Raw genomic sequence first — 71,333 nt, 5'->3', positions numbered from 1 at the left:
ATGGGGAAAAGGAAAACGTTTTATGTTTATAGAATTATTCTTTATTTATAATAGATAAATAAATGAATAATATAAAATGGAATTTCCTACATCCTCAAAGGTACATGAAATATTTTGATAAAGGAAGAACGATTGTATATGAGTTAGATATAGTCGTTTAAGGAAATATGGGTAGTTAGAAAAATGAGTGAATAGTGATTCACTGCATTTGTTGTTATCTTTTCTATTATTCACTCGAACACATGTTTTCGTGTTATCAAAGGTTCAAATAAACAAAAGCGTCTGAGTAACCTATCGCGCTAAGGAAAGAGAATCATTGTCTTAAGTAGCAATACACTGCAATCAGGTGGGCATTACTTTTACTATACGTATATAGAGATCCCCTGCGTGTCGTAGGCCTCTTATACGAATGAATGCATGAGATGATCTAACTGTTAATTTCAGTTTCATATATATATCAAATGAGTTTAAATGTTACGTTCAAGCAAGTTATTTCATGACAAAATCTTTGAGTTAAAGTTATTTCAAGTATTGTCTTGCCATAAAATGTTTAAATTTTAGTATGATATCTATCTGCTTTGGCTTTGCCAATGATGCAATCGAATTCGGGTCCTGAGCAGTTGATAGCTATCCTGCCAGGACTAGTGTACACCAGTGACCGTGAGTCATCTAGCGGGTTGGCCGGTCAAGTGACCGTGAGAGGTGGCCACCTCTCCGGCACACAGTTCCAGATATGATAGATTACAAGAGAACTTAGTCTGCAGACGAACTTTAAGAATCACAAATGAACTTAGTAAGCTTGGGCCTTTTTAGCGAAAAAACTCCCTTGCTGTACTGTTTATGATGGCATGACAATTTATAGTTTTGAAGCATGTATTTTTATACCTAGGCATACGTGCCCACTGAGTGCTTTTGTACTCAGCCCTGCATATGTTTTCTAAATGTGCAGGTTGAGCTGATGTGATGATGGTGCTGCAATGAGCGGAGTCTCCAGGGTTGTTAATAAATAGTTAACCTGTCTAGAATATGTCTTCATACATATGTCTAGCTACTTTCCGCTGCAAGATGTTGTTGATGTTATAGTATGTTATGTCATACTTTGAGTCTTAAGAGAATGGTTTCATATGATGTATAACTTGATTAATGATATTAATTAAGTTTTATGCTGTCTTTCATAGACTATTTTCAATTGAATATTCATGAATAAAAATGACGAGTTTTATTAAGATGAGTAAGTGTTACGGCTATAAATGACGCCCCTTTTCTTCCCCTTCTTCTTTAACCCCATCCCTAGTCGTAGATTACTCGGCTTAACTATCCTTAGTTAGGGCGGGCTGTGACATATATATATATATATATATATATATATATATATAATAGCAAAATAAATCATATCCTACGTGGCGCCGTATAATCACTCTATTTTAATTTTCTTCAATTTTCATTCATTCTTATTTTTTTCTTCTAAATTTTTAATCAATTTCCATATCTAAAAAAGATTTATATTTGTATTTTATTTTATTATATAATATTAGTTTAAGTTTATCACATCATACTCACAAATTAATATGTATATATATATATAATACATTTATATATAGATGTATTTACTTAAATAATTAACTATATATATATATATACTATGTTGCATATGTACGGAGGTGCAGATGCGGGGGTGATACAATACGAGTACGAGGATACGGGTTTTTAAAAATTATAGGGTGCGAATCGGCAAGGATACATCTAATTATTAAAATTTTATGATATATAATGCTTATAAAATATATACAATTTAAATTTTCTTAAATTAATTATATGTAATTTACATTTTATTTTACTCAAAAGTTAAACATTTTCAATTATATAAGTTAATTGAGCAACAATATAACGATTCAAATATTATTAGTCAAATATATAAGTCATAAATGAAAATAAAATTATCAAAATAACCTTATGTAGGCCTTTCGTATACGAGATACGTGAATTTCGCCTATGAAATTTGCGAATCTGGTTTATTTTTATAAATTGTTTTAAAAGATACGCCACGTGGCGAATCGAGTGCGAATCCGACGAGAATCCGAAAGAATCGCATCCCTAAAATAATCCGATTCGTCGTACATGCTAATTTTTTTAAGAATCTGTGCATCATAGTATATATATGACTGAATATGATTTCAAATTTGACGATGTTGTTTAAAGTTTGAGACGAGATTATTCTCATAACCTAATTATAGTTTCACAAATTCTAGACAAAATGATACTTACAAGTAAGTTATAATTTTCAAGCCCCATACAAGATGATGCTCAAAATTCAGATGTGGTATTTCAAACTCCAAAGAATATGATTTTCAAAATTTTGACGTTCAAATGTCGTATGTGGTCTTTAGAGCTTCATATGATTATCTGGTCATATTAGCTCCATATGAGATCATACTCAGATGACATATGTTTAATTAAATTATTTCTTATCCGTCAAATTTAAAGAATTTGAACAAACTTAATACTCCCTCCGTTCCCCAAACATCTTTCTAAGAGAGGATGACACGAGTTTTAATAAAAGTTAGTTATGCATTTGATAAGTGAAGAATGGGTCCCACAAAAAAGTTAAATTGTAAGAGTGATGATAGTTAGTGAAAGTGGAGAACGAATCCCACAAAAAGTGAAATTGTAAGAATAATAATTAGTGAAATTGCATGTTTTCAAAAATAGGTTAGGAAGATGTTTTGGGGGCGAACCACAATAGTAAAAAAAGGAAAATGTTTGAGGGACGGAGAGAGTAAATATTATCGATATATGATTAACAGTAAATGCGACACATCAATCGTACATCATATCATACTTAAAATTTACATATTTTTTTCTTCTAAAATATTCAATTGAATATTTATATAAAAATGAATATTTTTATAAACTTCATCAAATAAATATTTATATAAAAATGTATTTCTATTATCACAACCTATATTTAATTGGTGAAAGTGATTAAGATTAATATTTTTTCAAATATTGTATTACTAATTTAATTTGATCATATCAAATTAATTAAAGAAATAATTTATATATAAACTATTTCATATGCTATAGTAATAAAAATAATTATAAATGGTGACATAAAATAATTTTCGTCGAATTTCGACGGGTTAGACGCTAGTATACTCTCAAAACAAAACAAACTATAAGCTCCGCTCCTTCAAAATGTTTGGCAAAATAAGCTCCTAAACAACTTATAAGCTGCAAAAATAAGCTGCAAGAGCTTATAAGCTCCCAAAAAAATAAGTTCATCTACCCCAACCTATTTTTCTATAATCTCATATGCGCAATTTTTTTATAGATATTTTTCAATTATAATTTATTATTTTCATCATATATCATTCAAGTTCATTTTTCTTTGATTTTCTCTCTCTAGCTTATAAGCTCAATTATCCAAACAATTTGACAACTTATAAGCTCTTAAAAATTACTCCCTCCGTCCCAGCTTTTAGTATCAAACTTTCATTTTTTGGCTGTCCCACATTTTGGTATCCATTTCTATTTTTAGTAAAAGTAGGTGGGGCCCTTACTCCGCTTTAATTATTTTAACTCTCACATAAAATGTGGGACCCTTAATTATTCCACTCACAACACATCAATCACTTTATTAAAACCCGTGCCGTTGTCACACCCCAATTCTTGAAACAATAACTATAATTGGGGTACAACTAATCATCTAAATGAACAAGGGAAAATCCTTGTGAAAATCCGAATAAAAGGGATAACGAACGGGCTTAGCCCATTTGGATGAAGAAAGACAGGTATTCAAGTGATACAAATCAATCAACAAATATAACAACTTCAGGATCACAAGTTTAGTGACATGCTTCAGATAACCAACAATCACTGATCAAAATATTTGAGAGTTAATAGTCTAGGTTCAACAAAAGATATTGTTTTTAGAATCACAACATAATAGGTCTTAAGTTAAGGAACAAAAGACAGATACTGGCTAGTTCTGCAGCGGAAATTAAAATAAGGAGTTGAACTCTAGCCTCAGCTCTGCCCCGTCATCACCAGCCATTAACCTGAAAACATTTGAAAATAATTTTGGGCTAAGTACTAATGTACTTAGTGGGCTGCAACTTTTAAAGCATTTCATAATCTGAAGAACAGTTTATCCAATCTTACTGACATGACATAGAAGGTTTTAAAGAGAAATAACTTCTATGCATGTTAAAACATTTTCATATATATATACTTAATTATTTTGCGCGCGTTTGCACACTCCATTCTGTTACTCGCTGTGATCCCGGACCTCTAGCCACCGACGGATCTCTGTCTCCCGCTGACTTGAACTGAGGGCGTAACCCAGTCAAGTATAATAAACCTCGGAAATTAATCCAGACAGGCCTATCATTTCTATGCTCCGGAACACATCCCGTCGAGCACCCTTATAACGCCTCTGGTTAGTGCCCGATGGAGATCAACCCACCGAGTCAGCTAACAAGTGTACACAATTCTCAAACAACGTGTTAGGTCATAAGAGAACCTCAATTGATTAACTGTACGAGCCTTAAACATGGTAGAGTGCACAAAAATATTTTATTGGATAAACAGTTTATATTACACGAATATTTAAGCTCAATAGCTAAATCATACATTTGAAAAATAAGCCCACCTGTCTAGGCAAAGCCTGTCGTTTAACGTTATCTCTGAATCGGAATAGCAGTGCTAATCCTCCTGATGCTCAAAGCCTACAAGAAATCTATTCTCAATAGGTCTCCTTGAATTCTAATCTTAAGTCATGGTGAAGTGCTTAATATTCTATGATTCACTTAGCCGGGTTTTCAAAATTTAATGAATAAATAATTGAAAACATTTCTCTTGAGTTAAGAACACCAACAATATTCTTACTCATCTTTCTTTAATAATTGGAATTATAATAAAACCAATTAAATCATAAATATTCTTATTGCAAAATATAATGCAAATTATGTCATGCTTAGCATATAATAAGTAATTACTTGAAATATGCACATAATAATAATATAATATTATTATGAAAATTATCCTTTAAATAAATTAATCAAACTAATAATAGTTCAATTAATTAAAAATAAGAAAGCCCAATTTAATTAATTGAAGGCAGTCCAAAGTCCTTAAATAAAATAAGGCCCAACAAATTTATTAATTAAAAGCCCAACTGAAACAAAAATAAATAAAATCTCGGCCCAAATACTCATAAAAATCGGCCCATGACTCGAGCCCACTACTAATTAAAATCGGCCCAAGCAAAATAAAAAAAATCGCAGCCCAAAACTAATTAATACCCGGCCCAACACTCAAGCCCACTCCCCAACTTCAAACCCAACCCCAAAGCCCAACACTCTAACTAAGCCCTAGCCCAACTCAAACCCATATCTCCTTCCCCCCTTCTCATATCAGACGCACACCTCACAAACACAAACGCACACACACGCATACAGCAACACCCTCTTCTTTTCCGGCAGAGGTAGCAGCGCCGCCTCCGCCGCCCGACCGCCGTCCCCTGACTCCCTTCTCCCCCATCTCTCGTCTCTCACACACAGACGCACGCACCCAACGTCGCCAACAGCCCCGCTCAGCCCTCTCTCCCTCGGTTCCGCCAGAAACTCCGCCGCCTCGGAAGCTCGCCGGAGCAACGGCGAATACTCTCGGCTCTCCCTTCTCTCATCTCCCTCACGCAGCAGGCGCAACCGCCGCGGAGCTCCGCCGCCTCCGGCGTCCTCGCAGCAGATCCGCCGTCGCCTCCTTCTGAAAATCCAGCGGACGACGGCAGCGGCTTCACGCCACCACCACCAGCGTCCTAACCCCCAACTCTCTCTTTCCACCTTGGCGACGACGAGCGCCGCCGCCTCCCTCGGTCTCTCTCTCGGCGACAGCAGCAGCAACAGCTCGTCACTGCGCCGTCGACGCACAGCCAACCTCTTCCCACCCCTGACTCGACTCATACAAGCAGCAACAACAACCAACCGATTCGACGCCTCAAACTCGAAAGCAAGCTAAATCAAGATCAAGACTCCTCTTTTCTTTCTTTCGTTTATTAACAGACTTGAAAAACTATTTAGTACTTGCTTATGCACATACATGAATGTATATATATATAAATATATGCATATATCTGTGAGATGATGAATATGGATTTGTTTCTCTGCTTTAGGCTCAATTAGCACAGGAAGTAAACTAATTGAGTTAGAATTATAACCTTTTGATGAGGTTTCGGCTGGTGTTTGTTGTTGTATTTGTTGTTGTTTACTAAGCTTCTGTGAATGGAGTTCTGTGAATGGAGTTGTACAAGAATTTCAGATGTTGCTTTATTCAAAATTTGCAAGAGAGACAAGGAAAAAATGAAAGAATTTCAAAGTTCCAAACTTACATGGGCAGTGGCGTTTTTTTTTTAGAGAGAGAGAGCTTGGGAGTTGCTGAAGGTTGTAAGAATTAAATTATGAAATTATGATTGCAGTTCTTACCTCTGCACTTGTTCCTTGGTATGTAGGAGAAATGGTGAGTGGAAGGAAATGGGGGGCAAGGTATCGTGTGTAGTGTGGGTGGAAAGTGTGAGTGGGTAGTGATGTTAACGTAGGTGGTGGAAGTAGTGAATTGGTGAGTAGTGTGGCACCATTGATGAGTAGTGGATTGAGGATAAGATATGGGAGGATTTTATTAGTCTGCATAAATACATGTATGCTAAAAATAATCATGATATAGGGTGGCTATTAGGAACATAAATAATATATCGGGACTGTAATAAATACTTCAGGGTTTGCTAAATAAATATTTCGTGAAGAATACTTGAATGCTAAATTAAATAAATATGCAATGCATATAAATTCAATAACTAAATTTACAAATATTTTTGTAAATCATTTTTGTTGGAATTAAAAATAAATTAATTTTCTTTTATCCGGCGTGAATCAACTTAATATCTAAGTTCAAAAATTATTCTAAACTTAGCAAAAAGGAACGGGTATTACAGCCGTTCTCAACTGGATACCAAAAGGTGGGACGGAGGGAGTACATCTTATAAGCTCTTGAAACATTTTATAAGCTCCAAAAAACTTATAAGCTCTTTAAAATAAGCTTAGCCAAACACCCTCTTGGTCTTCGGTTAGACCAATCCGACCATCAGACCGGGTCGGGTCGGGGCTGGGGCCTAGGGTGCGGGTTGGGCACGGGCTGGGCAAGCAGGCTGGGTGGGTTGGGCGTGGATTTAAAAATAATTATTGTTATGATGAAAATTAATAATAAATCTGAACAAATATAATGTTTTAAAATATTACATTTATTCATATGAATAATTACTTTTTATTAAGACAATAATTACTTTTTTTCTATTTTTTCCATTTATTTTCTGTATTTTTTTTAATATTATCTTTATTCATATAAATGGTTATTTTTTCTTACGACTATAATTACATTTTCTTATAATAATAATTATTTGATCAAATAATGAAAAGTACAAATTCTATTGAATAAAAGTAACAATTATTGTGAACATATGTAATAATTTAGAAATATTACATTCTTAATAATTACTACTTTTTATTATAACAATAATTACTATTTAGGGTTTAGGTTGGGAGGAAGGTGCAGGTCAGAGCTTCCGGGTTCGGGCACGGGTCGAACGGCGAGTCTGAAAGGATACAACCTCAAGGTTGACCCGCCTTGAGCCAAAATAACCCCATCAAAACGTAAGTTGCATGGAACACCTTATGGCTGGACGAATTTTTTTTAAAAATATTACAATAAGGTGGTCCATGCAACTTACGTTTTGTTGGGGTTGTTTTTGCTCAAGGCGAGTCAACCTTAAGGTTGTATTTGGTATTTAACCCTAAATAAAATCTAGATAAATAATATTCACTAAGTAAAATTATTACTCCCTCCGTCCCATTGGGCTTGTCCCATTTTTTTGGCACGGTTATTAAGGAGAGTTAAATTAGTGTAGTAAGTGTGTAAAGGTGTGAGGCCATATTAGTTTGTAGTGTAAAATTATTACCCCAAATAGTAACTGGACAAATCAATGGGACAACCAAAAAAAAAAACAGGGCAAGATCAATGGGACGGAGTGAGTATTATTTATAAATATTTGGTAGATAAGATTTAATATTGTTTGATAGAAAAATACAATTATACATCAAATAAACAAATTATGATTTTAATCTTATATATTTAAATAAATTAACGAAAATTAGAAAAATAGAAAGAAAAAAATATATACTATAATTTTTCTTTTAATGTGAGATCTTTTTTCTTCACTATCAATACTCTTAATGGGGACCCATTTTCCATTATCAATATATATACACAATAATTTTTTTAATATTTTTTTTATTAAATTTGTGTCGAAAAATATCAGTCATAAATTTGGGAGACGGAAAGAGTAATAACTTAGCGGAATCGAGAATCGGCACAAGGATACCAGCATAAACTGCTATATCCAACAATTGGTTCAACCAACGGTTGGTATCCTCTAAAATTAATTGCACTACAAAAAAACGCGTGAATAGCGACGGCAAATAGCGACGGCGGCGGCAAAAACGGCGATCCGTCTTTTGCCTATTACCTGCGCATTACCGACGGTAAAACAGCCGCCGCTAGTTAGCAGCGGTTGCGTCGTCGCTAATTTAAATATATATTATTTTATATTTATTATCAATTAATTTAATAATATTTATTTATTATTGTCGCTATTTACCGGCGGCATGTGGCCGTCACTAATCACCGTCGCCGGTGACATCCGGCGATAGCACCACCGCCGTCCGGCCAAAATTACCGACGGCGGTGCCGCCGCTTCTAATTACCGACGGCAAATGCTAATTACCGACAGCATTTGCCGTCGGTAATTTATTTATTTTTCAATCTTTTTTTTGTTCATTTATCATCTAATAAGTTGGTCAAAGATAATAATACAAAAATATTAAAATTAAATATATATTGAAATACAATTGAATTAAACATTGATTATTCACCTCAAAAGTTTCATTTACTTCAATCAAATTCTCCAAATTCATGTTTCATAAATGTCAGATAATGACCTCTTTTAGCAATATGTGTGTTGGGAACCTTGTGGAATATCCTAACCCTTGTTTTGATGATACCAAAATTCATAGGACTTAAATGTAATAGAATAGAATCGTTTTGAACTCAAGTGTTAGAGTTCGTTTCTAGTTTAGTTGCGGTGTCGAAGACTGAAGACTGAAGACTGAAGAATGAAGACTGAAGACTGAAGACTGGAGTTACCAACTAAAGTGTCAGTTGAAGAATCAGTTGAAGACTGATTATTTAATGCGCGCCATAGACTGATACTAAAGTCAAGTATCAGTTGAACATTCCTCCTAGGACTGATCTTCCAACGTTCAGAGGAAGCCACGTACGCTCAAGTACAGCCGCATTAAATGCAGAGATATCTCAATATCTTATCTCTGCAGAGGTCATTCCTATCTGGTGGCTACTTTTCAGAGATGTCACATCTCCTGTCCTTCAAAGAGAGCCGTTTCCACACAGACAAGGAACCTCGAAGATTGAAGCCTCATCCCAAATTCGAATTGCTCTCCAACGGAAGAAATCTTGAGGACGATTTACGCCAACGGATCTATTCAAGAGTTCTCCTACAAATAGCGCTCGAGGATCACTTCAATCTTCACCGATTCAACAACATAAGCTGAAGCTCTGCCGAAATAGCTACTCAGCCTAAAGCTTAACCGCTCAAAGCTTGAATCGAAGAAGAGAATTCCAAAGCCAAAATCAGTCACTGCTGATTACATACATTCTCTTAGACCCTATGCATATATTCTGTGTACCCAGAAGCCAAAGGTCAAACTTGCTTCAAAGAACTTGTTCTTTGTAAGTATAGTTGGCACTCGTTTAAACCTCTCCCCCATAAGAGTGTTTGAGTGACTCGGAGTTCAGGAAGGTACTCTGAACTCTGAAAGGGAAGTCTGAGCACGAGGTGTGCTTAGCAGGGAAACCCTACGCGAATTGTGTAGGTGCTGAAATCCTACGCGAGGTGTGTAGGTGGGGAAACCCTACGCGAGGTGTGTAGGTGCTTAAGAGAGTTTATCTTCAGTTTACGGTTTGCAGTGCAGGTTGTTCGCAAGAACTATCTGTCTCTGACTAGTTCCTACTTGAACTAGATCATTTCTTAAAGGTCTCGAAGAAGTTTTACTCTTTCTTATTTTTGTGCTTGCTATTTGCTCTATCTGCTGTTATCTGTTCTCTGTTTTTTGATGGAGACTAACCACAGCAGATTATCTTCTCTACCTATGTTTAGTATTGAAAAATACGACATATGGAAGTTTCGGCTTGAAAGCTTCCTCACCGCCCAACATTGCAGAATGTGGGAAGTCATCACCAGCGGTCCGATCATCATCACCGAAACAGTAAAAAGGGTTCCTAATGACATCCGTCAGGAACCTTACGATGAGGACCAGCCCAAGTCAAAGGCAGACTTCACCAGAGAAGAAAGGAAGCAAGATGAGTTAGACAACCTCGCCAAAAGCATCATCTCCGGCACCGTTCCCGACAAGCATGTCATGAAGATCATCAAGTGTAGAACAGCAAAGGAGATGTGGGACATTCTGGAAAGAATGTGCGTAGGTTCTGAGGAAATCAAGGAGAATAAGCTATCCATAGCTTGCCAGAAATTCGACTCCTTCCACATTCTCAAGAATGAATCTATCGAGGAAATGGAACAAAGATTCAATCTTATATTGAATGAAGTTCAATCCATTTCCAAAGACAAATACACTCAACGAGAAATCAACCTGAAGATTCTTCGAGCACTGCCACGTGGAGAATGGCAGATCTACTCAGTCGCTCATCAGCATAAGCCAGGATTCAGTCAGCTCCCGACAAACAAGCTTTTCTCCGATCTCATGGCAAATGAGTTCGACCTTATGAGAAATCTTGGTAACAAGAAGGCTGGAGGATCAGACAAAGATGGTCCATCAACCTCAAGAGGAGTTGCACTGAAGGCCTCGACCAGAGAAGGCAAGAAGCAGATCAAGGAGCCAACGGAACTCAACCCTGAGGACTTCTTCAGTCAATATGCCTTGTTGACTGACAGATTCAACAAGATGGAGTCCAAGTTTCGGAAGTACAAAAGGTTCCACAAGCAGCACTACAAGGGAAAAGAAAGAGAAGGGGACTCCAGACATTCCACAGATCGAAGCGGAGAAAGGAAGTCAGCCGCTTACGACATCAAAGAATTGGAATGTTTTGGATGTAGAAAGAAAGGGCACTTTCGACATGAATGCCCTGATTTGACTCCAGCTGAGCGCAGGGAACTGAAAGCGAAGAAAGATCGCAGATCTTCGAAGAAGAAAGCGATGGTTGCTGATGATGCTGATTCTTCACATCAGAATCATCCGACTTCGACAGTTCCAGCTCAGATGATGAGAGCCGAGCCCTGATGGCCAACGAATCAGAAAGTGTAGCTGACAACAGCTACGACAATGGAATGAATGGCCCAGAGGTAAAATCTCTCACAAAAACTCCATATACTGATAACTTCCTGATGCTTTCAGGAGACCACTCAGAATCTGGAGATAGCTCATCCGTTGAAACTGACGAGTTTGATCAGCTCCTGACTGATCACTGTCAGCTGAGGAAAATGTTCGAAGATCTCCTCACGCAGAATCAGAAAATGGACAAGGAGATCAATGATGAACGAGCTAAACATCAGACAATCATCTACTTTCCGGATGAAACTTGTCTTGATCAGCTAATCATGGAGAACAGCCGACTGGAAGAAGAGCTCAGAGTCTCCAACTCAGAATGTGAAAGAGCATCTCATGAAATCAAGAGGCTCAATCACAAGCTGGAAGAAACAGTCAAGAACTGCATGATGCAATCTCCCATGATGAGCAACTTTCCATCGAAAGGACTGGTCAACAGCATCGGAGGAAAGGTTGCAGCTGCCAAAGGAAAGGATATCATGATCATCTCTAAGAATGATCCTCCTGAAATCACAACCTCAGAAGAATCAAGAGATCATGATATGGATGAAGTTCACAAGCGCAGACTGATGGCCAGATCAAATGTTCCACCTCCAAGAAGCTACAGACGAGCTAAGGAGGCTCCCAACCAGATCATCTTATTGAAAAGGCTGGAAAGCAGATTTCAGTCAAAGATCCGGGAAGGAACATCAGGAGCCAAGAAGAATCTTCCTCATCAATCCAGGGGGAAGAAAGGCCACATCAGTCAGAAACTGACATCCTCAGTTCAGTTTCAGAAGGAACAACATCCATGGAGATCAAGCAATGCTGAGTCCAGTCGAGCCATGCCACTTCCTCGACGACAAGCCACTGGACGTCAGACAAATCTCCATAAGTCTGCAAAGACTAAAGTATCTCAAGGAAGATACTTCGCCGAGCAAAGAAGACCTCAACCACTCATCAACCAGAACTGCATCAACGAAGATAAGAATTTCAGCTGTTTCCTATCAACTACAGAGCCCAAGGATATTGAAGAAGCTCTGAAGTCCACTGAATGGGTCATCGCAATGCTAGAGGAACTCAATGAATTCAACCGTAATTCAGTTTGGGAGCTTGTGGATCGACCAGACGATGCAAAGGTGATTTCAAGAACAAGGAAGACGAAGAAGGAAACGTTGTGAGAAACAAAGCAAGGCTTGTGGCTAAAGGATACAGTCAAGAAGAAGGAATCGACTACGACGAGACATTCGCCCCAGTTGCCAGATTGGAAGCAGTCAGACTCTTCTTAGCCTTCGCAGCTCACAAAGGTTTCAAGGTACACCAAATGGATGTCAAGTGTGCATTTCTTAATGGAGTGCTCACAGATGAAGTCTATGTAGAACAACCTCCTGGATTTGAGGTTGCTGGACCAGAAAAGGTGTACAAGCTGAAGAAAACGCTCTATGGGTTGAAGCAAGCACCAAGAGCGTGGTATGATACTCTCTCGGAGTATCTGGTTGAACAAGGCTTCAAAAAGGGATCTGTGGACAGAACTTTGTTCACTCTCAAAGAAGGAGAAGATCTCTTGCTTGTTCAAATTTATGTCGATGACATAATCTTCGGATCCAAATCCGAACGCATGTGCAATAAGTTTGCTGACATCATGACGAACAAATTCCAAATGTCCATGATGGGAGAAATAAATTTCTTTCTCGGATTGCAAGTCAAGCAGACCAAAGAAGGAATACTGATCAGCCAGTCCAAGTATGCCAAGGAGCTGATAGCTAAGTTCGGTATTCAGCACATGAAATCAATCAAGATCCCAATGAACACAAACTGGAAAGTTGATCCAGGTTCAGAAGGAAGCTCTGTCTCTTCGAAGAAGTACAGAGAAATCACTGGATCTTTGCTGTATTTGACTGCGAGCAGACCAGATATCGCATTTACAGTCGGGGTTTGTGCAAGATATCAATCAGATCCTAAGGAAGCTCATTTGGATGCAGCTAAGCGGATTCTGAGATATCTCAAGGGCACACCCAATTTAGGATTGTGGTACCCAGCAGACGACGACATCAAGCTCACCGGATTTTCAGACTCCGACTTCGGTGGATGCAAGCTTGATCGCAAGTCAACCTCCGGAACATGTCAATTCCTAGGCAACAAGCTCATCTCTTGGTTTTCAAAGAAGCAGACTTCAGTCGCCACCTCTACAACTGAAGCTGAATATGTTGCTGCCGGAAGCTGCTGCTCACAAATCCTGTGGTTAGTCCATCAACTAAAGGACTATGGGATCGAGGAAAAGGAAGTTCCTATCTATTGCGACAGCTCCAGTGCTATTGCAATCTCCCAGAATCCAGTTCATCACACCAGAGTCAAACATATTGAGATTCGACATCACTTCATTCGTGATCATGTCGAAAAGAAGAATATCTCTGTGGAATGGATTCCCACTGCTATTCAGAGAGCGGACCTGCTGACCAAGGCTCTTCCAGAAGAGAGGTTCAATTATCTATGTGCAAAGATCGGCCTCATCAACCCTGAAGAGTAATGCTGTGTTTGAAGATTTTCTCAAACAGTCATGCTGACTGGTGGTCAACCAACTGCTGCTTCTACGATCGCCAACATGGAAAGCAATGAAGTCCGAATGCTCATCTGAAGAAGAAGTCATCCTGATGATTCAACCAGGATCACGTGGTATCAACTGACTACTATGTTCAGTTGATCAGTAAGTATTTTAAATGTTTACCTTTTCAAAAATCAGTTATTTCAGTTTAGAGCTTTAAGTGTTTAGTTCAAAACCTTTTCTCTAACTGATCAGTTTCTTTCAAAAACTTTAACTGATTGTTGGAATTGTTGGAAAATGGAATATCCGAAAAGGACAAGATTTTTTTTAAGGTGAAAATCTGTTTTGATTGAACTTGTCCTGATCTTTTTGCCAAAAATCCTTCCAACCTTTTTGCCTCTGCAATAAAATTTCTTGAAACGCTCATTGACATGACATATGTAATGATGCCTTTCAAAGTCCCTCGCAGTGACGGCGGACGCGAAATTTTTCTTCAATTGCATTTTAGGCACAGTTTTCGAAAAACCTTTTCATCTTCTACATGGTTCACATCTTGTCTATTTATACACCATGCTGTCTTCACGATTCTTCTGCATCAACTAACAACTCTCTACAGCCTTCACTGTGAGAAAAAGTTTCAATTATTTTCAAAGTTGCAAAGAAAAATTGTTCGGACTAAAGGAGAAATCTATGACTGCAAAGTCATGGAGTGGAAGAATGACACTCATAGTCTTGGTCTTCACCGGACCCTTCCACTGGATCTCAACGTCTCTCCGGCGTCAAAGTTTGCTCTACCCTCACTTGTATCCAGTGAAGCGAGTGTCTTCCATTCTCATGCCTGGCGCCAAGAAGCTTCACTGCTTCTGGAGGAGATATACCGTATCGCATATCTCGTGCTCCTCCCTGGCTTGCAACAAACAACGAGATCACTCTTGTTGTTGGCCGGCATCTTCAGCCGCACCGGGTCTATTCTTCACAGACCCTGGGTCGGCGAGTCGACGGTGTTAGTCTTCTCAGCTGCCACCGCTTCGATTCTTCCTTCTCACGCCCATCCCTCTTCTCTCTTTCTTTCCAATTCACGAACCTGATCTCTCTCCTCTTAAGGCAGCCCTCTCCTTCTTCCAAGACAGCCTTCTTCTATCTTCCGCCTTCTACGTTTTCTTGTCCTCCTTCACTTCTCCGTTTCTCCCCTCTCCTCACCCCACCACTGGCGTCCTCCTCTTCTGCATCTCTGTACTCACCCTGTTCTCAAATCTTCTTACGAGGATCTGAGAGCAGGAGCTGGGTACTATCTGATTCAAAGCCTCCATCGTCAGCTCTCTTTTTGATGTTGCCAAAAAGGGGGAAAGACGGAAGCCAGAGAAAAACCTTCTCTAAGAGAGGTAGCTCCTGGCCTCTATCTTGACTGATGATGGAACAGCAAAGGATCATCAGAAGCTAAGGATGACGTTTCAGAAGAAACCTCAATTCAACGGAAAACAAGTGAGAGTGGAACAAGCTTAGGAACATTGAAGACACGAAGACAGAAGATGAAGATCAAGAAGTTCAAGGCGCAGCCAAACAGACTGCTGGAGTCCATGGTTTATCCATGATGTTTTTTTTTTGTTGTTTTTCTTGTTACTCCAATGTAAGTCTTGCTCTGTACCTCGACTGATGGCTTATCAGTCCTTTTAATGAAATGAACTTCTTATTGATCTCACCCTGAAGACAATGACTCTTTGTCCAGGCTCTGATTTATGGTTTTTCTGTCTTCTTTATGTTCTGTGTTTAGAACTGTTTTCGTTCTTGCTCTAAGTACAAGTTGTTTAGGTTCTATTGTTAAGGGGGAACTGTTTTCTCTCCTTGTCTAGAACTTGTACTGAGAGCTCAGTCTTTTTATTGTCTAGAACTGCTGTGTGGTTTTGGCATCATCAAAAAGGGGGAAATTGTTGGGAACCTTTTGGAATATCCTAACCCTTGTTTTGATGATATCAAAATTCATAGGACTTAAATGTAATAGACTAGAATCGTTTTGAACTCAAGTGTTAGAGTTCGTTTCTAGTTTAGTTGCGGTGTCGAAGACTGAAGACTGAAGACTGAAGAATGAAGACTGAAGACTGGAGTTACCAACTGAAGTGTCAGTTGAAGAATCAGTTGAAGACTGATTATTTAATGCGCGCCATAGACTGATACTAAAGTCAAGTATCAGTTGAACATTCCTCCTAGGACTGATCTTCCAACGTTCAGAGGAAGCCACGTACGCTCAAGTACAGCCGCATTAAATGCAGAGATATCTCAATATCTTATCTCTGCAGAGGTCATTCCTATCTGGTGGCTACTTTTCAGAGATGTCACATCTCCTGTCCTTCAAAGAGAGCCGTTTCCACACAGACAAGGAACCTCGAAGATTGAAGCCTCAGCCCAAATTCGAATTGCTCTCCAACGGAAGAAATCTTGAGGACGATTTACGCCAACGGATCTATTCAAGAGTTCTCCTACAAATAGCGCTCGAGGATCACTTCAATCTTCACCGATTCAACAACATAAGCTGAAGCTCTGCCGAAATAGCTACTCAGCCTAAAGCTTAACCGCTCAAAGCTTGAATCGAAGAAGAGAATTCCAAAGCCAAAATCAGTCACTGCTGATTACATACATTCTCTTAGACCCTAGGCATATATTCTGTGTACCCAGAAGCCAAAGGTCAAACTTGCTTCAAAGAACTTGTTCTTTGTAAGTATAGTTGGCACTCGTTTAAACCTCTCGCCCATAAGAGTGTTTGAGTGACTCGGAGTTCAGGAAGGTACTCTGAACTCTGAAAGGGAAGTCTGAGCACGAGGTGTGCTTAGCAGGGAAACCCTACGCGAGTTGTGTAGGTGCTGAAATCCTACGCGAGGTGTGTAGGTGGGGAAACCCTACGCGAGGTGTGTAGGTGCTGAAGAGAGTTTATCTTCAGTTTACGGTTTGCAGTGCACCAGGCAAGCACTTGCGGAGTGGATTGTTGGTCTGATCAACCAGCCGTGGATGTAGGAAAGAGTTTTTCTGAACCACGTAAAAGTCTCTGTGTTATTTACAGCTTTCAGTTTTACTTTCATAACTGTGTTATTTCAATTGATAAAACTGAACACTGACTAACAGCAAGAGAAACTCTAATCCAACTATCTGCTCCACTGAGGCTATTTGAAACTAAGTTTAATTTCCGCTGCGTATGATATCAATCTGACTCACTATCCTCTGATAGTAAGGAAGAGAGATATCATCTTCATTTTTGCAAACACGACTGAAGCCCTTACGTGGATCAGTTAAGTTCTAGTGACTTAACTGATAACTCTTTACTGAAGAGCTTTCAGTATCAGTCGTCAACCCTGTTGGTCAAAACTAATTTCGGTTAAACAGGTGTCTGGTTTGCATGTAAAGTTTCTTTTCTATCTCTGACTGAGATCCCTCTGATTGAGGTTGGTAGATAGTCAAAAATAGCCTATAGGTGTATTCTCCCCCCCCCCATACACCTATTCGAGACCCCCCGGACCTAACAATGTGTCACAAATGTAAGATATTACTTAAGAATTCAAGATTCTTAGTAATAATCTTATAATTATAACTTAAAACATGTTAATTTGATTAGTGATTCTGTCACAGCCCGTAATCCCTAAGGATGGCTTAACCGGGGTTATGACTCGGGAAGGGGATTAAGAAGCGGGGAAAGAAAGGGGCATTTACTTAACAATCATACATTTTACGAAAAGAGACATTTATTTATATAACACTAGGATCATAACTGATCACTTGGGCAAATACAAGACATTCGTTCGGGAAGACCCGTCGAATTGGATTACCCAACAAAATAGTATCATACTTGAAATAAAACATTAGCATAATCAGAGTATCTTGCAGCGGAAATACGTGTGAATTATACATATGAAGATGTATACTCAAGGTTACATTACTGTTCTATGTCAAAAGGTACACCCGCTCAACTCCACTCCATTCCATCACCCGCTCAACCTGCACATTAGGGAAAACAACATGCAGGGCTGAGTAAAAATACTCAGTGAACATATGCCGGAAACATAACATTTTATCATAACATTTTATCATTTATTGTACTGCCAACAGTAACACACAGGGTTTTACTTGAAGGACCCGTGCTTACTAAACATTTTCTTTCGTTTCATAAAGTTGGATGCGCATCCCATTTTCAGTCTATATGATCCATATCTGTTCCTTTTACGCGCCGGGAATGAGGCCTCCTTCCACGGATGCCAAGACCGGTCGCAAGCGACACACAGTCTCCATGAGTGTACACGTTAACCCTTACTAGCAAACCTTCGTCTAGCGTAGGGTCCGAATTCGATTTCCTTTATAGTTGGCGAACCAACACAGATAGGATACATACATAAAACATAAACATTTTTGGCAGACAATCATTTCATAAACATTTCCTTTCCTTTCATAAGAACCATTCATCATTTAATCATTTCCATAAATATTTCATTAAATAAGAACCATTTACCATTTAAAATATCACAGTTATATCATGTCATTCATTTCATTTCGTATAAGAGGCCTGTATGCAGGGGATCTCTATATACGTGTTTTAAGAAAGCCCATCTCATTCCGTTCCCACTAGGGGCGTAGAGTTACCTCCTTCTTTGGCTTTCACTTCCCGTCTGGACCTTTATTGATGAAGAGTCGATAAGTTCGAGAAGAAAGTCGTGTAAGAAAGGAAGATAGGTCTCTAAACTAAACTATCTCCTTTAATGATTTTAGGGTTCTAGCATCCATATTAATCTTATCTCGTCAAAACTTTAAGCTCAAAACAATTATCACATAACTAACATTTAGGTTCGAAACTATTTATTCGAACATCAACATGCGCATCAATCATAATTCATTCTACTCATGCCATCAAGTCAAATATTCCGTCATTTAACAACAAATCAAATAATATCACATAGACAAATTAAATCATCATAGATCCTGCTTTCTCATACTTAAAACAATTTAATCATTTTCAAATAAATCATGTTAATAAGCCATTTGAAAAGAATTCATTAAATAAGAGTTTAACTCGAAATATTTTATTTTAAAGTCCATTTATAAATACATGAAATAAAAGGACATCATTTAAATAATTAATTTAAAGGTTCATATGTAATTAAATTAATCAAGCTCAATTTAAATGAAATAAATAAGAACTCAAATAATTTAAATAAATACAAGCCCAAACTAATTAAATAAATTAGATCCAATTTTATTAATCAAGAAGCCCAAACATTTAAATTAAAAACAGGCCCAAGTTCTTTAAATAAAAGGTCATCAGATTTTGGTAAAAGGGCCGAGCCCAAATTCTTTAATAAGAGAGCCCATCAGATTAAAAAAAAACAGCAAGGGCCCAAAGCCCATCATTCCACAAACCCTAAATAAACACACACAATACACATTTTCACACACACAGAACCTGCGCCTCACACCCCCTCTCTCTCTCTCTATCGGCGCTCTGCCGCCGCCGCCCCGACGGCGGTGCCCGCCGGACGGAGGCCGGCGTCGGCTCCTCTCATCTCTCCCTGAACTCTCCCCCTCTCTTCTCCTCTATCCCTATCGCTCACTCGGCTGCTGGACCCAGGCGCAGCAGACACCACCACCGCGGTGCGCCGCCATCGCCGGGCCGCCGCCTGCTCCCTCATTCTCTCGGTAGATCCACCGCGGCCTGAAGACCACGGCGCCGTCGCTCATCTCGCCATCTCCCTTTCTCCCTCGTTCTCACCTTCTCTCTAACTCTCTCCCTCTCCCGTCTCAATTCTTTCCCTGAAAACAGACGCACGGACACAGCCCCCGCTGTGCCGCCGCCTCCTCTCCTTCGCCGGTGGGCTCACGGCCAGGAGCCATTGACCGCCGACAGCCAGGTAAACCCTATCTCCCTATTCTCCTTTTCTTTTTCTTTTCCTCATCTTTTTCTCTTTTCTAGATTAAAAATCTGAAATCCCTCTCTCTCTTCTTTTTCCCTTTGGCAGAACGGAACCACGGCTCCGCCGCCTTCCGTCGACCATCGGCAGCCACCGCGGCTGCCGTCTCTCTCGGATCTCACACAATACAGGGGCTCACCCCAGATTTCATTCAAACACTTAGCATAGGGTTTTTGTGCAAAAACATATACTGCAAAGTCATACACTGTAAATATGAAATTATAAATATCATGTACTGTAATGCTTATAAAATCTGAAATTTTTTTCTTGCAATAAAACACTCAGTGTAGAAATTTCAGTTCATATGTACATATGTAAACTTGTTTTGAAACATCAAACAGGCGTGTATGAATTGGTGATTCCCTGTAAAAGTGAAATAGGGAAAACCTTGGATTGGTGGTGAATGTTGCTTGTCTCTGCAGATTTGGTATATAACATAAGTTAGAATTGTTGTGAAGAAGAATTGAATGAGATAATTATCTTGCTCTATTACCTTGTAATTTGTTGGGGTGAAACTTGCTGCAGAGGTGGGAATGGGTGAGGTGAGGTAGCAGGGAAGGTTTTAAAGAAAGAAATGGATTGTATCCCTAAGCTCAATTAAGCAAAATATCTAAAGATCAAATAAAATATCTAGTGATTAACACCTTAATCACAAATAGTATTGTAAATATATCTTAATCACAAAGGCTCACTTTAACAATCAATTAAAAGATCAATATTTAACACTTCAATGTTAAATTTTCGATAATAAATTAATGGACTCAAAATATATTTTGAGTGTATCATTCACTGAAAACAAAAATAAATAAATAAATAATTCATATAAGTCCGTATTTTATTAATGGATGTCGAACCCTAATTGTCATAATAAATCCTTCACTCATCGCTCATCACTAATCTAAGATTATTACTAAGAATTCAAGATCACTAATCTAATTATAACTTAAGAACTAAGAATTCAAGATCACTAATCTAATTATAACTTAAGAATGTTAATTTGATTAGTGATTCACTCATTGCTCATCACTAATCTAAGATTATTACTAAGAATTCAAGATTCTTAGTAAGAATCTTATAATTATAACTTAAGAATGTTAATTTGATTAGTGATTCACTCATCACTAATCTAATATTATTACTAAGAATTCAAGATTCTTAGTAAGAAACTTATAATTATAACTTAAGAATGTTAATTTGATTAGTGATTCACTCATCACTAATCTAAGATAATATTCCTAGTAAGAATTCAAGATTCTTACTAGATTGATAAAATACTTATGGTGTATAAACTAGATTGATTAAAAAAAAGTTATTAATAATAAATTAATAAATAAATATTTTTTCGACATAAAAATAAGGACGGAAACGAGCTCAATCCGTAATTAACAATATGTTTTGAATATCATCTCGACATATTCTAAGGTTTTGAATATATATGATATTGTATATTGAAGTAGACTTTAAATGAATTAATATGTACTAGATATATTAATAATACGAGTGTTTTGTACTGGTGACCACTTGAAAAGAACTTCAAAGTTAAACGTGCTTGACTTAGAGCACAACTAAGATGGGTATGAAAAGTTCGTCTAACTTATGCAACACTGTATAAATACGGACATAAATTGTGGATATACAATAAAATAAATAAATTAAAAAATATTACAGACATTTTTCCGTCGGTAATATAGCGCCGCTGATTAGCTATGGCATTTACCATCGGTAATTTTCCGGCAACTCTCCGCCGTTCAACGGTGAAAATATCGACGGTGGTCGATCGCCGTCGGTAATGGCGTTACCGACGAGGAAATCACCGACGGCAATTTACCGCTGGTAACGCCACCGGCAACTACTTTACCAGCCGTCGTGCCGTCAATACCGACGGCGATTCGGTAATCTCCGTTTTTTTTGTAGTGTCGGGAGCTAAAGACTCTACTGCTGAATAAATGAAGATCCTTCAACTATCATCACAAGAAGTCGTTTCAATGCTAGGGGGAACATCATTCGTGTTAGAAACTGCTCAAGAATTCATTAAAGTTGATGAAGCAGCAAACTTAACCAACTCCTACAATCAGTTCAACTATCAATCAAGTTGAATCCAATATCAGTACATAATACTTATCCATCGAAGCTGATCAATCTAAAACCAACTCAACCATAGATACTGACAACCAGATCCAAAGTTGTTGATCAACCTAATCTTCAACGACCTATCAAATGGATCAAGGATTGCAGCATTCTCCCATCAGCAGTAAAAATGACCAATTTGATAATCTTCATCTAATGACTAGCTGACTCAGCAAGGGGCCGGGGAACATTGACTGATCCAGTCTTTCTTACTGTATGTATGAACAGTATGATAAGTTCAACGATTATCGATCAAAATGGTATTTGTTGATTATTACATTAGCATACTAGTAAGCAACATTAAATTCAGATTGCTATCAAGAAGATTTATCACTTAAATATCCCTAAATGAATGAGATTGGTCATATTGTTAACAAAAAAGCAAGAAAGAAATCCAATTCGAACCTTTTTTTTTGTAATAGAGGTATACTTCAATGTATCTAATTATTTAATTAACTTCTAATTATAATTAATAACTGTTAATAAAAAAATTAATAAATCTAATTACTTAAAATTTGATAAATCTTAATTAAAATGGATAAATGATAGAAACAATGGTGTCAAATGGCCACATTGAAGATGCAAACATAATATTTGGTCACTAATTAAAAAAACACAAATTATGACCATTAATTAGGCAATATGCCTAATATACCCCTAAGTAAAAAAAAATTATTTTTTATTTTTTTAATTATTTGCGCCCTATCTACCCCTTGACCCCCACCCACCCCCCTCCCCCTACCACCACCCACCCCCAAGCCAATTTTTTATTTTACTCCCCTGCCCCTGCCCCCGACCCCACCCCCCCACCAGCCCAAATTTTTTTTTTTTTTACTTCCCCTTCCTTGTCTAGCCCCCCAGACCCCCGACCCCACCCCCCCCCCACCACCCACCCCAAGCCAATTTTTTTTTACTTCCCCTGCCTTGTCTACCCCCAGACCCCCGACCCCACCCAACCACCCCCCCAAGCCAATTTTTTTTTTTTACTCCCACTGCTTTGCCTACCCCCCAGACCCCCGACCCTACCCACCCCACCTACCCCCAAGCCAAAAAAAAAATAAAATTACCCCCCTAGATAAAAATAAATCAAATTTTACTTTTGTTATTTTATTTTATGGCACTATTAGTGCCATAAGTGCCAAAGGACCTTTTTAAACACTTTTCCTAGGGTTTAGATATTTCATTTAGGGTTTAAATTATTCATTTAGGGTTTAAATGTTCCATTTAGGGTTTAGATTATCTATTTAGGGTTTAAATGTTCCATTTAGGGTTTAGATGATGTTGTTGTTTCTATATTTGTTCTGCATGTTTGGCACTTATGGCACTAATAGTGCCATAAGTGTTAAAAAGACCATTTTACTTTATTTTATTTTGAATTTTCGTTGGCACTTATGGCACTATTAGTGCCATAAAATAAAATAACAAAAGTAAAATTTGATTTATTTTTATCTAGGGGGAATAAAAAAAAAATTGGCTTGGAGGTGGGTGGGGGGGGGGGTCGGGGGTCTGGGGGGTAGACAGGGCAGGGGGAGTAATTTTTTTTTTTGACTTGGGGGTGGGTGGGTGGGGGAAGGGGGGGTGGGGTCGGGGGTCTGGGGGGTAGACAGGGCAGGGGGAGTAAAAAAAATTCGTTAGCACTTATGGCACTATAAGTGCCTAACCCGACCCGCGTGCCTGATCCTACCCGGCATGCGACCCGCGTTCCTGACCCTACCCAGTCCGCCCAATTAAGGACAAAAACGTCCCAAAACTATAAAAATGGACAAAATTTATATTTTTTGAATGAGTGACCATAATTTGTGTTTTATGATTCATTTTGGCTATTTCAAAATTTTACTCTAAATGATATGCGAGTTTTTGCCATATGAATTTAGTTCGTTTTGATTTAGTGCAAAGTGCAGCATCAAAGTTGAGCATGCCGATATATTTTTAAGCGAATTTGTTATGTAATTTAGATTAAAAAATAAAAGAAAATACAACTTTTATGTCTATAAGTATTAACTCTTTATCTATTATAAGAAAACTAATAAGATATTATGAAGAAATTAAAATATTTAATTAGTATTTCTTTTAATTAAAACAATAGTTAATATATATTCAAGCATAAATCTAAATATAAAAGGCTCGTTTTGGCTCAATAAGTAGCAAATAAATAAAGCTCGATATTTGACTCGATAATAAAAGAATCAAGTTTGAGCACAACACAAATCGCATAGACCGGTACATTACACCTTTAGCTAATACTATGCATATATGCAATCTATGGAGGAATTTTCATACTTGAATAGCTTATTAATATTAACTTGAGTTTGGATTTGATGATATTTACTCACAAGCATAAATTTATATTTGATATATGTTGTAAGTGTGACTTCATAACTCACTCATGCACCAAGGAGTAAAGTGCAAATACATGAGAACTGGAGGAGTTAGTTGCAATAGGCTGAATAAGTTAGAAAATCTGTTACAACAGATTTCCTGATTAAGCAGCCAACTTGCACATTCCAGTAGTTAGTTTTACATGTGCTTTTGTATATATACTCTTTGTACATCAGAGAATATAGATTGATGAAAAATCAGCTGAAAAGAAAGAGAAAAACGAGAGTAACAGTAGCTAGAAGATAGCTTGTGAGCTGTGAGGTTTTTCTGCTTTCGTTGCTGTTTGTAATCTGTAATCTTCCTTGATTCTTAGTGAAAAAACTTCTGTAGTTGTGCTACCGTGGACGTAAAAAGTCTTCGTGTCTTTGATTCTTGTTTTCTGTTTTAGAGCATTCGAATTCTTCTCTTTCAATTCTTGTTTTGCAAGCCTTGTGAGTTTGCAAAGTTAGAGAGTTGTGATCTGATTTTGGAGTGAATTGTGAGTTCTTGTTTGAGCTTAAATTCGCAACAATATATGAAGAGCGATATGTCGTCGCTCACTATTTAATTGTTAGCACCTTCTGAAAGCACGATGGACATTAGTTCACACCAATATTTTATTCTTTGGGAGAAATATATATGTAACCAAAGACAATAACTACTTTTAAATGAAAAGACAAAACTACCCTTAATCGGTCCCACAATTCAAATATAAAGTTATTTAATCTATTATAAAATTAAAAAAATAGGTTAAATATCAGTTTTTAGCCCATCGTTTCAACGTTTTTTCAAAAATATCTCACTCTAAAGGTAAATACAAAATAATACATATTGTTCCATTTTTTTCTTGTTTGTGGCCGCTCATAAAAATAATCCGACAATTGGTAATTAACGTGTTCCGATCAATTGCCATGTTGGCAGAACACAGAGAATAATAATAATAATAATAATAAAAGTAAATCCACTTAATGAAAGCACATATGAACATATTATGTTTTCTTCCTTGAACCCTATTCCCTATCCTCATTCAGACGTCCTGCCAAACCCTACCATACCATCTCTTCCAAGTTATCATAATCAACAACGCCTTTCAGTCGAGTGAAAGCCTTTTCAAGCCCCTGCACAGTTGCCTTTCCATTCTTCAAGTGTGTGTGCAAATTTTCTGCCACAAAAGAATAGCTTCTATATATTGATTCTTTTACGTTTCAGAAACACTGAAACTTACCTCTGATTTTGTTGATCCCTTCCAACAGATGCTCCCTCTTCTTCTCTTTCAAAACGACTTTGTAATTTCCAAGAACCAGTAATGCTACAATCTCAGACCTCATCAATCCACCACCGATAACAACAACCTTGTCTATATTCCTTGGCAGCAAATTCATTTCAGATATCCTAAACCAGTAAGCATTAAGTAAGCACAACAACACAGAGACGACCATTGAATTTCTATGTTATATCTTATGATGCGTATTTATAGCATTTAATTCTTGCTGCAAAGAATTCATATCTAAACACTGACAAAAGAAACATAACCAAAATCTAAAGTATATAAGTCCCAACCATTTCTTATTCCGGCAGAGGATCAAAATGACAGACTTCTACCTTGAGCGAAATATATTTCTTCTTCCGCACCTACCCTTCAACTATGAGCTACGGCTATACTTGATAAAGATAAATACGAGATATTAATAGAGAGCAAAATGTTGTCCAAAACCACGAGATATTGACAGAAGCAAAGTTAATCGGTCCAATGCCTCATCTTCTTCAGCGGCTGGATGTCGATTGACGGCATCTTTTGAGCACCTTCTCGGACAGACGAATCTTCAACATTTTGTGGACTGGGGTTCATTGTTTAGACAAAACATTAGTTAGCCAAGTTACAAATTAAAACTATGAGCAACCTGCAAGAAACTTTACATAAATTAAAATACCATGTACACCTATTAGTGCAAAAAGCATAAGAGAATGAACTTAGACAAGAAAAATAAATTACATGAATCGTACCGATTCATTGGCTTTGTATCTGGTAGCAGAATTTTGTCCTCAACATAAGAAAGAACCTTCATCCTTTGTTTTTTCGTGATCCAATTATATACTAGCAAAACTCTATCCTGAACATAAGAAAGAACCTTCACATCTTGTGCACAAGCATAGATATCAGGTTCCTTCCACTCTTTTGAAATACAATCATAAACTACTAATGGACGACTGAGATCATCACCACTTTTTCTTTTTCTACTTTTTCTTTTTCTTTTCTTTTCAAGTAATAAAAAACGACCATCTTTCAATCCCAACGGTTTTTCAATACCACGAAGAGCAACACCAAATGATTTGACCCACGAACTTTCTTTCCATACCCAAAGTTGAAAAGACTTAACTCCACGCTTGGACTTTCGCTCAAAGACAATAGCACCCAAAAAACCATCACACTCAACAACAACATACATAAATTTCTTCATAGTAACAGGTGGTGAAGGAATGCAAGAGAAACTTTCCTCACTAAAGTTGAATGATAAAATAGAAAAAGTTGAGCCATCATGTGATACTACTGTCCAATAACAATTCCCCATAATAGACACACCACATTCAGGGAAAATATGAGAATTAGGATTCGGAATCTCCTTCCAAGAATCGCTTTGAAGCGAATACAACTCAGTTTTTGTATGGCGACCACCACGACACCCTTCTCTATCATTTTCATCGTCTGGATCGCAATTGCATCGAGTATAGCTTCGAATGACCTTGTAGTCGCCAGATTCAGAATCATATCCGAGACCACTCCCATTGAAATTGTCCCAACATGGAGAGGCTTTCTTGGGCGGACAAAGAAATTTGAACTCTTTAGTTGTTAAGTTGCACACAACACTTTTGCCATTAAAATCATCCAAATACAACAGCCCACCACAAATATTACCGGAAACATTTTCTTTATTTTTATCATAAAAATAAAGATGGATATTTTCAAAGCCTTCCTTGGGAGGTATGTCTTGGGGAGAAATAATAGATAAATAATGCTCATTATCGCCACCGCCGTTAAAAGATTTCAGAACAAGCTCATCCATTCTAAAAAAAAGAAAAAGAAAACACAAATATTCATCATCGACAGACACGACAAGCTCAACAATTTCTGAAATATTGCATTCAAGTCACAAATGCTTGTGTATTAGAAAAATAGAAGAGGGCAGAGAGAAATACAGTAATGAAGAAGCAGCTTAGACGAGAAATTTCTCGTGAAGAAGATAAAGTGTTGAATAAAAGCTTAGAATCGAACCTTAGTAACGCTTCAAGCCAACCAAATTCGGCGAATCCCTTTATCCTAGAATCTTCTCCCTTTTCTTTTGTTATGGAAAATGGGCGAATCCCTATAGCCCTAATATATTTACCTTTCAAAAGTTTTTTTTTTTTTTTTTTTTAAAAGCCGTCGGTTTGGTTTATAAATTTACATTCGGATAATAAATAAAATTTAGCTAAATAACATTCATCAAGTAAAATTATTATTATTTATAGATATTTGGTAGTTTAAGATTTAATATTAAGATAATTATTTTTTTGTTTGACAGAAAAAGTACAACTATACATCAAATAAACAAATTATGATTTTAATCTTATATCTTTAAATAAATTAATTAAAAATAGAGAAATAGAAAGAAAGAAAAAAATATATAATCCTAACTCCAACACCACCACCATACGCCCCATCTTCTTCCTGAAAAAAAATATATACTCCATCCGTCCTGTAAGAGTGTATCACATTTTCTATTTTTATCTGTCCCATAAGAGTGTATTACTTCTATTTTAGGACATGACCCTACTTTCTTCTTTTAATCACAACCACTCATTTCTACATAACCCAACAACCAATTCAACCACAACCACACATTTTCACTTAACATTTTATCTACCAACTTTTTTCTTAAAATCCGCACCATCCCTTATGTGATACACTCTTACGGGACGAAGGGAGTATAATTTTTCTCTTAATGTGAGATCTTTTCTCCACTATCAATACTCTTAATGTGGGACCCATTCTCCATTATCAATATATACACTCAATAACTTTCTCAATATTTTTTATTAAAATTTGTATCGAAAAATATCAAACATAAATTTGAGGGACGAAATGAGTAATAACTTAGAGAAATCGAGAGTCGACACAAGGATACCAGCATAAACTGCTATATCCAACAATTGGTTCAACCAATGGTTGGTATCCTCAAAAATGAATCAGGAACTAAAGGCACTACGATTGAATAAATGAAGATTCTTCAATCATCATCAGAAGAAGTCGTCTCAAAGCAAGGGTGAACATCATTCGTGTTAGAAACAGCTCAAGAACTTATTAAAGTTGATGAAGCAGCACACTGAACTAATTCCAACAATGATCAGTTCTACTATTAATAAAGTTGAATCCAATATCAGTACAGAATACATGTTCATCAAAGTTGATCAATCTAAAACCAGCTCAACCTCAGATACTGACTAACAAATCCAAAGTTGCTCATCAACCCAATCTTCAACGACCTATCAAATGGATCAAGGATTGCAGCATTCTTCCATCAGCAGTGTGTTGTCCAAGCGGTAAGGGATTAATGCCTAAGGCCAAAGGTCTTGAGTTCGAGTCCCCTGTGGTGCAGCTTAAATTTCTTTATTGGATTAAGTACCAAATTTCCCTTTCGATGGCATTCCTATCGCGTACAGGACCGGTTTACTACCTCAACGTGGCAAAATCGCACCAAATTCCCCCCGCCACTTAACGAAGCTTAACACCGTTAGAAAAGATTTTTTTTTTAATTAATATGTGTCCCACTCCAAGTTTTCCTTCCTTCTGAAATTGAATCTGCCGTCGTCTTCCTTCTAAATTCGGCGACGCCGGCGTAGAGCCTGAGCCTGGCGCCTTCCTCCATATCTTCTTAATTACTTTGCTCTCAATTCCAATCTCCCTCGTTCCCAGTTCAAAGTCGAACCGAGCCCTAATTCTCTTATCCCAGTTCAGATGAGATCGCCGTCATGGCTTGGCCGCCGCCGATGAACACCAAAGCAGCCGCCCATCTTTTACGAATGACCACCGCGCCTGCGCGGGTCTGAATTTCCAGCGAACGACCACAACCCTCCTGTTGATTTCATCGACCACCGCCACGCCAGGGGTTTTCGAAATCGCTATCATTGAGTCCGAAAATTGACAAGATCGATTTCGCTCCCAGGTCGGCTCTCCTCTCTCTCCAAGAAATCTGCCCCTGCAGCTGATTCTGAGTCCAGTGTCTCCCTTTCGACACCGCTCACGATCGAGGGCCAAAGTCGAGCCTTAGGCTTTCCCTTCACGGTTCGTTGTCGCCACCGTTGAAGAAACTGACGAACGGTCCGCGGGCACCGCTCCATCAACCACCACCGATGTCCTCTCTCAAGTCTGAAGGAACAGAGCAATCGACTCTCTTAGCTTAGCCGAACAGGACAGGGACACACATTAATTTAAAAAAATCATTTCTAACGGTGTTAAGCTCTGTTAAGTGGCGGGAGGGGGAGATCTGGTGCGATTTTGCCACGTTGAGGTAGTATGCAGCTCTAACCCTAATTCTATGGTCTTGTACGCGATAGGGACGCCATCGATAGGGGAATTTGATACTTAACTCTTCTTTATTTAATACTATCAGTTTATATATAAAAAAAGGTTGTTGCCAGAATTAGGTTTTGATCAAAAGAAGAATGTCTTGTACAACGATAGTCAAAGTGCGATACATCTGGCAAAGAATTCAGCATTTCATTCTAGAACATAGCATATTGCACTTCGTTATCATTTCATCATACTCCCTCCGTCTCACAAAAGCATGAACGTTTTTCCATTTTGGGGTGTCTCATAAAAACATGAACATTTCCATTTTAGTACATCATGACCCACCACTACTTTTCCTTAATTAATTCATTACTCTCACAACACCTTTTAAAGTAGGACCCATTTTCCACTTACTTTAACTCTCAACTAACATTTCTTAAAACCCGTGCATTTCTCTTTGTTCATATTTTTGTGAGACGGAGGGAGTGTGTCTTTTAGAGGATAAAGTGTTAATACTAGAAAAGATCCAAGGAGCTCTAAATATGGCCGACATATTTACAAAGACAATAACCATTGATAAACTGAAGTTGTGCTTAGCTTCAGTTGGTTTGCTAGAATAACAAAATGGAAAGGATGATGCATTGATCGGGGTGTGAAGACAGATTGAAATAAGTCTTCAAGTGGGAGATTGTTAGTCAAAAGGGCTAGTGTATAGCTCCTAGCAAGCATTTAATGCTTCAACAACAATTTTAACATTTGTTGTAATTGCTTTCAAGCATTGCAGCTAACTGACGAAGCCGTCGTTCAAACTTCGCGCAAATAAAATCTGTGCTCACAACTACACTAGCTAGCAGTAAGTCCAGGGTTGAATTCACAGGGAACTCTGGTTGTTCTGGTCACAACAGTCTTGTGGGCAAAACAGAAATTCAGACTAAACTGAAATAAAGATTAACTTGGTCAATAGACAAAATGATTCTGACTTGGGTTCGACTTACTAAACATGAACTTGTCACTCGGTCATTGGTTCAAAGATATTTACCACACTCGTATACCAATTGGTTATAGGCACAGGACAGCTACGTTTCCAATTGTCACGCACGCAACAGCTCTATGCCCAAACTATCCTTTCAGTTTATAACTCCATAAATTATCAGTTAATGGAATTAACTACCATGGTCAACAGACACTTCCTACGTTGGCCTCTCGCTTGAGATTATTATGCCCAAGATGCATTCAGATTTAGATAGACCCAATTTGACCCTTACGTTTTACCACTAACCCAATTTGACCCTTACGTTTCACCACTAGTCACGACTCCAACACCAGTTATACTCTTCGGAGGTCGAAATTCCTTTCACCTTATGCCCGAAGTTTACTTGTGGCCAAAGCACCCTAGTTAACTAGTGATTAGTTATTTAAGCCAAACCGTATTTTAATCAAATCTAGTTTATCAGGGATATACTCGTCCAGTTATTATGCCCAATTAGACCTCTCGAAGTTTAAGTGTTCATGTTCAGTTTATCTCGCCCAAATCAGAATATAAATTTAGCTAGACATTAAAGAAATAACAAAGCCAAAAGACATAATAGAAAACATAAAGGGCAAAGTATTGAATTAAATTACTGAAAAGAAATTGTACATACGGCCAAAAGTGTCATTCAAAGCATAAACAAAACTAAGAACTATGCCCATAGCCTGGGCAAAGCTTAAACTTCACACAAAATAAACTAAGCGCAGCAGCCGGTCATTGATTCGGTACTCTCCCGGCGTGAACCCTTCGAGTATTAATAGAGGTGATTAGGACTACAAAAGGCCCAACCCATGATGTTGCAGGTGGAACAAAGATCTGACTTCCCTTTGTGATACACCCAATCTTCAGGCCTAATCTCTTGAAGATTTTTTTCCTTGTAGATGGAGTACTGGTTTAACCCCATCGGCCTCTTCTGGGTGCTAACACCTCTATGCCCATATAAAGCCTCCACACGTAAATCCTATCTCGCCCGTCTGCTACGCCACTTCCTTCCTTCGTCCTTCATTCTGATGCTTGTTGGATCCCGCACGGTATTTTATGGGCAAATGACCAATTTGCCCAACTTACTATTTTTCGGACTTTTGATCTTCAAACAGTTGTTGTGCGTCCCCATATTCCTCTGCATCAAATTCGTGCCTCTCTCGCGGAATGCAACAACATTGTGCCTTAAAAGCACCTTTTACCTAAAGATTGAGCCTGTCCTAGAACTATACCATCCCAGGCGACTGACTCTAACAAAACAAAGGGAAAAATACTCCATCTAGACCTAAATAGACATAGAAAAACGAGCACAAACATGGGCTCATCACACACACGCACTTTAAACACGATTGTCCTCAAGTGTGCACATGCAATTATGCAATTAAAAAAACTATCAAAGCGTATCATGTCATGATATTGATATTGTAGATGCTCTTTTAAAGCATAGCCTTTTCATGATTAAATATACATTTCATTAAAAAGAAAAAACTTTTCAGGGCACAGAAACTCTCATCAAAACCTTTTCATGATGAAAGTTCAGCAAAGCCTCATTTTTCTAGAAAATATATATGTCCCAAAATGTCAAATAATTTATGCTATAAAGTAAACTTAATCATACCAAGGCAAGCTAATTGTTAGAGTAGGATACTCTATTCTTAATTTTCATTTATACAGTCTTGGTTTCTGATACCAAATGTGATATCAGAAGTGATACCGCACTACTGATGAATTTCTCTTAAAGATTCTCTTATAGATAAGATCATATCTTGACGATCTTTGTTTCCTTGTTTGTGAAGATTTTCGTAGAAGTTTTGAATGCATCTTTTGGATTGACCTGCAAGACCTAAAAGAAGAGTTCCTATCATAGAAGGAAACTTTGGATTTCTCTCATATCTAAATCGAAAGTTTCCTGGAGCTAGGGTTTGAGATTTTTTTCGTGCTTTCTTTCAAGCTGTTTTTGAGCGCTGCACTCTCAGGGAAAGAACTTTGTTGATCTCCTCCAGCATTCAAGGTTCGGCGTTTTTTGAGCATTTATTCAAGCATCTGGTGAACGCAGCAAGTTTCTGTTAGTTAGAACATTTTTCTTGGAGTGTATGTTATGTTTCTTATTACTTTGCATTTAATCTTGTTGGTAGCAAAGTATTGTTTTTGTTTATCTCCTTAATTTGAGAGTTGAATTTCGAGTTGTAAGGGAGTAATTGTGTTCATTGGGGTTCACACTTAGAAGGTTAATGTTATCTAGCTTTCGACTTTTCTCTAATGTTGGGGTTTTGGGAAATTATAAAGGTATGGAAAGATTGAGTCTTGTGTAAGTCCTACTGTAATTTAATCTCTCATAGTGACTTGTTTTCCCTTGGGCGAGGCCCCCCAGACGTAGGTGTTCTATCACCGAACTGGGTTACCATATCGTGTGTTCGCATTTATTTCTATATCTGCTATCTGTTGTGTTTCAGTATCACGTTTGGTACCATCTGCTATGTGCTGTGTTTCAGTATCACGTTTGGTACCATCTGCTATCTGTTGTATTTCAGTATCACGTTTGGTACCATCTTAGGTAGCTGCGAGTTTTATATGTGTATTTGGATAGGTAGAGGTCTTTCACTAATATCAGCTATTGATAAACATGCATTTTTACCTCTTGGTGTGTCATTTTTTATGCTTAGTTGTGAGGATTTTGTGTGTTTGATAGTCTATTTGAGCTTATATTCGTTTATGGTCAAGAACTTGTTACGTACTTGTGTTTGAACGAATTTTTAGAAATAAAGAAGCAGAATTTGGAATAATTATTTGAAATACAAGTTGTAGTTCGTCTCGAGAGGAGTTCGTGAGCGCAAACGGATCATAAATCGGAGTTCGGACGAGGGAGAACAAGCCAAAACAAAATTATTGCGCAAAGCTGTCAGGAGTTCTGTTTGGGCCAGCCATGCGGCCGCGCGACGTGGCCGCGCGAGTCGCCGTGTTTCCGCCCAAAATTCATTTTTTTAGTGATTTTGGGTATTTTTGAGAGCTACAAGACCTAGGGCATATAAATACTCCCCAAGAACTTATTCTCTGCAACCTTTTATCATCTTTTATCATATTTTACTTTTCCTGAGAGCTGAGAGAGACAGAGAACGGAGCGAGAGCAAGAAATGAAGATTCTCAATTCTACTATGGTTTTTCTTGTAGATGTTTATTTGTTTTATTGAGAATTGTATTCTAGTTCATATGTCTATGTGTGGCTAGAATCCTTTTTTTCCCAGGGTTTAGGGAGTAAACATGGTTTGAATTTCTGACTGTTTGATTCAATTAATTGGATTGTTATTCCTTTCTATGTTCTTGTTTTAATTGTTTGCTTTATTGATTGGCCACCAATTTAGCATAATCATAGGTTTTAATTTGATATCGGGAGATGATAATTATTACCTGAACTAAGAACATAGAACACATATATTTAATTCTAAAGGGAATTGATATTTGTGAGGGCGTTAATCCTATGAGCTTTTAGGAGTTGCATGTTAGAAGTGCGATCCGGGGACGGTAGCCTTGCATGTAATCAACGGTTTGTATGCCACGGGAGTGGGTATAGACTTGTTTTGAGATTGCCTTAGGAATCGTCTTATTAATTGAATTGAACATGTTAGTTAGGAGAATATGTTGAAACCTTTACCTTGGGAATTATTCTCTTATCTGTTTCTCCGTATTTTCATAGCTTGATTTATTTTCTTTTCTGTTATTTTTTTTTTACCTTGTTGAAACCTTTACCTTGGTCAAGAACTTATTATTTGCTTGTGTTTGAACGAATTTTCAGAAATAATGAAGCCGAATTTGGAAGAATTGTCAGAAATACAAGTTGTAGTTCGTCTCGAGAGGAGTTCGTGAGCGCAAACGGATCATAAATCGGAGTTCGGACGAGGGAGAACAAGCCAAAACAAAATTGCTGCGCAAAGCTGTCAGGAGTTCTGTTTCGTCACGCGGGCCAGCCATGCGGCCGCGCGACGTGGCCGATCGAGTCGCCGTATTTCCGCCCAAAATTCGTTTTTTTTTTTAGCGATTTTGGGTATTTTTGAGAGCTACAAGACCTAGGGCATATAAATACTCCCCAAGAACTTATTCTCTGCAACCTTTTATCATCTTTTATCATATTTTACTTTTCCTGAGAGCTGAGAGAGACAGAGAACGGAGCGAGAGCAAGAACTGAAGATTCTCAATTCTACTACGGTTTTTCTTGTAGATGTTTATTTGTTTTATTGAGAATTGTATTCTAGTTCATATGTCTATGTGTGGCTAGAATCCCTTTTTTCCCAGGGTTTAGGGAGTAAACATGGTTTGAATTTCTGACTGTTTGATTCAATTAATTGGATTGTTATTCCTTTTTATGTTCTTGTTTTAATTGTTTGCTTTATTGATTGGCCACCAATTTAGCATAATCATAGGTTTTAATTTGATATCGGGAGATGATAATTATTACCTGAACTAAGAACATAGAACACATATATTTAATTCTAAAGGGAATTGATATTTGTGAGAGCGTTAATCCTATGAGCTTTTAGGAGTTGCATGTTAGAAGTGCGATCCGGGGACGGTAGCCTTGCATGTAATCAACGGTTTGTATGCCACGAGAGTGGGTATAGACTAGTTTTGAGATTGCCTTAGGAATCGTCTTATTAATTGAATTGAACATGTTAGTTAGGAGAATCTGTTGAAACCTTTACCTTGGAAATTCTTCTCTTATTTGTTTCTCCGTATTTTCATAGCTTGATTTATTTTCTTTTCAGTGTTTATTTATTTATTTAGTTTAAAAACAAAATTCTCAATTTCGTTTATCCAGATAGAGTAGAATAATTTAGGATAGGAATTGATAATAATTAGTCTCTGTGGAATACGACCTTGCTTGCTACTGTACACAATTGCACTCGTACACTTGCGGCGTGTTAAAAAAATTAGCGAACAGCTATGCTTTTCCTAACATAGAATTTTTACCATATACAGAAGCTAAAACAATCCATTTAGAAATTTAGCTGTAAACATAATGCTAAAACAAGACCAGGGGTCGACATTGGTCTGTTTTACTAGTAACAATAAGAGGGCTCAGTAACAATCCGCTTCTTCCGATTTGTTCCGCTCCCACCCGTAACAATCAAATCAGATATCCCAGTGAAGAAATATTAAAAATTTCACCAAGACATTCATTTAATTTTGATGATCAACGGATAAGTAACAGAATATAGAGTATGCCAGTTTTGTGGAGTAGTGCTATCCAGTTATTAGTAGGGCTGGGAAGTTCGGGATCGGGTATAGGGTACCCGATTACCCAACCCAAAAAAATCGGGTATCGGGTACCCTATACCCGAAAAATTCGGGATCGGGGTCGGGTATTTAGGGTGTGAAAAAATCGGGTATCGGGTATACCCGAATTACCCGATTTTTTAATTAATAAATTTTAAATTATATAATTAAAGTCCCAATCTGCCGTTCCCATTTGAAATTGAAGTCCCAATCCCAGCCCTAAGTAATCCCTCCCCCCCTGCCGCCGCCGCCCCCACTCCAGGGCAGAAATCCCTCCCGTCTCCGATGAGTCGGCGACCCAGCGGCGCCCCTCGCCGCCCGTCATCGCCCAGACCAGAGCCAGTCGCCGGTGAGGAGCTCGCTCCCAGTCCCCCCCAGCCACGGGCCCACGACCCCCAGTCGCCCCTTCGTTCCGCCGCCGTCGGGTCGCCGAGCTTGTCGCCCTGCAGCAGCCGTGCCGCTAGTGGAGCTCCGACAACGCCACTTCTTCTACGCCTTCTTCTTCTTTTTTTAAATACAAATTTTCTATGTTAATGTTGAATTTGCTGCTTTGAATTTGGTCATTGTCTCATTGAATTGGAATTGATTTGTATGATTTTCTTGATCCGTATGAATTTCGGTTGAATTTGCTGATTAGCCTCATTTGAATTTGCTGCACTGTTGTTGCTTTGAATTGGCTTGGTTTAGGGAAATGGCTTGGTTTCGGCTGTATTTCCTCATTTCGATTTTTTTTAAAAAAAATCGGGTATTAGGGTACCCGAATACCCGAGTCTGGTATTAGGGTTTGGGGTCGGGTATTGATTTTCGGTCTTATTCGGGATCGGGTACCCGATTTTTTCGGGTAGGGTACCCGATCCCGACCCGATTCCCAGCCCTAGTTATTAGCCATATTATGTGCGATCAATCTATTTAATAATGGGATAAATAAAAGAAACCAAACTTTTCCCATTCAATAGACACCATAATTAGACCAAACCCATCCCACTAATACATAACATGAGAGAATTGAATCTCACATTTGATAAAGATAAACACGAGAAATTGATAGAAATTTGATAAAGATCCCACATTTGATAAAGATAAACATGAGATATTGGTAGATGTTGTGCAAAACCACGAGATATTGATAGAAAGCAGATAGGTCCAATGCCTACTCTTCTTCTTCCGAACCTATTCTTCAACTCTGAGAAGCGGCCACATTTGATAAAGATAAATAGATATTGATAGAAAGCAAAACGTTGTCCAAATCCACGAGATATTGATAGAAATTAAGCAAAGCTAATCGGTCCAATGCCTCATCTTTTCACCTCTGAGCTGGATGTCGATCGACGGCATCTTTTCTCGGACGAATCTTCAACATTTTGTGGACTGAGGTTCATTGTTTAGACAAAACATTAGTTAGCCAAGTTATTGGATAATTTAAAACTGTGAGCAACCTGCAACAAACTTTACATAAATAAAAATACCATTTATACCTATTAGTGCAAAAAGCATAAGAGAATGAACTTAGACAACAAAAAAAACAGATCACATGAATCGTACCGATTTATTAGCTTTGTATCCGGTAGAAGAATTTTATCCTCAACATAAGAAAGAACCTTCATCCTTTGTTTCTTCGTGATCCAATTATAAAGCAGCAGAACTTTATCCTCAACATAAGAAAGAACCTTCACATCTTGCGCACAAGCATAGATGTCAGGTTCCTTCCACTCTTTCGTAATACAATCATAAACTACTAATGGACGACTGAGCTCATCATAACTTTTTCTATTTCTACTTTTTCTTTTTCTTTCAAGAAATAAAAGACGACCATCTTTCAATCCCAGCGGACTTTCAATACCACGAAGAGCAACACCAAATGATTTGGCCCACCAACTTTCTTTCCATACCCAAAGCTGATAAGACTTAGCTCCACGCTTGGAATGTTTTGGTTTCTTATACTCATAGACAATAGCACCCAAAAAACCATCACACTCAACAAGGTCATACATAAACTTCTTCTCACTAACTGGTGGTGAAGGAATGCAAGAGAAACTTTCATCACTGAAGTCGAATGACAAAATAGAAAAAGATGAACCATCCTCTGATGCTACTGCCCAATAACACTTCCCCATAATATACACACCACAGTCGGGGAAAGTATGAGCATCAGGATTCGGAATCTCCTTCCAAGAATCGCTTTGAAGCGAATACAACTCCGTTTTTGTATGGCTACCACCACGACACCCTTCTCTATCTTCTGGATCGCACTTGCATCGAGTATAGCTTCGTATGACCTTGTAGTCGCCAGATTTAGAATCAAACCCGAGACCACTCCCATGGAAATCGTCCAAACATGGAGAGGGTTTCTTGGGCGCAGGAAGAAATTTGAACTCTTGAGTTGCTAAGTTGCACACAACACTTTTGCCATTAAAATCATCCAAATACAACAGTCCACCACAAATATTACCAGAAACATTTTCTTTATCTTTATCATAAAAATAAAGATGGATATTTTCAAAACCTTCCTTGGGAGGTATGTCTTGGGGAGAAATAATAGATAAATAATGCTCATTATCGCCACCGCCGTTAAAAGATTTCAGAAAAAGCTCATCCATTCTAAAACAAGAAAAAGAAAACACAAATATTCATCATCGACAGACACCAATTTCAGAAATATTCACAAATGTTTGTGTATTAGAAAAATAGAAAAGGGCAGAGAAATACTGTAATGAAGAAGAAGCTTATAATTAGACGATAAATTTGTCGTGAATAAGATGAAGTCTCGAATCAAAGCTTAGAATCGAATCCCTTTTTCTTTTGTTTTCTTTTGTTTCGTTATCTTTGGCAAAGACATTAATGCATGGGTCTGTCTCTCCAAATATAGTTTGTTAGAAATGGATATTGGGCCCATTGTCTGTCTCTCCAAATATAGTTTGTTAGAAATGGATATTGGGCCCATTCCTCCCTTAAAAGGCCTTATAAGGGAGAGGGTTGCCTCACCATATAAAGTGGCTCATGCCACTATCTCCAATCCAATGTGGGACACTTCAATACACCCCCCGCACGCGCAGCGTGGACTATCCCAAACGCCATCTGTTGACAACGATATTGGGGGGCCCATCATTGGATTGGGTTGGCTCTGATACCATGTTAGAAATGGATATTGGGCCCATTCCTCCCTTAAAAGGCCTTATAAGGGATAGGGTTGTCTCACCATATAAAGTGGCTCATGCCACTATCTCCAATCCAATGTGGGACACTTCAATAATTGAAGATAATTTACAAGTAATTAGATTCAATGCAAGGAACTTAGCGGGAATATTTTCTTATTTCCGGGTTGATAGATTTTGTTAAAAAGAAAAAGATTTGTACCCTTTTCTTTTTCTTTTGTTATCTTTCTTGAGATTTTATAAGACCGAAGATGTTAATCTATATCTATACTATATTAAAAAGGAGAGTTCTCAATTTCAAATTGATTTTAAATCAATTTTAAAATTGAGTGGCAAATTTGTGATTATAATAAAATTAAAGATTTATTTATAAGTTATACATCTTTTTTTCTTTTTCTTTAACTTTTTATTTTTCTATTTTATTTCTTTTCTAAAATTGTGAAATTCAACTAATTATAAAATATTTGATATGCATATCAAATTAAAGATAATGATAAGAGCTTTAATTTGATATATGTTATGTAAATATTAAATTTAAAATATAAAAATTATATTTATGGAAATCAAATTCCGGTAATATGTAAGATTAGTACGCTAATCCAGCGCATTCTATCTAACCAAACTAGGCCTAATTAGCTTATATATATAATATATATTAAAGGAATGGCTTTTATACCCCACCTCATGCGCCTGCAATTTTCGGAGTAGGCTTAATTTGAAGGAATTATTACGTCACGTATTCGAGAAATAACTTACTTACTTATTTCCTTTGATTTAATACATATTATGATATATATATATATATGGGGAGGGCTATAATAAAAACACTCTTAAGTGTATAAAATATAAATGATTTTCAGCCCTTAGATCATCAAGATCTACGGTTGATTCGTAACCCTTTTGGATGAATTCGTGGTCCTGGGTTCGAATCCCAAAGGTAGCAAAAATTTATTTTTCACAATTCGTAACCATGTTTGATGAATTCGTAACCCTGTTGGATAAAATTCGTACATTAAAAAATGTTTATATTTATATTTTAAGAAGTGTTTTTACTGTAGCCCTCCCCTATATGTATATATATATATTAAAATTTATTGTAATTTCAACATCTACTTGAGAGGAGCCGACGATACTTGATTCAACGTGGAGACTGTGAATATTTAGGGGGCGTCGTTAGAAGGCAGAATGAGTCAAGTAGCTGAATTCTGAGATTGAGCGCTGATATTATGCAAAAACATCTTGATTCATGCTATTATGCATTCATGGAGTGTAGATACATAGGCATCTTATCTTATATATATATATATATAGACGTACTAGTTTCTTGTCCACGATGTGAAAAATGATTGTAGTTGAGAATAATGTCGTGGATTTATGGGGTTGAGAAATCATGAATGGCTGGAAAATTTTGTTTTCTTCTACCTGTCTTGTGTTGTGCAGATTGACGTGATGCAGACTTATTTTCAAGATATTTGATTGTGGTATTAGCAATTCAGCAGCGGCTACGTTGTAGGGTGGGACAAAGGTACTCGAGTTATGGTTCAATCTATGTATCACAATCGAGATGGGCAATGTTATTACCAGACGAAAACAAGTTGCACTAGGAATATCAAAGTCGTAACAAATATACAAATTGCTTCACGATTTTCATTTATACGATATAGGACCAGATCTCGACGCAACAAATCTGGGCAGGGGACTAGGACCAGTGCTAGCTGATGCTATCAATGCTTCTTACACTGAAATTGTCCATGTCCTACTGATCTTGGCTGTGGGTGGATGACGCTTTGGGATAGCCCGGCTCGTTTGCATTTGATTGTGGAGTTGACAGGGAACCATGGGCCAGGGACATGGCCGGAGAAGAACCCACTTATTAATGCAAAGGGAGTGGAAGAATTCGAGTAGTATTGGCTGTAGATGGAGCAAAGAATGGTGTAAGACTCCAACAAGCTCCGTGGAGTGTGTCGTGAGATCTCACAGATTTGATCAGCACCGCCACGAGGTAAGACCTGCAGAAACCAGTACAATCAAGAAAGATCTCTCTCTCTCTCTCTCATACAAAACACGTGCAAGCTAGTGTGAGGGATAGCTGATCAAATTATGATAATTTCAAATTACCTATTGCTTTCACTCCAAGAATCCAGAATTATTCCTGCTGAGAACTTGATGTAAAGCTGCGTTGTGGACTTTATGTTCACCTCTATGGAAGAGTAGTTTCGTGCCTCAGGGTCTAAGGATTCACTAATGTGTCCATTTGAAAGAGTGTTTCTGTCGAAACTCTCTTTCGAGTCTTAAGAGTTCACTTCCCGCGATCACTGCACATACACACCTGGTAAAGGGATACTTTTAGTCCCTAATTTCAACATCTTTCCTATATAATTTTCATAAAACAAGGGATTATTGCATACCTGGCTAAACAATGAACGTTGTTACTGAAGCCTCCAGTTTCAACGTTGAAAGCAGTTGCATACCAGATATTAGATGTCATAAATGTTGCAAATAGATAGGGCAATCCATCAGTTGCACCCCCAATCTCTTCCAGTATCAATCTAATCCATGTGAAGTCGTGATCACAAACCACATTTACAGAGTTCGCCACTCTTCTTATTCTCCTGCTCTCCTTGTTTTCTGGTATATCATCAGGTAAGTGTTTTGCAACGCCTGTTAGTAGTGAATTAATCAGAGGAGCGCCTTCTTTTAGCACAACACCTGAAGCTTCAGCTAAAAGGGAATCAATAGCAAATGGCTTGCCCTGCCTCAATACACAACCTAACCATACTATCCATATCAACTATCTGCTTTATATTTGCCTCTCTTTCCATCCTATCTTGTCTGGTGATTAAGAAATACTATAAGGCAACACTAGCCAATATCCCGCAATGAACTATTTCGCATAACAAAAGGATAATAATTGTAGCCATTTATCGCCATCATCCTAATGTTCAAACATAATAACAACCAAGGAAACTGAAAGTAGAGTAAAAAATGTAAATTCCACAATCTCTTCCAAGAAGTGATTATTGTCCCAATGAAATTTATCAGTGGCTAGCATCTTCTTTTTCACAGAACTCGGTGTAGCGGGCAGGGTCCATTAAACAGTGGAGGTCACTGTAGTTCTCCAGCTCTACCTTTATGATCCATCCATCTTCGTAAGGGCTCGAATTTACCTGAACGAGGGAAGAGGTGACGATATTTACATAAGTGCGGGAACTGAATAGTTGGTGGAGACAATATGTAACAACCCGCTCTTTTATTATACTTAAATCCAGTAATATTTCAGTAAATCAAGCCCAGTAAATAATTATGATTTAAATTCAGTCTATGACACTGGATTATTTTCTAATTAAGCAGGATTATTATTTTATTACCAAGTCAGTAGTTTCACGTAAATAAAACCGCGATGAAAATTATTGAGTAAGCCAATAATTATTTATTTCAGATTCATAACTGACTTAGTTAAGTCATGTTATTTATTAATCACAATAGAATTATTTTTCTATTATTATTTCTTGAGTCGTGAATTTATTCCGACTTGTGAAGAATTAAATCTACGTTATTAATTTAGATATTTTTTTCGTGTATTAAATTTAGCACGCTATGCTCCCCCAGCCACTCTATTCTCACCCGTGCTTAGTTTTTATTTCACTCCTACATAGTCAAAGAAAATATTCAACAGACAAATCTCAAAGTGTCAGCAGAAAATCTCATCAATTAAATTCTTCAACCACGCCTCAATTTAGCCGCACTATTCACCATATTTTCACACTATCAGCTTCAGTATTTACTCCCTATAAAAGGCATCCTCACTTACCTAAAATCCTTAGCAGCTGCAAAGGATTTTAAACGAAGCAAAATCACCATTCATACAGAACATCAACCAAGCATCATTCAAGGTAATTATTATCCCAGTTTACTCTCTCCATTTTCATGCTTAGCATTCACATCTCAACAAAATCTATGTTTAGTATAAGAAGTACTGAGATATTAATTAATGGCATATTTCTGCTATAGAATCATCAGACTAGAATCCTTAAACAAGACAAATGCATCAAGAGATACTAAATAACATGAGAACCAAAAGAACACGCCACTAGCCTTGCATAAACAATATAGAGAACTGAAACTTCAAGTAGACAAGCTTCGAACTTAGTTTTTAGGAAGAAGGGACACGGCCCTGTTCGGTCGAACCGAGACGACGACGATGACGCTCTTGCTACCTCGGCAGAATCTGAGAACGACAGCAACGGTGTGGCTCGAACGATGTCTACAGTCGCCGGATTTACAGAACGAGGCGGCGCCAACTTCGGAGGAAGGCAGCCCGGCGAGCTGGCCTCTGTTGGCAGCAGCTGTTCTGCCATCTCTCGTCAACTCCAGAACAGCAGCAGTCGGTGGCGGACTCCTCGGCGACGGCTGACTCAGGCGGAGGCGGCTGAGCGGGACGGCGCGGCCAAAGGCCAAGCACCGCTGGTCGCGACCCAGACCAGAAAAACAGCAGCAGACGGCAGTGAACTCGCCGGCTTTAGGCGACGCGGCGGCTACCGTTGCAGTAGCCGGAAGAGAAGAGGGGCGACGGCGTGCTTCATGTGGGAGGAAGAGAGAGGCGACGGATAGAGAAGGGAATAGGGAGAGAGAGATATTTCAATGTGTGTGTGTGTGTGCGTGTGGTGATTGAATTAAGAGAGAGAGATAGTTTCCTTTCTTTAAAATTTGAGGGAGCCGAGTGTTTTTTTAAAAAAAGAGAAAGCTTTGATAATATTAAGAGAAAAGAAAGGTGTGTTTTGCTTTATAAAAAGGATAGGGAACCGATGATAGTGGAGATAAAAGAGAGAAAGAGATGTCGGTAGAGAGAGTGATAAAGAGGCGTGAATTTGGGGAAGAAAAGAGAGGGTTTGGGCCGGGTTTGAGCCGGTTTGGGCCGAATTTTTGGGCTTTCTCTTTGGGCCTAGTTCATTTTATTTGTTGGGCCGAAGATTAAATTTCTATTGGGCCTTGATTATTTTATTTGGGCCTTCATAATTATTCTATTAAGTTTAATTAGAGAAAATTTTAAGACTTACTAATTATTAATTAGTAAGTGAATTAGATTATTTTAAGATGAGTAGATTATTAAAGATTAATAATCCGACCTCATAAGACGGGCTTTAATTCTTAAATAGGATTAGCATCTCATAATTTAATTAAAGAAATATGAGTCATGCATAATCATTTCACGCATCCTCATTTATTGAGATTTTTCGAGAATTAGAATCTTATTTTATTTTCTCGGATTAAAGGTCAAGCACCAGAGTTAGAGCTAAACCGTGAGTCTGCTATTCAGGTGGGCAATTTCTTACGCGTAAGATAAAATGCTATTAAAAAAACTATGCAAGTTTTATGCTTTATTATGCCTAAATGAGTTAAGCTTTATTATGCTTCACGCTAAATGATTTACGCTATGCTGTTTATACTATTTACGCCTATGTAAATTATGCTTTGTTACGCTTTAATAATTTACACTATGCTATTTACTTTATTATGCTTAAATGAGTTAAAACTTTATTTCTCTTTATTATCTACGCTTGTCACGCTTTAATAATATACGCTATGCTATTTACGCTTAATTACGACTTAAATTTTTATTATTTATTATTTATGCTTTGTTACGCTTTTAAGTGATTTACGCTTAAGTGAGTTACGCTTTGTTACGCGCCTATGTGGTTCACGCTTTGTTACGCTTTAATGCTTTACGCTTATTATTTAACGCCTATGTGAGTTACGCTTTAATGCTTTATGCTTATTATCTAATGCTTATGTGATGATGTTAACGAAATCGATTCCTGAGCGGATAGCTATCTTGTCAGGATATATATTTATATATGCAACGCGACCGTGAGTCAATGAGAGGGTTGGCCGGTCAAACGTCCGTTGGGGGAGGCCTCCCTCAACGGTACGATGCTAGCGTCTGTTGGGGGAGGCCTCCCTCAACAGTACGATGCCACGTCCGCTGAGGGAGGCCTCCCTCACGGCGCGATGCCTGTGTTCGTTGAGGATCTTCCTCACGACACGATGCTTATTGATATGACTTTTGATGATGAGGAATGCACTTACGCTATTTATGAATTTGAAAATGATAGTATGCAAAGAACTTGAAAGAAGATTCATGTCGCTTATATGATGCTGTGGTTGATGATAAAATGTTAAGCTTATAATTTAGTTTTTGGCAACTGCCCACTAAGTACTTTTGTACTTAGCCCTGCATATGTTTATGAATGTGCAGGTTGAGCTGTGATGAATGATGAAGTGTTGCTGAGTGGAGCTTTTGTCGAACTTAGAATAGGCTCAGAAAGGATATGTGTCTGCATACATGTATCTCAGTCTTGCCTTCCGCTGCAAACACTGATTATGATTTAGTCAAGTCTATAACTATATGCCAATTACTCTTCAAAGAAATATCTAATGCTTACTCGGGTTCATCGAGTATTTTTTTTTTAATTATATGCGTCAATGCTTCAATGTCTTAAATTTTATTTCAAGAATTAATGCTAGATATTAATGTCTATAATCGAGTTATGAATGAGTCAAATGTGCCCTTTCTAAACCCCGCTTCTTAAATCCCTTCCCTAGTCACGATTTCCCGGATTAATTATCTCTAATTAAGGCCGGTCGTGACACAATATAATGTGGGGAGCACATATGACGCAAAGAATTATGCATATATATGCCGCTTTAATTCAAGCAAAGGATATATAAACTACCATCAGATCATAATCGAGGCATGATAAAGGTATATGATCTTTAGAAGCAGCATTATCTTCGAAGAATAACCATTTGAACAAATTTCTTACCTAACAAATGTCTATGTACAAGGGAAAAAGAAAAAAGAAAGATAATACCAGCAATGCATTATAGCAAACTGGTAACTGCTTAGCTGGTGCAAAATCTTTGATTAGGTCAAAAGTGCTGATAAAAGACTAAGGAAAGCACGCTTACACCACATGGCATCCAGTTACTCAGTTGGTTTTCCACTTGCTTGATGCCATTGGAAACTAATGAACAGTAACTCCAAGAAAATGGGGTAAGTGGGAGCAATATATGAATAAATTTGCAGTCATGTTAACAATGTGGCAATCAAGTTAGGCCAAAACCAAGAATTTGATCTCAGAAATACTCACCAAACCAGGAGAATCTCATAAATAAAAGCTTTCTTGAATTTATGTCTAATCTTGCCATCCTCTTAAAAAGATCCTGAAACTTAAGATTATACATGCATACATTCTACCAATCAAAATAAAAACAAACAAAGTAATAACAATAAATCGTGGCAACTGATGAATAAAGATAACAATCACGGGAACTAATAAATCATGTTCTCAAAGAAAAAAAAAATAACAATAAATCATGGCATCTGATAAATAAAGATAACAACATTTAGTGAGCTCTGCATGTTTTGTCAAATTCGATGGTTGTGAATTTGTGATCATACTCATCAATGAGTTGATTAAGTGAGTTAATCCACAGTACTACTACTAGCTCTGTGCACTCAAATTTTCAACAATGTACACTACAAAAAAACGCGTAAATAGCGACGAAAATTACCGACGGCGGCGCCGCCGCCGGCAATTACCGACGGCACGGCGGCGGCAAAAAAGGCGACCCGCCTTTTGACTAGACGGCAAACGGGCCGCCGCTAATTAGCGGCGGTTACGCCGTCGCTAATGTAAATATATATTAATATAAATATATATTATTTATTACCGACGGCAATTGCCGTCGGTATTTACCGGCGGCAACCGGCCGCCGCTAATCACCACCGCCGATGACATCCGGCGATAGCACCACCGCCGTCCGGTCAAAATTACCGACGGCATTTTTCCGCCGCTAATTACCGACGGCAAATGCTAATTACCGACGGCATTTGCCGTCGGTAATTAATTTTATTTATTTTTTTTTTTTTTTTCATTTATCATCTAATAAATTGATCAAAGATAAAAATACAAAAACATTAAAATCAAATATATATTGAAATACAAGTGAAATTTTAAACATTGATTATTACTAATCTAAGATTATTACTAAGAATTCAAGATTCTTAGTAAGAATAAGAATCTTATAATTATAACTTAAGAATGTTAATTTGATTAGTGATTCACTCATCAATCATCACTAATCCAAGATTATTACTAAGAATTCAAGATTCTTAGTAAGAAACTTATAATTATAATTTAAGAATGTTAATTTGATTAGTGATTCACTCATCAATCATCACTAATCTAATATTATTACTAAGCATTCAAGATTATTAGTAAGAAACTTATAATTATAACTTAATAATGTTAATTTGATTAGTGATTCACACATCACTCATCACTAATGTAAGATATTACTTAAGAATTCAAGATTCTTAGTAAGAATCTTATAATTATAACTTAAGAATGTTAATTTGAATTAGTGATTCACTCATCAATCATCACTACTCTAATATTATTGCTAAGCATTCAAAATTGTTAGTGAGAAACTTATAATTATAACTTAATAATGTTAATTTGATTAGTGATTCACTCATCAATCAACACTAAGGTTATGAATGTTGTATAAACTAGATTGATAAAAAAAAATCGAAAATTAATAATAAATTAATTAATAAATATTTTTCCGACATAAAAATAAGAACGGAAACGAGCCCAATCCGTAATTAACAATATTTTTTGTATATCATCTCGACATATTCTAAGGTTATGAATATATATGATATTGTATATTGAAGTAGACTTTAAATGAATTAATAGATACTATATATATCAATAATACGAGTGTTCTGTACTGGTGACCATTCGAAAAGAACTTCAAGGTTAAGCGTGCTTGACTTAGAGCACAACTAAGATGGGTGACCGACTGGGAAGTTCGTCTAAATTATGCAATACTGTATAAATACCGAAATAAATTGTGGATATACAATAAAATAAATAAATAAATAAAATAAATAAATAAATAAAATAAAATAAAATAAATAAATTAAAAAATATTACCGAGGGCAAATGCCGTCGGTAATTACCGACGGCATTTTGCCCTCGGTAATACCTTGAACAACTCCGGCGTGTGAGCCACCACCGTCCGGTGGAAATTACCGACGGTGATCTCGCCGCCGCTAATTACCGACGGCATTTGTCGTCGGTAATTTTCCGGCAACTCTCCGCCGTTCAACGGCGGTATTTAACGGCGGAAATGCCGGCGGTGGTCGATCGCCGTCGGTAATGGCGTTACCGACGAGCCGGTTAGCGACGGCGAGTTGCCGCCGGTAGCCTTTATCACCGGCGGCCGTGTCTTATTACCGACGGCAAAATGCCGTCGGTAATCGTGCGTTTTTTTGTAGTGGTATATTTCATATGAAAGATTATATAAACCTCATCAAAAGGAAACATTTTCTCAATAGTAAATAATTATGTAGTCGCAAAAATACTACAAGACTTGAACTCATCCACGTTTGCAGAAACAAAATAAAATTAAACAAAAAAAGCAAGCTAGCTTCATATATTATATTCATGCGTACCTGTGATTAGAAAAGAAATACAGCAAAAAGAGAGAAATCTTAATATTGATTACACGGGTAGCTATAACAAATTAAATCTTATGTGTTGTTTGGAATGTAGTGAATTCCACTAATTCAAGTTGCACATGATTTAAATAGGCAAAAAGCATTCCGCTAATTCTACCAAATAATTAGTGCAGTTAGGTTAGTATGATGGGAGAATAAGTTTGGCAAATAAAGTTACGATATATATTAGCCATACAAAGTATAAACACGTACGTACAAATCAATGACTCGTCAATTCAATTTGTTCTACACCTAACGTTGTCATTTTTTTCCAGTCACTTTCTCTTTTCTCCCTGGAATTCAATTTTTTCACATCGTTCTACAGAGCACTCAGACAAGCAGCTGATATGCACAAAAATTCGTTGGTTGCATAAAGAAACAAGTTCTTCAACATATAATATTTCATTCCTCGCCCCGCCTCAAAAAAAGAAAAAGAAAAAAAATTTCATTCCTCGTCAACCTAAAGAACAATTTTGATTTCTCCCCAAGGAAGACATGGATAGTAGCGACAGGGAAGAATCAGGGACCAAAATTTACAATTTTAACCACGCAATTCCTCCACATAAAATTTACAAATTCATCAATAAAGATATAGAGAGAGAGTTTAAAGAGTAACCTCGACTAAATTAAATTCGAAGGAGGAATGTTGGGAACTTAATGAAATATCCTAGCCCTTGTTTTGATGATACCAACATGCTTAGGTTTTTCTTATAATAGACTAGAACCTTTTCGAACTCAAGTGTTGGAGTTCACCTTCTAGTTTAGCTAGTGTTCTGAAGACTGAAGACTGAAGACTGAATGAATGAATAATGAAGAACGAAGGACTAAAGACTGAAGACTGGAGAACTCGGCTGTTGTTCGCGATTAAAGGCAGAGTCAAATACTAATATTTGACTGAACAAGTTTCTCAACTGAAGGAACAACTATGACTGATTCACTAATGCAGGCCACATGGATTTAGCGAACTGATACTAAAGTTAAGTATCAGTTAACATTCTTCCACGGACTGATACTCCTGAAGTTTAAAGAAAGCCACGCACTCCAAGTACAGCCGCATTAAATACAAAGATTCAGATGATCGTCTTTCTCTGCAGAGCATTCTTTTTTGGTGATTATCTTTTCAGAGGCGCCTTACCTCCTGTACATGAGTAGCCGTTTTTCACCAAACAAGGAACCTCGAAGATTGAAGCCTCAGCCAAGTTCGAATTTCTCTCCAACGGATGAATTCTTGAAGACCATCTCCGCCAACGGATCTATTCAAAACCTCTCCTATAAATAGAGCTCGAGGAACACTTCAATCTTAACCGATTCAAATACACAAGCTGAAACGCTGCCGAAATCGCCACTCAGCCAATCAAAGCCTTCCAAAGTTTGAATCGAAGAATAGAATCCTAAAGCCAAAATCAGTCTACTACTGATTACATATATTCTCTTAGAACCTTAGGCAAATATTGTTTATCCAAAGCCTAAGTTACCGATTACAGAGAACCTGTTCTCTGTGATCTTGTTGGCAATTTCGAACCTCCTTTCAACTGACCGAAAAGAGAGTTTGAGCCGAGAGGAGTTCAGAAAAGTGTTCTGACTCCAAGAGATCTTAGCAGTCGCAGAGAAGACATTGTTGTGTCTTAGCGAGCTAAGAGTGTTTGAGAAATCCAACCCAGTGTGTTGGTACTGAAAATCTGATTTTCAATTGTAAGGTTTGTTGTGCACCCGTAAGCACAAGCCCAGAGTGTTTGTCAGTGTGATCAACTGACCGTGGATGTAGGAATTGAATTCCAAACCACGTAAAAATTCCTTTGTCGTTTATCGCTTTTAGTATTTACTTTCTTATCTGTGCACAAACTCTTAGTTAACTGAAACTGATTAATTGCAAAGTGAAACCAAAATCTTGACAATGTGTTAATCACAAAGGCAATTTCAAAAAGAATAGTTTTCCGCTGCCAGTGTTATTAGTCTAACTGATCAATCTTCGGAAAGTCGGTAAGATTCATAACACTTCTCTATTTTACAACAAGACTGAAACCTCGCGCATATCAATTAAAGGCTTGCGCTTAACTGATATCTCTTTACTGAAGAGAGATTCAGTATCAGTCTTCAACCTTTGCAACCAAAGTTTTCCTGAACTCTTTCAACAGTCAAAAAGTTGTGCTTGTTTTGAAAAAAAGCTTATAGGTGTATTCATCCCCCCCCCCTTCCCATACACCTATCCTGACCTTCCGGGACCTAACAAGGAATGGTCGTTGATGATAAACAAGCAGATTATGAGCAACAATTTGCAGAGAGGAGAGAAGAACTTGCAGACGAGAGAGAAGTTGCGCAGAGAAAAATAAACCTAGCGAGAGAAATATAAAAGAAAGAAGAAGTCTTTTTTTCATATCTTTTAAAATCCTCAAATCAGGGGGGAAAAAAATACCTGCGTTGGAGTGGGGAATTAGAATCCCGAGATTTCACGTAACTTTCTCCATATATATATAGGGGGCCGCTCCAATGAGACCCCCTAATTTTAGTGAGATCTAGGGCATGATCTGGTGCGTTTATTTTATCAATCCTATGGCTGATATTGTATTTGGAGGGTGATTTTTTTTCGCAGGGTTCGAATCCTGGAGGGAGCAGAATATTTTAAATTTTGTTATTCATCAGTATATACTGCATTGTTCATCAGTATATACGGCCCTGTTCATCAGTATATATGTCTTATTCATTACGAATTTTTTAAATTTTATTTTTCATCAGTATATACATCTTGTTCATTAGATATACGTTTTGTTCATCATTGTACTCATGTTACACGAAAAATAGGGAGTCTCAATGGAGCGCGCCCCTATATATATATATATATATATATATATATATATATATATATTGTCTTTTCCATCAAGATCTAGCAAAGCTTCAAATCAGATATGTGATAGTTAGCAGGTATATAGGGAATTAAGTGATAGTGATAGTGATAGTAACATGGATGATACATGGATCGGTTAGCAGTGGTCGGTATGGTGCCGTTTAGTTTTTCATTTTCGTTGAATAGATGTAAAGAGACTTGTTGATAAAAACAACTGCATTAGTTAACTCACTTTTATTGGGGGCTGAGTCTGATCCTATTGATTATCATAGACGAGTAACATGCTTCAGGGTAATTGTGATTTTCATTGATGTTGGGATAAGGTTGACAATGATTTTGAAGAGGATATGATGTCTATGTTGATTTGACTAGAAATGAAATCTCTTAAGTTCGAACTCTACTATGTCGAACATAATTTTTGCTTGAGGACAAGCAAAATGCTTAGTGTGGGGGAATTTATTTTGTCAATATTTGTGTAGTTTCCTCTAGTTAGATTAGTCTTATTGTCTTGCAAAAGATGTGTGGTTTAGTGGAAATACTTGGTCTTAATGTATCAAGTTGAGTTTAGTGTGAAATTGTGATGTTTCAACTTTAGAAGAGAATAATTTGTCTTGAAGTGAGCTCACAATGATGCAAAAGAGGGTATAAAAGTCTAGCGAGCCGTGACGCACAGTGAATCGGGCTGACTAATTGAAGAAAAATTGGGCAGAAAATGCAATCACAGCTCACTCCGAACCGAGCTGAATAATTGAAGGAAAATTGGGCAGAATATTGAGTGAGCCACGACGCACTGTCAATCGGGCTGACTGGGACGGTTACTATTCAAATCTAACAGGATTTTGGCTTTCAAAAAGAGTTTTTGGCAGTTTAAACTCTATCTTTTCACTCCCAACTTTTATCCTTTCACTTTTATGAAGCAAGAACATGAATAAACACACTAGTTTATGGTTTATTTCTATTTTTTCACGCTTTTGGAACGGATTAGCACTCTTAATTTGTAAGAATTACTTTATTTTCTTTTTTTTTTTACTTTAATTATATGGATTACTTTTTCTCCTACTTTTGTTTCTACACCATTATGAACTAAATTTCAATTATAGGGTTCTGGATATTCAAATCGATGAGTTAATTTGTTTGTGAATGATTTGTGCTTGTTGATTAAATTGTTCTTTTTATGATCATTATCAATTGGCCATTGATTAATATTTGTAAACGATAAATGAGATCGAGTGATTAATTTATTGTTGGATCATGGTTTAAACGACGTTAAGAAACGTGTAGTCGAATTGATTTATTAGTTCTAGCTATTTAATTTGCATAGTCTCAAGCATGAATATGAAAGTTAACGTGTTAAACTCCCGAGGTGAATAATCCTAGACCTTAGACTTATTTTTCTCTTGTTATTCGTTTTATAATTATTTTTATCTTTGTTTTGAATTTAATTCTGATTCTTTAGAAACAAACCTTGTACTACTATATTTATTTTCAGCCTGTCAAGCTTAATTTCTTCGTGGATACGACTTGGACAACTTATAACTCTACGATTGACCTCGTTCTCTTGCGAGCAATCTAGAGGGTACACTTTAGGTTGAACAAAATATTGGTGCCGTTGCTGAAAAAAGCTTTAGGCTTTGTGATTTTTGTGTTACTTTTTTCTGTATTTGTTTTCGGGTTAAGTAGCAAATACACCCCTAACTTTTATAATAAAAATCAAATAAGTCCCTAACGTTAGGTTTTATGCAACTTAGTCCCTAACGTTTATAAGTTAGAACAAATAAATCCTCCAATTTAACATCTGTTAAATTGTCGTTTATAAATTCGTTTTTTAATTTCTTTAAAATTTATGGGCCTTCAATTAACTAACGTGGCTGTTGAAGAGAAGTTGGAGAGACTCCATGATAAAAATGCATTTTTACCTCTTGGTGTGTCATTTTTGATGTTTAGTTATGAGGATTTTGTGTGTTTGTTGATTTATTTGAGTTTATATTCGTTTATGGTCAAGAACTTGTAACTTGCTTGTGTTTGAACGAATTTTCAGAAATAATGAAGCAGAATTTGGAAGAAGTGGCTGAAATACAAGTTGTAGTTCGTCTCGATAGGAGTTCGTGAGCGCAAACGGTTCGTAAATCGGAGTTCGGATGAGGGAGAACGAGCCAAAACAAAATCACTGCGCAATGCCGCGCGAGGTCGCGCGGTCCAGGCGCGCGGCCGCACGACGGGGCAGATTTTGCTGGAAGACCGCGCGGTCCAGGCGCGCGGCCGCGCGAGAGGCCGCGCGAGTCGCCGAGTTTTCGCCCAAAAGTCCGTTTTTCAGCCTTTTACACGATTTTTGGGTATTTTTGAGTCCTACTTGACCTAGGGCATATAAATACTCCCCGAGAACTTATTTCTAAAGACCTTTTATCATCTTTCATCATATTCTGACTTTTCCTGAGAGCTGTGAGACACGGAGCAAGAGCAAGACTGAAGAATCTCGACTTCTCTACGGTTTTTCATTGTTTAATGTTCATTAGTTTTATTGAGATTGTGATTGTTAGTCATATGTCTATGTGTGGCTAAATCTCTTTTTCCCAGGGTTTAGAGAGTAAACATGATTCGAATTTCTGACTGTTGATTTAATTAATTGAGATTTATATTCCTTTCTTTGTTCTTGTTATAATTGTTTGCTTTATTGCTTGATCACCAATTTAGCATTATCATAGGTTTTAATTTGAGATCGGGAGATGATAATTATAACCTGAACTAAGAACATAGAACACATTTATTCTAATTCTAAAGGGAATTAATAATTGTGAGGGCGTTAATCCTAGGAACTTTTAGGAGTTACATGTTAGAAGTGTGATCCAGGGATGGTAGCCTTGCATGTAATCAACGATTTGTATGCCACGGGAGTGGGTATGAATTAACTTTGAGATTGTCTTAGGAATTATCTCATTAATTGAATCAAACGTGTTAGTTAGGAGAATCTGTTGAAACCTTTGCCTTGGGAAACTCTCTTTCTTCTGTTACTTCGCATTTTCACAGCTTGATTTCTTTTCAGTGTTTCTTTATTTCAATTTAATTTTGTTTTCCAAAATCAAACCTTTAAAATTCGTTCATCCAGATAGAGTAAAGTAATTAAAAATAGGCATTGATAACCATTAGTCCCTGTGGATTCGACCTTGTTTGCCACTATATACAATTGCACCCGTACACTTGCGGCGTGTAAAGAAAATAGCGAACAAGTTTTTGGCGCCGTTGCCGGGGACTGATTTTTATCAGTACTATCTGTTAATTATTTGATACTAATCTGGATTTTATTTCTGTTTATTTATTTTTCTGTTCTTTATTTTTCCTGCGGTTCTGATTCTTGCGTTGGAGTTTCTAGGTAGTGCATGAACACGCGATCTCAGAAGCTTCCTCTTGAAGATTTTGATCCTAAGATTGAAGCTACGCTCCGCCGCAAGAACAGCCAAGCAAAGCAAGATAATTTGGATTCTATGGCCACTGCGGAAGAAGTCCGTGCGTTGAGAGAGCAGTTGCAGGCGGTGTTGGATGCTCAGAAAAATGCTGCTGAGCAGAAACAGCCGCCTATTGATGAGGCATTTACTCCACTGTACCAGTACCAAGAGCCGCCCAGAGTCAACGCGAATAACTTCGAGCTAAGGACTGGGCTGATTACCATGGTGCAGCAAAACCAATATGGAGGTAAAGCCGTGGAGGACCCAAATGCGCATCTGGCGCAATTCTTGGAGTTGTGCAGCACTGTCAAGATGAACGGAGTCCCAGATGACATCATACGACTCCGCCTTTTCCCATTCTCACTCCGGGATAAGGCAAAGTCATGGTATCATACTTTGTAGCTGGGAGCTAATCCTGTATGGGGGGATTTGGCTGATCTTTTCCTGCGGAAGTTCCATCCTCCCGGGCTCACATTGAAGTTAAAGATGGAGATTCTTCAATTCCAACAGTTCGATGGAGAGACACTAGCAGAGACATGGGAGAGATACCAGGAGAAGTTGAGGAAGTGCCCATCCCATGGCTTCGATGAGGGGACTCTGGTGGTCATGTTCTATAACGCTTGTGGAGAGCGCACCAGGATGTTCATGGATACAGTTGCAGGGGGCTCATTGCTCAAGAAGGGGAGTTCTGAAGCCATGGAGATCATTGAAAGCATGGCCACCACGAGCTATCAATGGCCATCCGAGAGAGTTCACTTGAAGAAAGTTGCTGCTACCTCCAGTTCAAATCCCGTGGCATTGATTTTGACTCAGCTAGCAGAGATGAACTCGAAAATCAATGCTATGACTGTTGGCAATTCTGAGCCAGCTGTAGAGATCCCGACAGGCGTAGAAGACGCCAACTACATCAATGGCAGAAACTATGGGAACTATCAGCATGGACCACAGGGTGGATACATTACTGGACAACAATTTCATCATGGAGGGCGTCCACATCCCAATTTGGCTTATGGGAATCCGAACAATGCAATCCAATCTCCACCAGGCTTCTCTGTTACGAATGGAATCATTAATGAAGAGAAGAAGCCAAATATAGAGGAGCTGATGATGAAGTTCATCTCCAAGGCAGATGAGATGATGGAAAAGCTGGAGTCCAATGTCGTTGCTGTGGGGACTCAAATGAAGATGTTCGAGACCCAATTGGGCCAAATAGCCACAGCCGTCAACAAACTCCAACAGTCGGGCAACCTCACAAACAATGCCAAGGTGAATGCAATGGAGCAGTGCATGGCCATTGGGTTAAATAGTGAAGGCACCTTAGATTGCAGCCATGGATCTCGTGAGATGGAGAGACCAGAGCTATCGTGGAGAGTCTGGGAGGAAGGCCGACGACATCCATCTCATCTGCGTCCTCCTGGGTGGTTGCCGTTTCCCCAGCGTCATTTCAAGATGGTTGATCTGCCGATCGGGACTACACAGGAAGGGGCCATGACGGCAAAAGATGAGAGTGCACGGCTGATTGAGAAAAAAGCTGAGGAGGTCACTGTTGAGGTTTCTGGCAGAAAGAAGGAGGAAAAACATAAAGCTACTTCGCCAGCAACTGTGACTATACCATTCCCTCAGCGGCAGAAGAAATAGAGGATGAAAGAGCGGCTCTCTAAGTTTTTAGAGATCTTTAAGAAGGTGAACATCAATATTCCGTTGGTGGAGATGTTACTAGAGATGCCGCAATATGCTAAATTTCTCAAGGACATAGTCTCACGAAAGAAGAAGTTGGGAGAGTTTGAGACGGTGAATCTCAATGAAGAATGCAGCGCAATCTTGCAGAGGAAACTGCCGGCGAAGGTCAAAGATCCGGGCAGCTTCACACTTTCCTGTATTATTGGAGGCCAGCATTTCGGAAGATCACTCTGCGACCTGGGGGCGAGCATAAATCTCATGCCGTTATCTGTTTTCAAGCAGCTGGCGATTGGGGAGTTAAAGCCGACATCTATGAGGCTGCAGATGGCGGACAGGTCGGTCACCTACCCTCGTGGGATTGTGGAGAGCGTACTCGTGAAGGTGGGGGATTTTATTTTCCCTGCAGATTTTGTGGTTCTAGACATTGTGGACGAGAACAAAATTCCGCTGATTTTGGGGCGCCCGTTCCTTGCAACGGGAAGAGCTTTGATTGATGTGGAAAAAGGAGAACTCACACTGAGAGTTCACAATGAAAGCCAAACGTTTTATGTCTATGAACCGTGCTGCATCCACAAGAATGAAGTGCCCAAGAGAGCAAAGGATCTAGGTGATCAGAATACGCAGGAATGGAGCATAGCTGGCAAGAGTGGAGTAGGGAGCAGCTGGTCCCAACACTGCTTGTATCAGCCTCCTTGAAGAGTTTGATGTTATGTCGAGCTAACGACGTTAAAAATAACGCTTATTGGGAGGCAACCCAATTTTTGGTTAGTTCGTTTCTTTTCGTTTGTTAGTTTTTTTTGTGCCCCACAAATCCTTTTCAAACTTATTCTCCTTGGCGGTGAATAAGTTTGGGGGGATGTGTCTTTGTGGGTGCATTGTTTCTTTTTAGTTGTTTTTGTTTGTTTTGTTGTTGAGTTCGTTAGTCTTGCTTTGGTGGTTTCTCTGTGATGATACCCTGGTGGAGATATGAGTTGTGTAGGGATTTGGATGGATAACTGGCTCATGATGATTTCTGCTTTAAACTTGTGAAATTGCATGCATTTGTGTTGATATTGTTGTGATTGAGCATGATTGATGAATGATAAGCATGGTCTCTTTTGATGTTGTAATCAATGAAATAAGCTGTGAGATTTGAGCCTTGACTGTCACCTTTTTACAGTCTTATTTCTTATTCTTGAGTGTTTGTTCGAACATGCATGTTTCTCACTAGAACTTGTCTTGGTTTCTCCCTCGAGGTCACATAGTGTGCTTAATAACTGTGAGATGATAGAAGGCCTATCTTTGCTAGCCTATTTATCCCTTATTTGTCCTATATCTTTATATGATCCTAGTTCACCCACTTTGAGCCTTATTTTTCCATATTGTTTGATTTAGCTATGGGTGGGAGCTTGGAGATTATTTGATAGGAGATAATTGGGTTGTGAAGTTAAATGATCATGAGTTATGTTTTGTGGTTTTAAATTGAAAATTCTAGTACCCTACAAGTTGTTGAAAAAAAAAAAGGAGAAAAGAGGAAAGAAAAAAAAAAAAAAAGTGAGAAAATTGAAAAAAATGGGTACATGATGAGAATAAGGCTTGTATTAAAGGAAAAGTAAAAGAGTACAAAACATCCAAGAAAGCGCAAAAGAGAGCAAACAAAAGACCGAGCCTCATAAAAACCTTCTAAGAAGAAGAGACCTTAGAAGGAAAAAGAGTACTCGTGAAAGACTCACATCCGGTTCAGGAGCGGGAGAAAAAAAAAAAAAAAAAATGGGTACATAGGATGCATTAGAAAGTCATAATGTCATGAGAAATATTTGTTGTGTTGTGGTGGATTATACAGTGAAAAATTTGGTTTTGTGGAAGGTGGAGGATAGAATTGAGTAAGAATGCTATAAGGTTGGTGATTGTGCTACATTAAGCTGTATCTTTTAGTCACTTAGCCAAATATATCCTACCCTACCAAAGAGCCTACATTACAACCCTCAATAAAGACCTTTTTGATCTTGGTTATAGGAGCACACATGTAGTGGTGGAGAGGTGAGACGATTGACAAGCTTATGGTTGAGTACTTGTTTTGCTTGAACTGAGCGTATACACGTCCTTGTTAATTGATACACTTGAGAGTTGAAAGTTCTTACATTCTTTATCTTTTTGGTGAGGATTGCAATTTATTGAGACCATAATTTGAGTTTGTCATGAGTGTAATGTCTTGATGATAGGAGATACAAATGCATGTTGGTATTTTTCTTGACAAATCTAAAGCCACAATGTTATCCACTTTTCTCTACGCTCTTGTTGATTCATTCTTGGTTCATCTTTGTTTTGTCCGAGGACGGACAATAGTTCAAGTTTGGGGGGTTGATAAACATGCATTTTTACCTCTTGGTGTGTCATTTTTGATGTTTAGTTATGAGGATTTTGTGTGTTTGTTGATTTATTTGAGTTTATATTCGTTTATGGTCAAGAACTTGTTACTTGCTTGTGTTTGAACGAATTTTCAGAAATAATGAAGCAGAATTTGGAAGAAGTGGCTGAAATACAAATTGTAGTTTGTCTCGATAGGAGTTCGTGAGCGCAAACAGTTCATAAATCGGAGTTCGGACGAGGGAGAACGAGTCAAAACAAAATCACTGCGCAATGCCGCGCGAGGTCGCGCGGTCCAGGCGCGCGGCCGCGCGACCCGGCCGCGCGACGGGGCAGATTTTGCTGGAAGACCGCGCGGTCCAAGCGCGCGGCCGCGCGAGAGGCCGCGCGAGTCGCCGAGTTTTCGCCCAAAAGTCCGTTTTTCAGCCTTTTACACGATTTTTGGGTATTTTTGAGTCCTACTTGACCTAGGGCATATAAATACTCCCCAAGAACTTATTTCTAAAGACCTTTTATCATCTTTCATCATATTCTGACTTTTCCTGAGAGCTGTGAGACACGGAGCAAGAGCAAGACTGAAGAATCTCGACTTCTCTACGGTTTTTCATTGTTTAATGTTCATTAGTTTTATTGAGATTGTGATTGTTAGTCATATGTCTATGTGTGGCTAAATCCCTTTTTCCCAGGGTTTAGAGAGTAAACATGATTCGAATTTCTGACTGTTGATTTAATTAATTGAGATTTATATTCCTTTCTTTGTTCTTGTTATAATTGTTTGCTTTATTGCTTGATCACCAATTTAGCATTATCATAGGTTTTAATTTGAGATCGGGAGATGATAATTATAACCTGAACTAAGAACATAGAACACATTTATTCTAATTCTAAAGGGAATTAATAATTGTGAGGGCGTTAATCCTAGGAACTTTTAGGAGTTACATGTTAGAAGTGTGATCCAGGGATGGTAGCCTTGCATGTAATCAACGATTTGTATGCCACGGGAGTGGGTATGAATTAACTTTGAGATTGTCTTAGGAATTATCTCATTAATTGAATCAAACGTGTTAGTTAGGAGAATCTGTTGAAACCTTTGCCTTGGGAAACTCTCTTTCTTCTGTTACTTCGCATTTTCACAGCTTGATTTCTTTTCAGTGTTTCTTTATTTCAATTTAATTTTGTTTTCCAAAATCAAACCTTTAAAATTCGTTCATCCAGATAGAGTAAAGTAATTAAAAATAGGCATTGATAACCATTAGTCCCTGTGGATTCGACCTTGTTTGCCACTATATACAATTGCACCCGTACACTTGCGGCGTGTAAAGAAAATAGCGAACACTCCAACATTCTTATTTACAGAAGTATAACAAATCCAAAAATTTGAGTTTTTTCTCTAAATTTAGCCATCACCCACAGCTCTGCCCATCTTCGATTCGCAACTCTTCCGCCTTCCTCGCGTCGTCTGTCTCCAAAGGTGGGCGGAGCCACACTCGCTGGAGTCGCGATCAAGTCATGAACTTTGTCCACACTCCGACGTCTTCTCAACCTCTGGCCGCCTCTGCCTCTGCTCCATCAGAGGCAAATCACGAATTTCTTTGGTATTTTGTTGCAGTGTATCTCGTATTTTTCTGCTCCTCACATGCAATGGCTCACTACACTGTTCTACCATGTCACCAATGTCCCGCTCATCGGCTCTTTGTCGTCGGAGATCGAGCTGTTGGACGAACTCATTAGCCTCACCCTCACCGCTGTCAACCTTACCAGTCTACAGCCTTCCCGGTGAAGATGGTGATGAGCTTCGCGGAGCTCGAAGTGTTAGACGTCTACAACAATAATTTCTCAGGGAATTTACCGTTGGGGTTCACGAGTTTAAAGAAATTGAAAGTTTTGGCGATCGGTGGGAACTACTTCTCCGACAATAAAAATTGAAAGTTCTAGCGTTTCTTGAGAAAAAAAAAGGTTAATAAACAGCAATTTGACATATGTTAAATTAGAGGATTTATTTGCTCCAACTTATAAACGTTAGGGACTAAGTTGTACAAAACCTAACGTTAGGGACTTATTTAATTTTTACTATAAACGTTAGGGATGTCTTTGCTACTTAACCCTTTTGTTTTCTTTCCTTTTTGTTTTAGTTTCTTTTCTTTTTTCTTAGGTGCACTTGATCAGTTTAATTCATGTTTTTTGTTTACGGAGTGAACGCATCTAGGAGAGAAGATTCTATTTTGCATGTCTAGCAATTGCAGCTCTAGAGCTATATGAGAATATATGGCATGGCATCAAGGTAATACGTGGGATTACGATGCGATCAAGGCGACTCTGAATTATGAAGTAATGGAGCATATAACAGCTTTGACCCACGAGGTTCACATGTTAAAACACACATTCATGTAAACTTTGTCAATAAATGTAATGAACCATGTATATTGTGTTAATGGACCATGTATCTCGTGTCAATAAACCCTGCAATAATAGAATAGAACAATGTATGACTAATTGCAATAACCATGCATATGACAAAACTAAACACTACATATTGCACAACAGAACAAAGTATATCATAAAATAGAACCATGCACGACTAAGTACAAGAAACGTAAAAATGATTGTTTTGCCCCTCCATGATTTTTTCTAAAAATTGAATATTTTAATGTCGGCGCCACCTGTCATTCATATGTTCAATCCGCTTTTTTCAATTAATGGTCCAGATTTGGATCTATATACCACCTAAGGGAAGGGTTCTACCGAGCGCACACACACACATTACAATTTTGTATAAATTGCATCGGCTATAGTAAAATTAGATCATTCTATGAATTGTAAATGGGGAAATTAAATTTTTATTATATTAATTTTACAATATATATAAAAATAGAATAATATGTAAATAAACTGAATTAGAAGATTAAAATTAATAAAATTAAAATTAGATCTATCTCTCTCTCTCTCTCAAACCTACTTCTTTTTTATTCTTTTTTTTATCTTTCATTGCATAAATATTCTTTTTAATTTTTGTATAATTTTATTTAATTAATTATGATAAATAATTTTTTAAAATTTTAACTTTAAGTGATAAATATTAATTATTGTTCATAAAATAATAATACAATAATAAAATAGAGATATTAAGAGTGGGACAAACTTAATTGTGGGCCGAGGCAGAGGATCCCATCTACAGATTTAGACCATAAACCTCATAGTAGGGGTGTTGTGCCATATCCAGTTGAGGATTCGCACCCCAGCAAAATCCGATTGAAATTCAAATAAGTTGATAAAAGATAAAACTACAATTGTGTTAATGTTGCGAAATATGCAAAAGGAATAGTCAAAAATTGAAAATCAAATATTAGCCATCAACTTAATTTCAATAACTTTTAGCTAATTTTAACATGAAACTACTTAAATACTCATACTTTAACTTCGTATAATTGTTTATCCAATATAAATATATGATACATTTGGTACAAATTCATGTTAATCGTCGAGCGCAAGCATCCTAGCACACCTTATACAAATTGAGACTATTTGTATCAGGACGTTGCGTGTCACGACTGATATGAATAGTCCTCATTTGTACTAGTCGTTCACTAACTTGTAATGCCCCAATTCCCGAAGGAAGGCACAAATGCCGAAACGTGACTAGGGGTTGAATTTAAGAAGCGGGAAAGAAGGGGGTAATAATAATAATAATAATAATAATAATAATAATAATAATAATAATAATAATAATAATAATAATAATAATAATACTTGTTAGATAACTTTATTAAATATTAACATTTTTAATATTAAAGTCGGAGAGCTTGGCTCAGCACGCTGGTGGTTTAGAACCAGTCTACAAAAACGTGCGGCTAAACAATCAGACATTTAATAATTTAATAAAGCGATAAATGATGGGATGACCGAGTCTAGCTCGCCAAAAGGAGTTGACCGACCAGCTCACTCATGAAATTGGCATAGCACAACATGATCATGAGGGCTTTGGTCAAGCGTCCAAGAGGGGCCGACTACATGCACTCTCCATCGAGCGATAAATAAATAAATTGTGGCAAAATAATACTATCATATATTATATATATAATCTTTAACTATCATTTTACATACTCAAAATATATGACATATTTTTTTTAAATATAATAGCTAGCTATTTTAAAATATTGTAGCCAACTCGCCACAGCTGCCTCCGTCTCCACCATCTTACTAACATGAAAAGATTGAAAAGATTTGTGGGCTGAGTACTAGTGTACCCAGTGGGTCGTGCATTTTGAAATAATCATTTTCATATGATAGTCCATGCACATACGTGAATTATAGAAGGTTTTAAAATAAAACATTTAACTTCTATAATCACAAAACATTTTCATTCATTGCGCGCGCCATACCGTAGCACCACTGTTACCCTTATCATTTCATTCGTAGTCCCTGGGCGACCCCTGGGAAGTAATCATTCATTCATTCATTCATTAACTAGATGGGACATCGGGACAAACCCACGTCAGCTACACCATCTAGCCGGATTAAGGGCGAACCTATAATCCTCATTTCGTCTATAAGGCTCGTGGGAATCAATCCACTACCTTAAGACAGTGCGCACAACTTTTAATAGGTGTGTCAGACCTATTAAAAGTCACAATTGTTAACATAAGAGCATTAAACAGTGGGAGAACGTGAAAACATTTCATGGACATACCACATTTTATCTAATAATAACAGAGCTAAATAACTCAAATATACTTTGAAAAATAGAACCCACCTTAATGCTGTGATACTTTCTGTCGATTATTCTCAATCCTCTTGAACGACCACATTTCAAAAGCTTATTTTCAATTTTAAGAGCTCAGTGCTCGAAAATAACATCCAAACCCACTATTTATACTAATTTCAATAGGCTATAGGTTTGATTAGTCAGCAGCCTATTTATATAGGTATGCTTAGTTATTGCTTTAAAAGCTTTCCACGTAAATTCATGCATGAATATAAAGAGAACAATTCATATTATTTTAATGAAACACAATTTGATAACTATCATATATATACTTTTATATATTATACGCATATATATGCATACATATCAATTAACAACTTTAATTAGCCATAGACATTACATGCGTATATACATATATTATAAATAAAATAATTATTAACATATATATATATATTAGAATTCTATTTGTACAATTATTTCCAAAAATTCTTGAGTCTATAAACTTGCGTTTGAAAACTCTTCAAACTAATTATAATTATGAAAACGTTGAGAATTATGATAAATAAAATCATAATTATTAACAATATATAATTCAACTTCTTGATTGTCAATCTAATTTATTTTAAGTCCAAATAAATTCAAATTCCCTTAATTTCTACCAATTATTCTAAAATGTAATCTAATATTATTCTAGCGAAAAATCGGGGTGTTACATAACTGGTGCTACTAATTGGAACGATCGGTGTGAATCATCTCTGATGAGGATAATATTATGCACATTTGTTTGGCCCGGGTCTAATGAATATTAATGTAACAAGGCTTAGGCCCAATTGCTTGAGTTAATGGGCCAAAGTGTTAGGTTTACTCTTATACTTATAAATAGGACATTTATTATTAGTTTGAGAGGATCTTCTCTATTGACTTCTCAACATGTAAAATGTAATTACTCCCCAAAAATAGTGAAAAACCTCGACAACCCCATGGATGTAGATTTTTATGATCGAACCACGCAAATCTTTGTATTCTTCGTTGTTTTATTTATTGTGTTGATTCTTGTTCCATCAATCTCATTTATACTAATATAGCTACAATTTGTCCGCATTTACTCTATGGGCAATTTTATCATAATTTCTAAAAGTTAATCACAATTTATTATTATTATTAAGTTTGTGAACACTTTTTAACTTTCCCAATTTTGACTATCTCAAATTTTGTCTCAATTTTATTTTTTTTCGCACAAACATATAATTCTTCTGGACTCACTTTAGTAAATCCAGGACATCTACCCTGATTAAAATATAATTAATTGGTAAATTCTAATTAAAAAATTAATAAATCTAATTAAGATACATTTGAATTGTCTAATTGATAATTGATGAAAGTTATTGTTATTAATCTTGTGTCCTTCACAATTTTGACTATCTTAAATTTTGCCTCATTTTTTTTTGTTTGCACAAACATATAATTCTTGTAGACTCACTTAGTAAATCCAGGACATCTACCCTGATTAAAGTATAATTGATTGATAAATTCTAATTAAGAAATTAATAAATCTAATTAAGATATATTTGAATTGTCTAATTGATAATTGATGAAACTGATTGTTATTAATATAGTGTCCTTAATTTTCAGTATTTTTCAATAATTGATCTCAATTTTTATTTTCTATTAAAAGCCCCCAATTGTTAGTATTTTCTAGAAAAATGTCTTCTTATACAAAATTGATAATAAAATGATGAGTCATCTTATTGAATTTTTAAATGAAACTTTTTTAAATCGACATGATAACTCATTATTATGTAGTCGAATTTTGTATAGCAAAATATTTTATAAAAAAAAATATTAAAAATTAGAAACACAAAACATAAAAAAATTAATTTTTTAATGTGTGAAAAATGTAAGTAGACTATTTTATGGAGTGAGAGAGAGTACATTTTACCTAGTTTTGATTATTTTGAAGGGCTATAAAGCATTTTTTTTGTTTCACTATTCTTAATAATTCCCGGAATTCATTTCAGTTAGGAAATATCTGTTTTCGTACATTTCTTGCATTTATGTTGCGAAGAAAGTAGTACAATTTTTCCTATAGTATCTGAGATTATCACTTTTGTTGCATAACTTTCTTGACTTTAAGAGAGGGATCACGCCGGTGTTTTGGACAAAAATGGCAGTATCTCTGGCATTTCCGCTCCAGCAATGTGGTCCAAGAAAGTCACCTCCTTTCAGAGTTTCCGGCAGTGGCGGTGGCGACGGTGGGGTGTTCCCATCTTTTCTGCCGGAGGAGGTTAACAAAATCAGAGACCCTTTTGCTAGAACTTTGGCCCAGAGGATAGAAAGGCTTCCAGTGCAGGTAACATGTGTGCGAAATATGAACACACTGTGTGTGAATTGTGATGAGTAATAGTGGTTGCATGTACATCAATAGTGAGCAACTGCATGTGATGAGAGGCTCTCTGTTGTCTTGATGTTTGCTTTTGTTTCTTTCTTTCGGTGCTCATTTCAACTTTTTAATGCATTTCGAACTGTTAATTAGTGAAAAATGTAGTTTGTTTTGTGACGTTATTATTCGACGGGAAATAAGTTGATTGAAGGTGAAACGGAGTTAATGCTATTGGAGAGAGAGAGAGAGGTTTCTACTCCAGATTTTCCATATCTTGTTGGAGAAATCCCCTTTCTGTATTGTTTTGTTTCCAGTTTGAATTCATTTCTGGGATTACTTAGGGATGTTTAGTTTCATGATTGATAAGATACACAATTAAGTATTTTTATTTCATTAACAGGATTTCTTCAATCTTATCATTTCGATGGGATACGAATCAAGCAAAATTAGCTCTATCAAAGGCCTTGAGACATCCAAAGTTCCAATCCATCTTAGTAAACAATGGATTAGTCTATACTATTTTTATCTATCTAGGCTAATCCTCAAAAGTAAACGTCACCTTAATGTTTAAAGGATCAATGGTTTGAGTGAGTTTTACAAGTGGGAACATTAAAAAATTAAGATTATTGTCTGTATATATGGTCTTTGTATACAAAAAGCTTTGGTGCTAGGTAGTGTCCAAATTAAAATCTGCTAAACCTCTGTATTGATAATGTAGATTTGGAATTTGTTGGTAGTACAATTTATTAGTATAAATTACATTGTTTTGGTTTAATGAAATGGTAAATCGTGCTAATTAGAACTAATGCAGGTTGGATTTTCTGAGAGTAGCATAATGAGTAGCTGTGTAATGCCAAGAATCCGGGGTGATTCCAATCCAGTGGTTCTTCTTCATTGCTTCGATAGGTTTGTGATATGTAACCAAATAGTTGCAACGAGTTTCAATAATGATACGTTTTCTTTGTTGTTTGATGACACATTGCATCTTTTAGCTCTTGTTTAGAATGGAGATCTGCATATCCATTGCTGGAGGACGCTGGATTGGAGGTTTGGGCTATCGATGTTCTTGGATGGGGTTTTTCTGATTTAGGTTTGTTTTCCAGCTTCAACCGCACAATTCACTCTTGCATATGATATTCCTTGTAGTAATTTGTCTTTTTTCGGGTTTTAATTTCAATAGAAGGACGCCCACCATGTAATGTAGCATCAAAGAGATACCACCTTTATCAGGTATTTTTGTTACAATATTTACAGTAAAAATAACTGATGTTTCTGTGTGAGAGGAACTGTTGGAATATTGTGTGTGATAGCTCTGGAAATCTCACATCAAGAGACCGATGACATTAGTTGGACCAAGCCTTGGTGCTGCGGTTGCAATAGATTTTGCTGTCAATTTTCCTGAAGCTGTAAGCAAACTTTCAAATTTTTATCTCATTACTTTTTAGTTACTGTGGTTTTCAATTCATTGAAATCATTTGTATCTCCTTTGCAATTAAGTATCTTCTAGCTTCATTTTTTCTCGAGGTTATCTTCTAGCTCTTAAGCACAGGGAAAGGTGTAGATAAATCCTTTGATCTATAATAAGATCAATATTGCTACCATTAAGGTCCACAAATTTGACTCTCTGTAATACCTGATCTGAAAGTTTATACTGTAGATCGATTCATAGTTTTAAAATGATATTTGGAGGAAAGATAATAAGATCGGTCCTCAGTCGTCTGGTGCCTACCCAAAACAATAAGATTCCAGGAAAACACACCTAAGATTTTTTTATTTTTTTCTAAAATTAAAAAATTGAATTGGCTACTAGAGTTTAGACTTTCTTGTTTATGCTGTGATCTCAGAGAGAATTTTAGCTAAAAGCTTGTAATTGACTCATAAGCTTAGATCATAAAGAGCACAGGTAGGAAGAGTGATTAATAATATGAATCCAATGACATACTAATAAAGCCAAATCATACACTACTTCCAAATTCCAATCATCTATGATCCATACTGGGGATTTTCTCTAGAAGAATGCTTGCTTGAATAGGTTTCCACCCTGCTACTAAGGGTTCCTCATTTGCTTTCCGACTTCTATCCAGGAAATCAGGTTTTATGCTTGAATTATAGATAAGTTCTTGAAATCTGGAGGAATGCCGTAGCTAATGCTACATCTTGTCAGATTACACTTTCTGGTTGAAGAGTCTGCTCAGCCTTCGAGTCTTTAGTGCTTATGAAGAGTTATGATTTGCAGGTCAAAGAGCTGATTCTTATTAATGCTAATGTGTACGCAAATGGCACTGGAGTTCTTACAAAACTACCCAAATCAGCTGCCTATGCAATGGTAATATGCATTTATTCACAGCTATATGGAGAAATTTCTGGTTACAATTGCACGCTTTTGGTCTCTTGTTGCTGATTTTGCATTTTGAGATTATTTTGGGGATCGATAAAGTTGATTGCAGAAGCTGTATGGGGGACATCCTCTTCCGCCTTCTAATTATTGTTTGTTTCAGCATACTAAAAGTTTTTCATGCTTCCGAATAATGTTAATTCAAAGCTTTTGAAGCTGATCGAACTATCTAAATTGTTCAATCGTTCAGGCCTCTTTGCTGAAGAGCACCCCGATAAGGTGGTATGCCAAACTACTGGTTTTCAACGGCATATCATTATCTAGTGTATTAGATTATACCAATGTAAGTTGAAATACACCACTCCCAGCATATGTATCACCAGCTCTCGTGCATTATGAATCAGTTGGATTCTCAAATCTCACTGTAGTCTAACGCAGCTTCTCTCATAACTGATCAGGTGGGGCGCCTGCACTGCCTCTTGCCATGGTGGGAAGATGCGACAGTAAATTTTATGCTCAGTGGGGGTTATAATGTCACTGGCCAAATAAAACGGGTATCAAAATATTCACAAACCATTCCCATATGCTTGCTAAATTAATCATATTTAATAACTAGACCGCGAAGGGTTAGAAGAATACTCATTGGCCAACATCATATTCTGTAATGTCGGGATTCAATTCTTTGGTTGTCAAAATGAGCGAACCAACATGAAAAGTGATTCTGTAGAAATAACACGATATGCACTGTGTTTAGAGTCTTATGGTGATTAAAGAACCAAATCCCCGGACATGGCGTATTTCAGTAGGACATGGCGTATTTCAGTAGGAACAACGAGCAGCTTGTTAGTCTGGAGTTGACAGCTGACCCTTTATTATTACACAGGTGAAGCAAAAAGCTCTCCTCATCTGCAGCGAATGCGACAATATAGTTGACTACAAGCTTGCTGAGGTCAGTCTTGATGCACTAATGATTTTGCATGCTGTGTTTGGTAAAAAAAAACTCAGTTGGAAAATCTATTGAGTTAGTAAATGCCTCTAGATCCTCTTAGGAGGCGTTTACTATGCATAGGCTCGATTATTTAAAGGATTACATGATCAAACAAGCTCAAAATTTTACAGTATGTGACGGATTGGCCTATATTATTTACAGAATATTGTATATCTTGATAGATATCTTGTTACATGTTTGCAGAAACTGCGAAACGAACTTCCAAATGCAACCATGCGACAGGTTCCGGGCTGCGGTCATATGCCTCACATCGAGAAGCCATATGTTATTGCCAAGTTGATTGCTGATTTTGCGCAGGGTGCTTTGAGTAAGGAGAGGCTGCTTTCTCCCATCGTCGACAGCGTTGCGTGCAACAACTAACATACTGTGTATAATAGGATTGTTAGAATTTGCTGCATTAGATATTCGACAAAATTAAGATTATGAAACACCTTTTTATGTCCATCTTACCTGGTGTGTGTTGGAAATGTTCTGTTTGAAGGCACAAGTAACTAATTGTATGATTGGAGCCATGGACTTTGAGTTTGTAATATATATTTGAACTTGTTTCCATATGATTGTTTGAATCATTTGACATGTATTTTGAGCTCGCCCTAGCACTGTCTCGATGCAGCTGGACCCACGTTTTGGTTGTTAGTGAACATTAGATTCAAAAAGCATTAGGAGGTGATTGATACGATGAAATTGAATGAGTGAGGAATGGAATGGAACAGAACCAGAGAAAAATGGAATGAAGAGGAGAAATGAATGATAAACTTTGGAAAATGGAATGAAGAGGAGAAATGAATGATAAACTTTGGTGATTCATATGTTTGGTATGTACAAATATAAAAAAGAATGAAATTGTGATTACTTGTTTGGATTCTAGTCTTATGATTGGTAGTTAGAAATAAAGTTTAGGAATAGAATGAAATTATTTTATTTTACTAAATTACTCTTTACATCACTTTAAAAGTTTAAAAGTTATAAATATAATTGAGTAGATAAATATTTAATTGATGTATTTCAAGAAGAACATTTATAAAAAATTAAATTAAAATAGTTACATTTTTAATGATCTGGCACAACGTTTTAATGTATATAAGTTATAAATAAATAAATAAAATTGATTAATTAATGTAATTGTTGATGTATACATAAAGAGGCTAGATATCGGTAGGGGTGAGCAAAAAATCCGAAACCGAATAATCGAACCGATCCAAACCGAAATTTTAAAATATGGTTCGGTTTTTTCGGTTTTTCGGTTCGGTTCGGTTTTTTTTCCCATAAAATTTCGGTTTTTCGGTTTGGTTCGGTTCGGATTTTTTAAAACCGAACAAAACCGAAAAACCGAATTATATTTATAATATATATATATATATATAAATATATATATATATATAATATTTTAATTATAATTTTATAATATCCAACTTCTAATGTTTTTTTAATTTTATAGTTTTTTTTGGAATTTTTGTTTTTTTTTTTTTTCCGAAAATTTCGGTTTTTTCGGTTTTTTTTCGAAAATTTCGGTTTTTCGGTTCGGTTCGGTTTTAATTATAAAAATTTCGGTTAATTCGGTTCGGTTTGTTCGGTTAATTCGATTCGGTTCGATTTTTTTTTTTAAACCGAACTAAAATATGGTTTGGTTTG

At 37.2% G+C, this 71,333-nt stretch overlaps 4 protein-coding genes and 3 long non-coding RNA genes across 18 annotated transcripts in view; 2 read left to right on the top strand and 5 right to left on the bottom strand.

Moving 5' to 3' along the window:
* LOC130988720 (uncharacterized) overlaps positions 1–1,172 on the top strand; it is a 2,486-nt gene extending 1,314 nt beyond the window's left edge. The window contains exons 2-3 of the long non-coding RNA XR_009090192.1: positions 263–346; positions 950–1,172. This is a non-coding gene — a long non-coding RNA (uncharacterized LOC130988720). The remainder of the gene's footprint in view (positions 1–262; positions 347–949) is intronic.
* Positions 1,173–3,800: 2,628 nt separating this feature from the next.
* LOC130988719 (uncharacterized) lies at positions 3,801–6,633 on the bottom strand. Of its 3 annotated transcripts, none has more exons than XR_009090191.1 (4): positions 6,483–6,633; positions 6,218–6,289; positions 4,652–4,727; positions 3,801–4,058 (listed from the first exon to the last, which is right to left on the bottom strand). It is a non-coding gene; the product is annotated as an uncharacterized LOC130988719 (long non-coding RNA). The 3 variants fall into 3 exon arrangements; XR_009090190.1 differs by having other exon boundaries at positions 6,389–6,631; XR_009090189.1 differs by having other exon boundaries at positions 6,218–6,620.
* An 18,647-nt stretch (positions 6,634–25,280) lies between these two features.
* LOC130988718 (F-box/LRR-repeat/kelch-repeat protein At2g27520-like) lies at positions 25,281–27,827 on the bottom strand. Of its 5 annotated transcripts, none has more exons than XR_009090188.1 (5): positions 27,688–27,827; positions 26,421–27,479; positions 26,171–26,254; positions 25,977–26,072; positions 25,281–25,808 (listed from the first exon to the last, which is right to left on the bottom strand). XR_009090188.1 is itself a non-coding variant. In XM_057912646.1 (5 exons), exons 2-5 carry the CDS (start codon positions 27,476–27,478, stop codon positions 25,463–25,465), a joined length of 1,425 nt encoding a protein of 474 aa, XP_057768629.1. In that variant the 5' UTR covers position 27,479; positions 27,688–27,827; the 3' UTR covers positions 25,281–25,462. The 5 variants fall into 5 exon arrangements, 3 of the variants coding, with proteins under 3 accessions (XP_057768629.1, XP_057768631.1, XP_057768632.1); XM_057912646.1 differs by lacking the exon at positions 25,977–26,072 and having other exon boundaries at positions 25,281–25,578; positions 25,642–25,808; XM_057912648.1 differs by lacking the exon at positions 25,977–26,072 and having other exon boundaries at positions 25,281–25,534; positions 25,642–25,808.
* Positions 27,828–37,265: 9,438 nt separating this feature from the next.
* On the bottom strand, positions 37,266–39,084 carry LOC130988717 (F-box/LRR-repeat/kelch-repeat protein At2g27520-like). 2 transcript variants are annotated; one of them, XM_057912645.1, is made up of 2 exons: positions 37,787–39,084; positions 37,266–37,680 (listed from the first exon to the last, which is right to left on the bottom strand). In XM_057912645.1, the coding sequence occupies exons 1-2, from the start codon at positions 38,839–38,841 to the stop codon at positions 37,620–37,622; spliced, it is 1,116 nt and encodes a 371-aa protein (XP_057768628.1). In that variant the 5' UTR covers positions 38,842–39,084; the 3' UTR covers positions 37,266–37,619. The 2 variants fall into 2 exon arrangements, with proteins under 2 accessions (XP_057768628.1, XP_057768627.1); XM_057912644.1 differs by having other exon boundaries at positions 37,268–37,612; positions 37,787–39,080.
* Positions 39,085–40,948: 1,864 nt separating this feature from the next.
* On the bottom strand, positions 40,949–42,053 carry LOC130988716 (uncharacterized). Its single transcript, XR_009090186.1, has 3 exons — positions 41,805–42,053; positions 41,515–41,725; positions 40,949–41,405 (listed from the first exon to the last, which is right to left on the bottom strand). It is a non-coding gene; the product is annotated as an uncharacterized LOC130988716 (long non-coding RNA).
* Positions 42,054–42,290: 237 nt separating this feature from the next.
* On the bottom strand, positions 42,291–49,053 carry LOC130988714 (glycine cleavage system H protein, mitochondrial-like). 5 transcript variants are annotated; one of them, XR_009090183.1, is made up of 4 exons: positions 48,923–49,053; positions 46,548–46,626; positions 46,366–46,421; positions 42,291–42,563 (listed from the first exon to the last, which is right to left on the bottom strand). XR_009090183.1 is itself a non-coding variant. In XM_057912643.1 (3 exons), exons 1-3 carry the CDS (start codon positions 46,639–46,641, stop codon positions 42,435–42,437), a joined length of 279 nt encoding a protein of 92 aa, XP_057768626.1. In that variant the 5' UTR covers positions 46,642–46,935; the 3' UTR covers positions 42,291–42,434. The 5 variants fall into 5 exon arrangements, 1 of the variants encoding a protein (XP_057768626.1); XR_009090185.1 differs by having other exon boundaries at positions 46,548–46,620; positions 48,923–49,047; XR_009090182.1 differs by having other exon boundaries at positions 46,366–46,626.
* Positions 49,054–65,947: 16,894 nt separating this feature from the next.
* On the top strand, positions 65,948–70,253 carry LOC130988713 (alpha/beta hydrolase domain-containing protein VTE7-like). Its single transcript, XM_057912642.1, has 10 exons — positions 65,948–66,327; positions 67,169–67,263; positions 67,350–67,447; positions 67,538–67,587; positions 67,668–67,763; positions 68,594–68,683; positions 68,943–69,035; positions 69,151–69,246; positions 69,576–69,641; positions 69,885–70,253. The coding sequence occupies exons 1-10, from the start codon at positions 66,142–66,144 to the stop codon at positions 70,059–70,061; spliced, it is 1,047 nt and encodes a 348-aa protein (XP_057768625.1). The 5' UTR covers positions 65,948–66,141; the 3' UTR covers positions 70,062–70,253.
* Positions 70,254–71,333: the final 1,080 nt, after the last annotated feature.

This window comes from Salvia miltiorrhiza, chromosome 6 (genome assembly GCF_028751815.1).
Source record: "Salvia miltiorrhiza cultivar Shanhuang (shh) chromosome 6, IMPLAD_Smil_shh, whole genome shotgun sequence".
NCBI classification, from domain to species: domain Eukaryota; kingdom Viridiplantae; phylum Streptophyta; class Magnoliopsida; order Lamiales; family Lamiaceae; genus Salvia; species Salvia miltiorrhiza.
This window is presented reverse-complemented; position numbering and strand designations above follow the sequence as displayed.

Coding starts and splice junctions, on each gene's coding strand:
- LOC130988718 (XM_057912646.1), bottom strand. CDS start 27,478: ATGGATGAGCTTGTTCTGAAATCTTTTAACGGCGGTGGCGATAATGAG. Junction 26,255..26,420: donor GATACAAAGCCAATGAATCG/GTACGATTCATG, acceptor AATGAACCCCAG/TCCACAAAATGTTGAAGATT. Junction 25,579..25,641: donor AGGGATCAACAAAATCAGAG/GTAAGTTTCAGT, acceptor CTTTTGTGGCAG/AAAATTTGCACACACACTTG.
- LOC130988713 (XM_057912642.1), top strand. CDS start 66,142: ATGGCAGTATCTCTGGCATTTCCGCTCCAGCAATGTGGTCCAAGAAAG. Junction 67,264..67,349: donor CTTCTTCATTGCTTCGATAG/GTTTGTGATATG, acceptor TGCATCTTTTAG/CTCTTGTTTAGAATGGAGAT. Junction 69,247..69,575: donor TCACTGGCCAAATAAAACGG/GTATCAAAATAT, acceptor ATTATTACACAG/GTGAAGCAAAAAGCTCTCCT.
- LOC130988714 (XM_057912643.1), bottom strand. CDS start 46,641: ATGTATAATCTTAAGTTTCAGGATCTTTTTAAGAGGATGGCAAGATTA. Junction 46,422..46,547: donor TATGAGATTCTCCTGGTTTG/GTGAGTATTTCT, acceptor ACTGTTCATTAG/TTTCCAATGGCATCAAGCAA. Junction 42,564..46,365: donor GTAACTGGATGCCATGTGGT/GTAAGCGTGCTT, acceptor TCCCTCGTTCAG/GTAAATTCGAGCCCTTACGA.
- LOC130988717 (XM_057912644.1), bottom strand. CDS start 38,841: ATGGATGAGCTTTTTCTGAAATCTTTTAACGGCGGTGGCGATAATGAG. Junction 37,613..37,786: donor GATACAAAGCTAATAAATCG/GTACGATTCATG, acceptor AATGAACCTCAG/TCCACAAAATGTTGAAGATT.